Source organism: Protopterus annectens, chromosome 6.part0 (assembly GCF_019279795.1).
Source record: "Protopterus annectens isolate FY-2018-M chromosome 6.part0, PAN1.0, whole genome shotgun sequence".
Taxonomy (NCBI): Eukaryota; Metazoa; Chordata; order Ceratodontiformes; family Protopteridae; genus Protopterus; species Protopterus annectens.
The window spans coordinates 1,222,763,683-1,222,835,771 of NC_056737.1; positions in this window are offsets into that span (position 1 = coordinate 1,222,763,683).

Below are 72,089 nucleotides of genomic sequence, written 5' to 3' on the forward strand. Positions count from 1 at the left end.
GTTACAGCATGGGGACAGGGGCAGTAATGAGCATTGTGCTCAGTGTACAGTTCATGCTAATATAACTACAGCATGTAGAAGTGTGCTACAGCATGCGGGCAGGGGAAGTAGTGAGTGTTGTACTCAGTGTACAGCACATATGTACATAACTACAACATGTAGAAGTGTGTTACAGCATGGGGACAGGGGAAGTAATGAGCACTGTGCTCAGTGTACAGTACATGGTTATTTAACTACAATATGTAGAAGTGTGCTAGAACATGAAGAAATTCTTGCAAGCTGCTGTATTCACACATATGCTCCAGTATGTGTTTTAGGCAATGTTCTCTGGACAATGTGAAGGGGTAACAGTCCACATACATAACTTAATCAAGCAATTGCTGACAACCCACTGCTTTTTCATTGCCATTGATATTGGATCTTCCATCCTGCAACTGATACTTGCTATACTGACCCCTGTCTAAAGGGGCTTTGAGGGCTATGTACATTATTTCACCCATGTACTTGGTTACTGAAGCTGTGTGCATGGACCTGCATGTTTCTCTGTACCTGAAGTGAATTTATGACAGGCATATGTCTCTGCAGCTGAATTTCATTTCATCCGGATATCACCATCCATATTTACTGCACAGGAATGTTTAGTAGCTTAGCATCATGAACCTGAAATGTAAATCTGCAATAAAAAGTGTGTACATAGTCCTTCCTTCAGCTTGCACTTACAATGATTGAGCCTGGCCCCAGTTAAGCATCATTATGCAAATATTTAATTGGGCTGGGTCACCACGGCTCAAGCATGGCTGACCTCTGTTTTTCATCATTGTCTAACTAATTGACTTGACCTATGACTTTCACCTCTGTTTTTCATTGTGCTGTCATTAGCAGACTTGATCTAGGATTTTAACGTTAACACTCTACTTCAATACACCTCTGTACACTTTACATTCAAAAGCTGTAATTTCTATTTCATAAGTGCTTGGAAACACATAAGGAAAAGATGACTTATGTACAAATTAATGTTATAATATTCTTCCCTTTACACAAATATATATAAATATATATATATATATATATATATATATATATATATATATATATATATATATATATATATCTGTCAAAGTCAAAGTAAACTTTATTGTCACTTAGACACCACAAGTGAAGTCTAAATGAAATTATGTGCATCATGAAGACAGATAAATATATACATACAATTGTATATGCTTAGAAAAGAGACATATACATACATACAGTTACGCTTGCAGCAGTCCTAACTTTTACCGTTCTCTTAGACAGTTATATTACTGCTTATTACTACAGTTATTCGATACACTACTATAGCAGCTGAATTACACAATGTAATTCTCATGTTCTTTATATTATGAGAATATCTATCAGTTTGTATTGCACGTGATTTCCTTGTAAACTGTGAAGTTGGTTGCCATGTCTTATTGTTATTGCACTATGCCTGGTATATCCAGTGTCGGACTTCACGCTGATGGATCTCCTACATATCGTCAAAACAAACAGCACTAGGATTACCCCTTCTAAAGACTTAAACCTTGCCTGTGATATAAATAGGACCTGCTGGAGAGATTGGTATGTATCCCAGAGACTACCCTGTCTATGGAACAGGCACCCCATCCATGTGAGGCAGAGTTCCTCACTAACCCATTTCAAGTGCAACTTGGACAATTGGATGAGGAACAGGAAATTCATCCTTAGTTTGGCTCCTGTATCTCTAATGCAATCAGGCAACCTGTAAATGGTTCATCTCCTACGCCCCTGCATGTAAATGTTTATCCCCCAACCCCTGGTTACACTTATCAAGGGTATCAGAACTTGTCAGAGATTTGGGATGCACGGCTAGGCTTAAAAAGGCCTTTGTAGTCATTAGCCTAGTAAACGCCTTTGAACTTATGAACTTAAGAACCTATTGTTTGGTTATCACAAGACTTGTCAGTACCTCTGCATGCTTGCAGCTCACTGAAATTAATGAGTTCAAGAATCTAATTGCTTGAAGGAAAAAATTGTTCTTGAACTTAGTCAGTTTACACCGAATGCTGCAGTATCTTCTGCCAGATGACAAACATGTGAACAGTTCAAAAGCAGGGTGTGTAAGATCACTTGTTATTTCTGTTGCTGTGCTGTAACAATGTTGTCTATAGATCCTTTATATCTAGAAGTTTGGATCCCGTTATTTTCTTCACAACTCTATCTTTTATAGGGCTTTGTGATCTGCATCTGAACAGCTTCCATACCACACCGTGAAGTTGCACATAAGGATACTTTCTATGGTACCCCCTGTGGAAGGTGGAGAGGATAAAGGGAAGAAGGCTTGCTTTCCTCAGTCTCTTCAGGAAGTGCAGGCATTGGTGTGCATTTTTTACTATGTGAGTGTTATTGGTTGATCAAGAAAGATCCTCCGCTATATAAGCCCCCAGGAATTTTGTGTTTTTTACCCTTTTCACTACCTTCCCATTTATTATGAGAGAAGAGTGAGCTTGGTGTACTCTCTTCAAGTCTGTTATAATCTCCTTGGTTTTGCTGATGTTGAGGTCAAGATTATATCTGGCACACCAGTCAGAGAACTAATTTCTTCCCTGTAAGCTTTTTCTTTTCCTTTGCTGATGAGGCCCACAATTGCAGTGTTATCCACAAACTTAATAATGTAGTTGGTGTTAAATCTGGCTTTACAGTCGTGGGTCAAGATATTAAACAGCAGCGGGCTTAGCACACAGACCTGAGGTACCCCTATGTTGATAGTGATGCTCTTTGGGGAATTCTTACCCCACATACTCTTTGGGGTCCTCCAGTCAGAAAGTCCAGGATCCAGTTATACATGTGGTTATTAACACCTAGGTGGACAAGTTTTTCTGTTAGCTGTTGTGGGATCACTGTATTGAATGGTCAACTGAAATCAATGAACAGCATTCTGACATAACTGACCTTATTTTCTAGGTGTGCCATTGTGAGATGCAGTGCAACAGAGACGGCTTCTGTTGTGGAGTGGTTTCCATGGTATGTGAACTGCAGTGGATCATGTGCTGTTGGAAGGTTTGTTGTCAGGTGGTTTTTGACCAGCCTTTCACAGCTTTTCATGATGATGCACATGATGGCCACAGGCTTATAGAAGTTGTGGCTTTCTTTGGTAGTGGTATAATGTTTGTGTTTTAAAGCACTTGGGTTAGAATTACCACCTGTCCCACTTTACGAGGGACAGTCCCTCTTTGGGCAGTTGTGTCCTGACAAAAAAATTTAAAAATGGCAAATGTCCTGAGATTTTAGGACAAAATTATTTCCTATATTTTATGTAATAGTTGCATAAAACAGTTATTCTGTATCTAAAATACCTAAATATTATAAGAAACAGAATAAGCAACTAAAATGCTACAAGAATAAGCTTTTATTTAGGCAAAAAAGTTAAGTTCTATCCTTTGCACTGACCGTGGGTATGTGTCGGCCTGTAAAATCTGATGTTTGTACTGAAAATGTCCCACTTTGGCCATTTTGAAAAGGTGGCAACCCTAACTTGGGTACCTTCACTTTGTTGAGGGAGATATTAAATATATCTGTCAGTACAGTGCTTAGAAATTCAGCACGGTCCTTTAACACCTTACCCAAGATGTTGCCTGACCTGGCAGCCTTTCTTGGATTCACCTGACACATAATCTTTTACACTTCAGCTTGGTTTAGAATGCGCACTTCATTGTCTGGGTCTGTAGGAAGTGACATTGCCTTGGAACAGTTCCTCTCCTCAAATTTGCTGTAGAAGGTGTTCAGCCTATCCAGGAATTCTGTGATGTCTTAACAATGACCTGATGTCAGTTTGTATTTGGTTATGGCTTTTATTCCCTGCCACATACTCCTGGAGTCTCTCATGTCAGTGAAATGGTTTTGCACTTTTTTTCCATATGGCCTATTTGACTCCCTTATCCCTCTCTTCAGATCTGCCCTTGCCACCCCAAGAGCATCTTTGTCATTCCTCTTGAATGCCACATTGCATTCTTTACAAACTCATATACTTTGCCTGTTAGCCATGGTTTTTGGCTTGCTCTTATGATGATGTTTTTATTCACCAACATGTGTATATAGTTCCACTTCATAATCCCGAAATTCTAAAATCTCAAATTTCAGCATTCGAAACTATGAGGCTGAAACCTTACAATACTGAAACTTCACAAACCCGAAATCACAAATCCCAAACACACAGCATACACCACACCACACATAAACCACAACACCCACACACAAAACAAATAAACACAGAAAAACAAAATACCAGACATGCACATATCTACACTACACAAAAGCAGGGGGCTAGCTGCTCCCCCCTCACCCCCCCTACTTATATATACTAACTCCGAGATTGTACAAACAGTAAAAGACAGTACACTCACATTCCACAGTCCCTCACACACACATACATACACACACACACACACACCATACACACCATACATAAACAAACACCAGCACATCCAACAATTACACACTCATACCTTAACCTTCCTACCCTAACCCACAAATACAACTTACAATCTCACATACACTCAAACTACCACCCAAAACCCTTTTAAAACACTCACTTACCTTATACTCCATGTCAATCCATACACTACAGTGAACAAATCCAAAGCAAACACCGCACTTCAGGTTACGTAAAGCCATAACCGCAAATTCGAGATATTCGAATTCGCGATTATGCAATTTCTACATTTTAAAAATTTGCCTTTATGGTCTCAAAATGCTGAAATTCGAGATTTCAGCATTTCGAGATTATAAAGGGGAACCGTATATATATATATATATATATATATATATATATATATATATATATATATATATATATATATATACACACACACACACACACACACACACACACACACACACACACATATATATATATATATATATATATATATATATATATATATATATATATGTGTGTGTGTGTGTGTGTGTGTGTGTGTGGATCTACTACAGTTTATCAAAGTTTCAAAACTTTGAAGACCATATGGCCAAGACCATATGCCCAAAGTTTTGAAACTTTGAATACTTTGCGTTGAGATTGCCGTACAGCATGGAACTCGGGATTTGCCATTTTCCTCAGTGTAGTGCGATCGCAGAGTTGCCTTTATGATGTATTGCATTTATTCATCGATTTGAAAAAATATTCAAGATGTCATTTGCAAGTACTTTACATCTAATGAGAAAAGGAGTATTGCATGCATAAGGTAGTTTGGAAACAGGTAAACTAAGAAATGTTAACTCTAATATACATACCCTGTATACAGTTGGGATAAATCAGATTGCTGTAACAGTACATAGGAGATTCTGAGTCCTTTTTATCTACAAAAATATACTGTTTGAAAATTTCTAAAACAAACTTTGTTAGATGTTCATTTACTGAAATGCACATTTTGAAAATTAAGATTACTACTCTCAGTGAAAATTCACTGTCTGTCTTATAATGGACATTAGCATTATTAACTACGCTTGAATGTTTTTCTTACAGTTTTTAAAACAGCTAAGCACATTACATGCAACTCAGCTCCTGCTTAATAAATCATGTTCTGAAAACTGGCTCTTCCAGATGCAGTTTTCACTAGATGTTCTAAGTAGAGAATGTTAACCTTTACTCAACTGCAATAAACAAAAACAAAAAAAATTACAGCATAGATTCTGTGTCCTGCTAAAGTCAGAGTATTTCATAGAATGGCATGTTCATCTTTGAAGGCTTCGGGCAAAATGCTTAACAACGTCTCAGTGAAACATGTTAAATTCAAGAGAAACAATGGAGCAGCAAGCCACCAAATTTAAATTATCTCTTAACAATGAAGAGCTAGTAGGTAACTACATATAAATGTTTTTGGAAAAACCAACGAAGTTAGTTCAAGAACACCAGCCAATTATGAGACACCACAAATTGTTTTAGCGCTTTCATTCACATTTAATATCCAGTGAACTTCTTCAGAAACAACTTCACCATCCATTCAACTGTTTAAATATCTAATCAATTAACATAAAATTTACATAATTAATTACTTAATCAAATGTTAAAGACATACACAATAGATAATGAAAAAACTTTTAAAATTCTGTGTCATATGTATATATGTATAAAAGAGACATTTTAGCTTATGCCAACAACACTGCTTATACTTTGGTTTCTAAGTTTGCAATGGATAATAACTGTGTTACTAACAACAATAGTAATAATTGCAACAGTGAATCAAATGGAGAGAACGACACGCAGGGCTCAATTACGAGGCCCAGTAATAGCGGTGGAGCTATTAATGGTATAGTTTCCGCTACAGACAATTGTGATAATTGTGTTGCTGTAGTTAACACTTCCAGCAATGGAAACAACAATGTATGTACTGAGAACAATGGTACTGTAAATATTGACAATTGTGCTGAAGGTGTATCCAATGGAGGGCCTTTTTTAGTGGACAAACAAGGAAACAAAAGTGGGCTGACATGGCCCAAAGTAGTTCAGAACAAACCCAAAGGCAGGTTGAGAAACAGGAAAAGGTGGTAAAAGATATTAATGTTGATAATTTTGAAATACAAATACACAATTTGTCTAAAACAACTTTTTCAAGTGAGACTATTAGTCTTTTGAAAAAGGGTTTTTCTTTTATTCCTTCTAACCATTTCAATAAAGCAAAGACCATTATTGATTTTAGATTAACCCTTAGAAAGTTGAATTTAAAATATATCATGCAAGACATTGGGTGTAGTTCAGTACACAAGGGTCCAAAGAAAGCAAGTACTTTCAATCCTCCACTTGTTGATACATTACAAGTTTTTCAAAATATAAGTGAAGAAGCTATAAGGAAAATAAACATTCTTAATAATAACAACAATTTGAGTAAGTTAGAAGTACTAGCACTAAAAGAACTAAAGGACAATAATGAGATAAGAGTTATGAAGGCAGATAAAGGGGGTAAAATTGTGATTATGGAAAACATACAGTACATTAAATCCATGGAAGACCTTTTGGAAGATAAATACACCTATCAGAAAGTGGATTGCAAACAGATTCAAAAAAGTTTTTTGAGATTAGATACCACTTTATTGACATGTTAAGTCAAGATGAAATTGATTATAGAACTTACAACTTTCTACTGGTCGAATTTCCCAAGATGGGATCTATGTTTGGTATTCCAAAATTGCAGAAAGATCTTATTAATCCCCCTTTTAGGCCTATTATTTTAGCAGCCAAATACAAGACAGAAAATTTTTATTTATTTATTTTACATTTGTTTACCGGGCTAGTCCAACTGGATACATGTCCATTTTCAGTGGAGGCCCGGGGGCAAAATATTTCCATTTGGTTGGATTATATTTTAAATCCAGTTGTACAAAGTTCGAAATATTATTTGAAAGATTCCTGGCACTTGCTGGAACAATTAAAGGAATTTCAACCTTTCGTGCCAGAATTTGCTATGGCATCGTTGGACGTTCAGTCCTTATATACTAGTATTAATCACGAAATTGGTATTGATTATCTAAGGCAATATTTGACTGCACATACAAGTTTTATTAACACCAAAATTAATACTATTTGTACACTTATGGAGTTTGTTTTAGATAATAATTTTTTCAAATTCAACCACAACTTGTACAGACAAATCTCTGGTGTGGCCATGGGAGCACGAGTAGCTCCCGCTTATGCAAATTTGATCATGGCCCACTGGGAAAATATCTTTATAGAGAACTGTAACTATAGAGATAAGATTATTTTCTACACTCGTTACATAGATTTGTTTTTTCTATGGAAAGGCCCTCTAGATGATTTTCAGGATTTTGTTAATTATTTGAATGGCATTACTAATTTCCTGAAATTTTCTATTGGGGAATTTGGAACTAGTATCAATTTTTTAGATTTGTATTTGAGTTATGATTGTGTAGTCAAGAAATTTTCCAGTAGTATATATAGAAAATCCACATTTGCGAATCAGTATTTACATAAGAACAGTATACACCCCTTTCATATGAAGAAGGGAGTTGTTAAAGGTCAATACATCCGTTTAAGTAGGTTAACATCTGAGACTGATGTTTTCCTTAGAGAAATGGGTACATTAAGAAGTTTTTTTCTTAATAGAGGTTATCAGGCATCATGGCTTAGAACAATAGAAAAAGAGGTGATAGCACTTCGTGACACCAAAGCAGGACCTATTTTGATGTCAGGATTACCTTTGACCCAAGTTGGTACTAATATCAACAAGGAATTTACTAGTGCTTTTGTGCTACCTATATGTAATGAGATGTGGTTGATCAAAGAAATTATAGTGGACAACTGGAAAATAATATTAGGCAATCAGGACTTAGTCAATACTATAGGTACTAAGCCAAACTTCACTTTTAAAAGGGTAGTTAATTTAAAAACTTTACTAGAGAAAAAAGAAAACAATTGTAACATCAATAAAGTAGGTGCCATCAATACTAGAGGGACTTTTTCCTGTCACAGTTGTAAACAGTGTAGATATATTATTAATTCTTCGTCGGTGTATTTTCAACATTTACGTACCACTCATTGGTCTAAAAATTATTGCACTTGTCATTGTACAATGGTTGTATATTTAGCTCAGTGTCAAACATGCCCAAGTTATTATGTAGGAATGACTATCAGAGCTTTTAAAGTTAGAATCAGTGAACATCTTTTAGCCATTAAAAAGAAAGATTCAAATAATGCACTAGCTAGGCATTCCATTTGTTGTAATGAATTTAAAAAGTTTATATTTTCAGTGTTAGATAGTGTGGATAGTGATATATTTGGTGGAAATCTCAAACTTTTATTAGAATGCAAAGAATCCTTCTGGCAGATATATTTAGGAGCTGATAGAGCTCCTGGTCTTAATGAAACTATAAATATGAAATGTTTTTTAGAAATGAATACATGAATTCATGAAAACATATAAATATATATATATATATATATATATATATATATATATATATATATATTATATATTTATTGTTATATATCTTAATATTATTTTATGTTAACATATATACATATGACACAGAATTTTAAAAGTTTTTTCATTATCTATTGTGTATGTCTTTAACATTTGATTAAGTAATTAATTATGTAAATTTTATGTTAATTGATTAGATATTTAAAAAGTTGAATGGATGGTGAAGTTGTTTCTGAAGAAGTTCACTGGATATTAAATGTGAATGAAAGCGCTAAAACAACTTGTGGTGTCTCATAATTGGCTGGTGTTCTTGAACTAACTTCGTTGGTTTTTCCAGTTATTTGGTTTGGAGTGTGTTTCTACTTTTGATATAAATGTTTTTATAAGACAGAACCTTAGAAAGAAGATTCTGCGTATCCCTACAAAAAGCAACACAATAAAACTTAAATTAAAATATTGACTTTTCTACTGCTTTCAGCAAATTATTTTGGAGTTGTATGTATTTTCCAAAGGTACGACGTAATATGAAGAGGAAAATAAAAGTAAAAACAAGAGACTAACGACTCTTTAAAACGTTATTTAATATTGTTGATACACTGTCATCTTTACTATCAATTTAGAATCTTCTAAACAATTTGGCAAGCAGCATTGAAGTAAATGAATTTCACCTCCCATCATTTGACAATGAATCATACAAATCATTAGTTGTAAGTGCAACCTATGTAATATAATTTAAGTTAATTTACTTAAGATGGAAATTTTATTTAAATTGATTTAACACTAAACATTTCCATCATCGGGAATACCAACTCATGTGCAAATGTTAACAGAACAATACATATAAATTAAACATTTAAAAGTAGTATAACTTATGAGGTCAGTATTCTTGACTCTAAGAATATCTTTAGAATCATATCAAATTAATTGAAAAAAGTGGAAATATGGATAATTAAGGGCAAAGCTGAATTTCAAACTAAAACAGTATGCAAAATTAAAAGTGAACTGAAAATTTTCATTTAAATATCAGTTAAAGAATGATGCAGACATTTCATATTAGTATGCTACTAGAATATTATGATATTAAAGCCTAAAACACCAGTAAAAAATATAAGGCCAATATAGCATGGTTAGTTCCAACAACAACATACTTCGATGTTAGCAACATTTAAATATTGAAATGTAATGTTAATAATAATAATAATAATAATACCAATTTGTAGACCAGGTAAGTCCACTGCACATACAATCCCTTTTCAGGGGCAGACTGGGTGCAATGTTTGGTTAAGAGACATGCTCTAAATTGGACAACAGGCAAAGGAGGGCCGAAGGAATCAAACCCTGCCCCACGAGAAGTGCATCTTGCAACCTATGCACCAACTGCCAGATAATCCCAATATGGTAAACAGAGACCCCAAAATCTTTAACAGAAATTAGACGAAAAGCAGAGGTAATTCCACCAATTCATTGTACCAAGAACTATCAGAGAAGGAAAAGAAAAAAGGTAAAACTGCAGATGAAACATTCCATTTGCTAAATTACATCTCATCACTATAGGTGTATTCAGATAAGACAATGATGTACAGTTGTCAATAATGATTATGCAAATGCATCAGTTTGTTCAAAGATGGCAACAAAAGTAAGCATGAATTAGAATAGGTTTTCAATTTCAAAATTTCCCATAACATTGTTGCCAAGATCTCAGAAGGTCAATGTGGATTCATTTGATTATCTTCAGATGGCACTATCAGAAACATCAACTTTGATCCAATATTTAGTTAAACAAAAGTTAAGTACTGTTGCAGAATTTGTTTCAATCATCAGTCCATCAAACAAAGGAAATTAATTTGACTCTGCACCTGTTAAAATTAACATTTTGAAATCAACTCTGATGATCAGTGGAGCTTTTAAAATAAACCATCACAATTACTGAAATAACTAAATAATGTTGTAGATTCTACAAGTGAAGCACTTATTACCAGCCATGAGATAGTTAATGCAAGTTCAGGTGAAGTCTAAAAAATGAAAATCAGGCCATTAGATTTTAGAAAGGCAGAACAATGAATTCCCAGTTTGGACAACAGCTGAAGGAATGGGTATGAAGAATTCACTTGAGCATATAGCCCAGACAGTCGCTGATCTTAAAAGAGAGTCAATCCACATCCAAAGTTCAAGAGATGAATAAAAGGCCACCAATGTGTGCAACAAAGATTAAATTAGTTCTCAGAATAATAGGAACAGGGTCAGACATGAAGACAACATTTGAGTCTAGTGGTCAGATAATCAAAGTGTCATTCTTTCTGTTAGAAAAATATGTATTAATATATGTATGCTTAGTGACAAATTAATAATCAAGTGTTTTTAATACGCTTTTCATTCTATTTCTTATGCACTGTGATTTATATAAATTGAGTTTCATATGAGACTGAAAATATGTAGTAAAACTGCAGCATGCTTACTGAAACTGGCAAGTTTCCCTCTGACCTAGTAACTGCTAGCACAGCAATATTCTTGTTTATGCCTTGTGGAAATGTACTTGAGAAGCAGGTGTTAATCTGCTAGGTCAGAAGCATATGAATAGACAATATACCGTTTAATAAATGTAATGATTCCAGACAGACAGCCTTGTTCAGAGGATGGGAAGCTCTGCAGCTGCAGTAGTTTAGAGATAAGGTAGACAAAGGCTTATTATTGAAATGAACTGCTAGCATTGTGTTCGATTTAGCTATAGTATCTTGAATGTAACATAACAAGTATCTAACTGAAAGTAACCAAGGCCATGTTGTTTTCCTCAGGATGTTTCACATAAAAATTGTTTAAATCAGCAGAAAATCATGGGAAAGATGGTCAGCAGATGATGACCAAAAGGTGGTAATTCATTACGTCAGCATGGTAGGACAGGATTAATTTGATAACCTATAAAAATGAATGCATTTCCTGTTTCTGGTTAGATAAACTCTGTATTAGCATGTTTTTGTCTCCTTGCTGCAAGATTAAAGTGCCTTAACCTGAACCTACCGTGTTTTGATCATTTTTAAAGTATATTTTTCCTTTGACAGATTGGTCCTTCGGACTGGAAAACGTATCTCTCGCTCTGGACCTAGGTCAGAATTGGGCCCGGTGGCATGCATCCGTACGGAGAAGAGGCCAAATCGGCTCTTCTGTTTTGAAAGACCTCCGATTGAATTGTTCGAAAGAGGCCAGCCACTGTTTCTGATCTGGGATTGGAGGACGAGTCAACGATCCGGTGGATCAACTCACGGAGGGTCAGGTAAGGAGGAATTACCTTATTTTTGTTTCAGGATCAGGGACTAGTTACAGAACTGTTCTTTTTTTGTCAGGTAAATTGCTTATGCAAATTAGAGACAGAAGAAGGGGTTACTGTTTTTTGTCATAGATCAGGGAAACAGAATAGGTAGACAGTTATTCTAGATAAACTGTGAAAAAGGTATAGATTTGTGGTACCACATGATAGAAAGGATTACGTAACAATTTGTAGCTTAGCTAAGACAACAATGGGAAATCAGTGCACAAAAAGTTCCCAGGACACGCCCCTAACTGAAGACGCAAAGTATATGCAATTACAGCGTGCCGATAATGTTAAATATTATACCAAATGGGTCGACAAGTACAAATTCGAGGGTAATTTAGATAAACTTGCACTTATGAAACTTGTAAAACAGTTAAAAATAGACGCCAAAGGTCAATTAAAAAAGCAGAGACAATTAGGAGTCCCTCAGGTGCACAGGTGGCTTGAGGAAGCAAACCGTAGGGAGCAAAGAATTAAAAATTCAAAAATGATGTTTTTAGACAAAGAAGATAATAATTTAGTAATAGCGACGGCCCCTCCTTCGTCCCCTCCACTTCCGTTACCAGAATATGAAGCGAGTGGACGAGCTGATCCACCTCCGCTATACCTAGCTGTCCCTGCAAAAGCACAACCGTTTGTCAGGGATCCCATCGAGACCAGGTCTGGAACACGTGACTTGAGGAGGGAAATTGAATTAAATGAATTAAATAGAGCATCACAAGCTATGAGCAAAGAAGAGATATATCCGCTCATAGAAGTACTGAATCCTCAGGCAGGACAGGCAGGACAAGATCCGACTCTTTTAGTTTATTGACCGTAGACACCGGAAGATATCCGGAAAGCCACAGAAGGTATTCCCCACCCAAAACTGAATTCTAGACAATTTTTAGAAGACTTACAGGGTATGAGATTAAGTTACCATTTGAATGGAGAGGAAGTAGAAAAAGTAGTTAGACAAATTGTAGGTCCAGATTGGCACATGATTTGTGGCAGCTGGAATCCTCGTGATGCACAACTTAGACCACTCCCACATACTGATGCAGAATTGGATGGCAGAGTAAAGGGTCTAACAGACCCAATGTCTGAAAAGTGGAAGCCTAGGGCTGATTGGACTTGTATTAATCAATGCATACAGCAAGAAAAAGAAACAGTAGATGGGTACTATGCCAGATTATTAGAATGCTTTAACAATCATAGTGGCATGACAGTTCCTGAAAATCAAGTAAATGATTCCCCGTATGAACACCAATTGAAAAACGCATTTTTGAAAGGTTGCATTGCACCTATTAGTAGCTTCATTATGAAGCATATGATAGATCATCGAACAAGTAGGTTACAAGCCTTACTGGAATATGCTAGACATGCAGAAAGACATTTTAATAGTAAAAAGAAAAAGAAAACCCAAGTATTTTCAGCAGAAGATGGGTCAGAAGTATTTGTAGTACAAACTGGGAAAAAAGGGTAAGAAAAATACCCAGGGAAATAAACAATCTGACAAACGATAAGAAGATTTTGAAGAAAGAAAGAAAAAGGGTGAGTGTTTTAAGTGCCGGAAAAAAGGACATATAGCAAGGGATTGCAGGCTAAACAAGAAGGCGACTACAGAAAATAAGGAGGATGAGGAATGACTATATGATAGTCAGGAATCATTAGATGAGAGTGAGCAGGAAAAGGTAAGTGTAAATGTGATAGCAGGAGAAGAGGATGTGACACAAGGGGTAGAGGATGTATATGAATACACAGACGTAGAAGAAAATGAAAATTTAGACCTAGCTCTTTTGAGCTTAGACCTTTACTTAGCAGACACGAAACCGGAAGTGACGCTTCTGGTGGAGGGGAGGGAAGTTAAATTTTTGTGTGACTCAGGGGCTTCACGCACCCTGATACACCCTTCCAAACTACCGGAAGATACAGAATCACCAGATTATATAATAGTGAAAGCAGCCAATGGACGGCTATATCGGGAGCCACTCTCCCGTGACATTACAATAATAGACCCTGTTTCAGGGATGACTCAGAAAAGTAAAATTGTAGTTTCTGCAAAATGCCCAGTGAATCTTTTGGGTAGAGATTTAATGCAGATATTTGGCATAACAGTAGTTCCAACCATGCAGGGTATGGAAGCACAGCGACAAATGGACACTTTTATAGTGCGACCAGAGGGTGAAATGTATTACTGGTACAGCCAGGACTTGGTTACGACTGGTCCAGGGGCAGTAACCGAAGAATTAATGAACGTAGCTATCAGCAAGTTCCCCTCCCTCAACATTGACAAACAGCATTTGTTGCATTGTACTCTATATTACTGTAATAGACCAGGTCCTGATAAAGATTATGAACCAGAATTGTTTCAAAACCATGCAAACAGGCTAGTATTGCGAAACTTGTACTGGGATGCAGAAGGGAGCAGTGTAGCAAGCTGTTCATTGCCCCAGGAATTTTTAGCACTCTACAAATCTAATCGACTGCCCCATGTTAGTTTGACTAAGAATAAAACCTTAAAATGGGCAGACTTAGGTGAAAAAGTCACGAGGTGGGAAAAGCAGACAGAATTAGAGCTCTCCAAACAAGGAGTACAGAAACAGAAGTTGAATTGGATAACACAGACACACCCGGCTGTGCACTCACAGGCTAGTGAGAATAGTTGAGTATTACTCTTATTGGAAGAAGAGGAAAAAGCCTTGCGAAACATACCAGACATTCTCTGGTCAGCAGGGAAATCAGATGTAGGATTAATACGAACAGCAGGACCAGTTACCATAACGCCAAAGTCAGCTTTTAGGCCCCAAAAAAGACAGTATCCCTTGAGAAAGGATGCAGAGGTAGGAATCATACCTATCATAGCAGCCTTACTTAAGGAAGGAGTCTTAATAGAATCTCCTGATTCACCATGTAATACACCCTTATTTCCTGTCAAGAAAGCAAATGGGGAATGGCGTATGGTCCAAGACTTACAAGCAGTGAACAATGCAGTTATACCCAGAGCACCAACGGTGCCAGATCCACACACCTTACTGAATGATTTAAAGCCAGAACAGAAATATTTTTCAGTGGTAGACATATGTAATGCATTTTTCTCGATACCAATACACCCTGACAGCCAATATTGGTTTGCATTTACATTTCAGGGAAAGCGGTACACATATACCAGATTACCACAGGGGTATTGTGAAAGTCCAACAATATTTGCACAGGAAATGGCAAGCAACCTGGCGGGATTCATCCCACCGAAAGGTAGTCAGATTCTACTTTATGTAGACAACATTCTGCTGGCAGCCCACACCCAGCAAGAATGCAAAGAAGACACAGTAGCTTTATTACAATTTTTAGCTACTCAAGGTCACAAAGTAAACAAAGACAAGTTACAGCTTTGGAGAAAACAAGTTAAATACTTAGGATATGTAATATCCAAAGAAGGTAGAATATTAGATGAAGACAGAAAAACAGCGATTTTACAAGCACCCAGACCAACTACCAAGAAGGAAATGATGTCCTTCCTGGGAACTACTAATTTTTGTCGGAGTTGGATACCAAACTATGCTTTGGAATCTGCCCCACTGGCTGATTTAATATTTAAAAAGCTGATGGCTGCACAGGATTTATTATAATGTAAGCTGAAACAATTGATAGCATCATCCTTAGTTTTAGGATTACCAAACTATAACAAGCAGTTTATTCAGACTGTAGATTGTAAGCAAGGTTATATGACATCAGTGTTGACACAGCAATATGGGGACAAACAACGCCCCATAGCTTACTATTCATCACAGTTAGACCCAGTGGTGCGATCCTTGCCCCACTGTGTACAAGCAGTAGTTGCAGCTGCAATGGCAGTACAGGCTTCAGCCTCAGTAGTATTGTTCCACCCTCTCACATTGAGAGTGCCTCATGCAATTGCAATTATTTTACTGCAAGAAAAAGTAGCATATCTTTCTCCTGCTAGACATCTGTCCTGTATGACCATTCTGTTGGGCCAACCTCATATGACAATTGAATGATGCACAACTTTGAATCCGTCAACTTTGCTTCCAACCCCTGTAGATGGCAAACCGCACTGCTGCCTGCGGGAGATTGAGCAAAAGACATTACCTAGACAAGACCTTACAGATGTTCCCTTGGATGATGCCGAGGTGACATGCTATGTGGATGGCTCGTGCAGGAGGGGTCCTACAGGGCAGAACCTAGTGGGGTATGCAGTCGTTTCTGATACTGAAACTTTAGAAGCAAAATCTTTACCACACAACTTATCTGCACAAGCAGCAGAATTGATTGCCTTATCAAGGGCATGTACCTTAGCAAAAGGTAAGAAAGTGAACATTTATACTGACAGTCAGTATGCTTTTTCTACTGTACATGTTTTTGCGCAACAGTGGAAAAACAGAGGAATGATAACATCTACTGGTAAACCGATTAATCATGCGCAACTTATTTTAGACTTGTTAGATTCATTTCAGTTACCTAAGAAAGTAGCTATTTGCAAATGTGTAGCTCATACAAAACAACAGGATAGAATTTCAAAAGGTAATGCACGGGCTGATACAGCTGCAAAGCAGGCAGCTTCAGCCACAGAAACTTTTCTTTTGAGTGAGAAATTACAACCCTCAGAGACTTTAGATTTAGAAATGTTAAAAACAATGCAGACACTTAATACAAATCTTGAGAAACAAAAGTGAATAAAACAAGGAGCAATCCTCGAAAAGGGACTGTACATCTCCAAGGAAAAGAAACCGATTTTGCCATCTAATTTATTTAGATATGCAGCATTGTTGAGCCATGGTCAGAGCCATGTCTCAACAGAGGGGATGGTACAGTTCATGAATCCAGTGTTTACAACCTATGGGTTTACAAGGATGGTACAGTTAGTGAATCGAGTGTTTACAGCCTATGGGTTTACAAACTATACAAAAAAATTTTGTGCAGCATGCCATGTTTGTAACAAGCATCATGCCCAAGGGGCATTGAAGCCTAAGTGAGGGAATTTTCCTACACCACCATATCCGTTCCATACTATCTGTATGGACTTCATAGAATTGAATAAATGTGAGAATAAGAAATACTGCCTAGTTATTATAGACATGTTTTCCAAATGGGTAAAAGCATTTCCAACTAAAAACCCAGATGCAGCTACGGTTGCAAAGGTCCTTGTTAAAGAAATTATACCCAGATTTGGGATACCGGAAAAGATTTATAGTGATCACGGGACACATTTCGTGAACCAAACAATCCAACAACTTAGTCGTTACTTCAGAATATCATTAAAGAACCACTGTGCATACCACCCTCAATCTGCAGGGCTAGTAGAGCGACATAATGGGGTACTGAAAAACAGACTTAGGAAATTGATAGAAGAAACACAGAAAAATTGGGTGCACTGTTTGCCTTTATCACTGTTGAGTATGAGAACTGTTCCAAATGTAAAGGGATTAACTCCTTTTGAAACTTTGTTTGGGAGGGCATATTATACACCTCATTGGAAACCTCTCATGTCTACAGAGCAGGAGGCTGACAGTTCACTTGCTGGATATATGAGGAGATTTTTGAATAACAAACTTTTGCAGTTAAATTCTGTTTCAGATAAAGAGCAACCGAAATCAGAAGCACCAATAGCCCCCGGTACCTGGGTGTGGGTGAAGATTACGAAACGGAAGAATTGGAGCTCTCCGAAGTGGAAAGGTCCATACCAGGTACTGCTGTCAACACCCACTGCAGTCAAAATCGCGGAACGAGCTTCCTGGATTCATTTGACACACTGTAAACTGGTCAAAAACTTTGAACTGGACAAAAACTTTGTTACTGTTGCACAACAAGAACAAAATGGCCAGATACAGAGATAGTAGAGACACTGTGCAATTTCAAAAACTTGTATGATTGTTTTTGTTGCAATATTGATCACACTGTTCTTTTTGCTGTGGCCATACATTTTCCTGCCACAAAGGTTGAACTGATTAGACGTAATGAACCAAACATAGATTGGCATCTGAACTTTAGCACTTATCAGGCAATTACACGTGTATACGCAGAGACTTTCAATGTTTCGAGCTGCTGGGTCTGTACGGCCATACCAACAGCATACAGGGGTTTGTTAATGACTGCTATCTCCCTATGGGTCAATGAGACCTGGGAAAATCTGGTTTTTGACACAGTCGCTATTAAAGCATAAGATAAGGTAGCACTGTATTTGCCTGTGACACAAAAAGGAATTGTATGTTTTTATAAAAATGATTCCATCCAAGTTGGATGGAGCAAATGTAATGTTACTGTACAGTACAAATGTTATAGAAAACCAAATGATTTGAGTGGATCTTGTAGTACAGATTATGACTCATTTTTGAAATCTATGCATAAAACTCTTGATCAGGTACAGCATAATCCTGTACTTTTCAAACAGATATCAGTGATAGATAGGAAAATGTTTCATGCAGGGCAGTCATTTCATAACAAAGTAATGACAAAGGTAGAGGACTGTTATTTTGTATGTGGGAAAAAGGCATATAAATGGTTACCTGAGAATTGGTCTGGCAGTTGTTTTTTGGGATACCTGGTTCCAGCCATCCGACACTGCAGCTTTGCCTCAAGGGAGTATTCAAAATACTCGAGATGTAACCAAAAAGACTGTTAAGAAATCGGAGAATCCAGTGGGACAAATTGAAGCGGGGTGGAAAGACCATCGTAATGTGGGAACCAAACTTGTGCCCATAGACTTGAGCGATGCTGTTATATCCTGGGCAGGTATATCACCCATGTATGGCGGAGTCAAATCAATATGGGAACTGCAAAAACTGTCTAAACTTCTCAAAATAATGAGTAATGCAACTTTTTCTGCCCTTGAACTGATAACTGATGAACTGAATGCCATGAGAACTGTAGTGCTTCAAAACCGAATGGCTCTTGACTTCACCCTAGCGGCGAGAGGCGGAACTTGTGCTTTAATCAAAGAAGAGTGCTGTGCGTTCATTCCTGACCATCAGCATGAGATCAACGACCATCTCGAGGTGATTCAGCAAGTGTCGGCCATGACCAAACCAGGCCCAAACCCTCTGGCAGAGTTTTTTCAGAATGCCTTTGGGGGGTGGGGCTCCATCTTTATGGACATACTGATTGCTATTGGGGTAGGTTTACTCCTAATAGGAGCTTGTATTTGTTGCGGAATCCCCTGCATGAAGAAATTAATTAAGGAATTCATAGATATATCCGTATCTGAAACTATGTATCAAAGTACTGAATTTGAAGAGCTGCTAGAATGTGAGACACTTTCATAAAAGTTTAAACTGAATGACTTTCTTAACTGCAAAACCTAAATGGAAGATGTTAGGAAAAGAAGCAAGCTGTTTATCCTTTTTTGAAAATAGAATAAAAAGTATTAACAGGAGGGAGATGTTAGAAAAATATGTATTAATATGTGTATGCTTAGTGACAAATTAATAATCAAGTGTTTTTAATACGCTTTTCATTCTATTTCTTATGCACTGTGATTTATATAAATTGAGTTTCATGTGAGACTGAAAATATGCCTTATTGAAACTGCAGCATGCTTACTGAAACTTGCAAGTTGCCCTCTAACCTAGTAACTGCTAGCACAGCAATATTCTTGTTTATGCCTTGTGGAAATGTACTTGAGAAGCAGGTGTTAATTTGCTAGGTCAGAAGCATATGAATAGACAATATACCATTTAATAAATGTAATGATTCCAGACAGACAGCCTTGTTCAGAGGATGGGAACCTCTGCAGCTGCAGTAGTTTAGAGATAAGGTAGACAAAGGCTTATTAGAGAAATGAACTGCTAGCATTGTGTTCGATTTAGCTATAGTATCTTGAATGTGACATAACAAGTATCTAACTGAAAGTAACCAAGGCCATGTTGTTTTCCTCAGGATGTTTCACATAAAAATTGTTTAAATCAGCAGAAAATCATGGGAAAGATGGTCAGCAGATGATGACCAAAAGGTGGTAATTCGTTAAGTCAGCATGGTAGGACAGGATTAATTTGATAACCTATAAAAATGAATGCATTTTCTGTTTCTGGTTAGACAAACTCTGTATTAGCACGTTTTTGTCTCCTTGCTGCAAGATTAAAGTGCCTTAACCTGAACCTACCGTGTTTTGATCATTTTTAAAGTATATTTTTCCTTTGACACTTTCCAAACTGAATTTCTAAATGCAGGCGTTTGTTCACTGATTTGCTGTGAGAATGGACGATTACTTAACTTATTCCCAATTAGGGCCTTTAACAAAATAAAACATTGACAAGACATGCTGGAATAATGCAAGCAATGTTATCAACTAGATGCCATAGACAGTATCACCGCTAGCTCATTATGCTGGTACCTTGCAGCATTGCTGTACCTATCAAAAGATTTTATGCATAACATAGTTATAATTTGTTTAGATATTATATGTATGGAATTATAGTGTTTTTAACACCCTGTACATTTTGTACACATATGCATGGCATGCAGTTATCCTTCTGTCATTTCTGCTAAAGCTTTGAAATAATTCTGTCATAGAATGTGTTTTAGCTTCATAGTTACATTGCATGGTCACAAATTAAACAATTGCTTCCTTATCCACTTTTCATTTTTTGTAAGACACAGATCTCTTGTTTACATTTAAGTGTGATAAGTCTATGGTAGGTTATAAACTGCATATATCTAGGAAAGAGTGCAGATATAAACATTGGATTAAGGTAAAACAAATCAACAATATGTTGGGGTAGTTATAAATTAAAGGGTGCCTCATCTAAATTGAAAGATGAGCAGCTTATAAGAGGCTTTTATTTATAGTTTCATGTCAGTCAGTCCATCCATCTGTCCATCAATGTATAATTCCATCCATCCACCCATCCATCCATCTGCCCATCCATCTTGACGATACAGTTTGAAATGACAAGAGTTGCAGTGGTAGAAAACTGAATAGAGCAGGCCAGACTCTTTCCCATCATCAGATTTCAGCTCATTTTGTGACATTTATATATTTTTTCTGAGGCAAGTTGAAAGACATTATCTCTGCAAGATATCTTGATTTTGATTTGCTGGGTAGCTTGATCATTGCTGCCCCCTCAATTGCCTATCCCATATCAGTCCCAATCAACCATTCTGTCTCTGAACAATATGTACCCCATGTATGGAAAATATCTCACATCATTGCCCTACACAAAGACGGCCTCTCTAAGGATCTAATTAACTACCGTGCCATTGCCATACTCCCCTCTAGCCAAAATCTTAGAAAAATGTATTCACTCCCAACTCCTTACTCACCTCCATAATCACAAACTCCTCTCCCCCACACAACATGGCTTTAGGCCAAAGCATAGTACCAGCACTGCCCTGCTATCTTTCACAAACACCATTCAAGATCTTATAAACAGAGACCAAATGGTCTCGTCCATATTCCTTGACATGTCAAAAACCTTTGACAATGTCTCCCACCAAATCCTACTAAATAAACTATCATCACATGCCCTCAACAAAACAGCCTTGTCCTGGTTCCATAGTTGTCTCTCTAACCATCAGCAAGCCACCAAATGGGAGAACACCCTGTCCCCCCTTCTACCCATCACTGTTGGTGTACCCCAAGGTTCCATACTTGGTCCCCTTCTCTTTACAGTTTTTACTAACAACCTCAGCTCTTCAACCCAGCTAGCCTCCATAGTCCAATACACCGACTACTCTACATTAATCTCCTATCTGCACAGACCCCACCCCCCAGAACTTACAAACAAAAATGCAAAAATCTTTCCAGGACATAGAAAACTACCTCACTAGCCATCAACTCATACTTAACCCCAACAAAAAACAAGTTAATTGTCTTCAATTACAATAAATCCAAAACATATCTGACTCCACTTTCTATCCTTTCCACAAATGGAACCAAAATAGATCCCACCAGCCAAGCCAAACTTCTAGGTGTCACAATCGATGATAACCTAATGTTTGACACCCACATCTCCCTCACCATCAAAAAAGTCCATTCCAAACTTGGCACCCTTTACAGAATTTAACCTTACCTTACAGACAATGCCAGACTAGCCACTTTCTGCACACATCTACTCTCCACCCTCCTCTACGGCTCCCTAGTATTTACAAACATTCATAAATCTAACCTAAATAATCTGGAATCATGCTACAACAAAATCTCTATGTTTGCCACAGGCCAGCCTTACAGAACCCACCACTGCTCTTTACTCTCCCAATTTAAATGGTTAAAACTACCTAACCTTCTAACATTTAATCAGCTGTCCATAGCTCACAATATACTTCACAAACCTAACAACTGCTTGGCATTCACCGATCTAGTCCAGCCCAACAGCAATCCTAGAGCTCTAAGATCCTCAAATAAACTACTATTAAAGATTACCCAAGCCCACAACACACAGGACACTGCCCTTTTTTCCCATAAAATTGACAAACTGTGGAACACTCTTCCTCAACCTATGGCTAAAAACCCTAGCATTCATGAGTTTAAAAAAACTCTTTAAGGAACATCTAGCAAAACCCTCACTCTTCTCTTGCCATACTCCCGGTTAAGCTGCTGCTACTCCTTACATTACCCTAAACTAGTTCATTCTCACAGCTACAACTATTAACTACTGAAGGCTATTGATTCTATACTCAGTTTCAGTTACCAATGCACACACATATACTGCTTTGTCTTTAACTGTTATGTAGACTGCATTTCTCTATCTTGTAATTACTGCATCACACTGTTCTCATTATTAACTTCTGGCTAGTTTTTATCACTAACTGTGCCATTTTTTATTAAATTTATTTATTTTATTTTATTTTATTTTACATGTGTTGACCGGGATAGTCCGACTAGATGCATGTCCATTTTCAGCGGAGGCCTGGGGAGAAAAGCTCCAAGGGTAAGCATATACAGCATTACATAATACCAGCATTACATATTACAAACAGACTATTTACAGTGATTACATAAGTAAGCAAGTTAAACAAGTTCCACAGGTTAGAGTTAATCCCGAGAATAAGTCAGGATTAAATTAAATTACACAGTAAACTGGTTAACAGATTTGTACACATTCTAGAGAGAGTTAGCCAGGCTTGATACATTGACATAGCCAGTTAAGTGCCAAATGTTGTTTGAGTCTAGTTTTAAATTGACCTAAGGTAGAAAGTAAGGTAATATCAACTGGAAAAGAGTTCCAGGGTCTACTTACAGAGTTTGCAAAGAGAGAGTCACCGGCTGTGTTATTAATTTTGCTAGTCTGAATTAGTAGTTTGTTGGAGGATCAAAGCGGTCTAGGATTGTTATAGGGGGAGATCATATTTTTAAGTGCAGGAGTATTGTCCGGATTATAGAGGATTTTATAGGCCATAATCAGTTGGGTTAGGCTGGGTAGTTCAAGCCACGCAAGCTGATTTAGATTGATGCAATGATGTGTCCTAAAAGGCAGCCCAGTGGCAAACCTGACAATGTGGTTGTAGCAAATTGAGAGTTTGTTAAGGACAGTCTTGTTTAAATTTGGGAGTAGAGGGGATGCATCCAGAAGGGTTGAAAGAAGGTGAGAGCGAGCTATGGCAATTTTAGCTGCAGGGGTTAAGAAGGCTTTTATTCTGTAAAGTGACCCTAGTTTTTTATTGATGGTTTTGATAGTTTGGTTAACATGTAGGTCGAATTTTAGATTATTATCTATGATGACACCTAATAGTTTTGTAGAGGGGTCAGGGGAGATTATTGTGCCATCATTTGAATTTATGGTAAAGGTGAAAGCAGTAGACCTACATGTTGGTGAAAATAACAGCATTTTAGTTTTTTTGGGTTTAGGATCAAACAACATTCAGAAAGCCAGTTTTCTATTGTATTAAAGGTGGTCTGGGTAGCTGACCATAACTTTATTGGAGTTGTGGCCGAGCAAATCAGAGTAGTCATCAGCATAATGGATACAGCTGACTTTTGGGATGACAGTATAAAGGTTGTTAATAAAGATGGAGAACAGCAAGGGCCCTAGTATAGAGCCTTGTGGTACTCCAAGGGTGTTAGGTAGAAGATTAGAGGGTTTTTCCTGCCAGAGGACAGCCTGCTGTCGATCATTCAGGTAGGATTGAAACCATTGAAGGGCTCTAGTATCTAGACAGAATGTTTGCAAGGTGTGGATTAAAAGTTGGTGATCAACCATATCGAATGCCTTAGAAAGATCCAAGAAGACAGCTGAGGATATATAATTATTGTTGCAATTATGGTTTATGGTGTTGGTAAAGGCTAGGAGGGCTGAAGTAGTGCTGTGATGAGGACAGAAGCCATGCTGAGTGTCTGCCATAAGGTGATTCTGGATTAGGTGGTGCATGAGTTGTCTATGAATACATTTTTCCGTAATCTTTGCAAGTGGAGTGAGTATAGCTATTGGTCTATAATTGGAGAATTCAGTAGAGCTGCCTACTTTGTGAAGTGGGATTACACAGGATATTTTTTTGATGGTGGGAATTTTAGCTTCTACTATGGTTCGATTGATTAGTATTGAGACGGGGTAAGCAATAGCATCAGCTGATTTTTGTAGGTACTCGGCAGGGAGTTGATCAGCAGAAAGTGTAGTGGGTTTTAATTTTTTGATCAAGGTACGGATAAGTGAAGTGGCGACTGGTTGGAAGCTGAATGCGAGTAGGTTTCTAGGGGTGATACTTACAGGACCCTGGGATCTAGGAGGTAATTGGCTAGCTAGGGCTTGAATTGTTTCAGTAAAGAATCGATTAAAACTGTCAGAAACATCTTCAGGGGTTTTATCAATAGTAGCAGCAGGGATTGGGGTTGAAGTTTGTCCAGGATGTAGTACATTATTTAAACCTGCCCAAAACTTCTGAGGGTTATTTTGATTTACTGTCTGTAAATTACAGAAGTATTATTTTTTGTCTTGTAAAATGGATTTTTTAGTTTTGATACTGGATTGCCTGTATTTAATGTGATTTTGGGGGTCTTTAGAAGAATGCCATAAAGCCCATGCTTTGTTTCAAAAAGTATTTTTGAGTTTAGACTCTTTAGAAAGCCATGGCACAGTTTTTGCCCTTGCTCTCTTTGAACTAACAGGTGCATGCAAGTCAAGGATCTCAAGGAATTTGTTGTTAAAGTATGCTACTGCTTCCTCTAAGGGGAGACATTTTAGAATAGACCAATTACATGAGTTTAGTTCTTGTTGGAATTTGGCAGGGTAAAATTTTTATTGTTTCTAACCTTTCTGAGTAAGGGTTGTTGGGAATTAATGGCTTTGTGCTTAATTACATATGTGAGAAGGTGATTGCTTAGGCCATCAGGGAGGGTACCAGAGGTGTACAGTTGAGGGTGACTATTTATGAGTACCCAGTCAAGTATGCCTTCTTTTTGGTTGGGTTTACCTATCCTGGTAGGGGTGGATATGATGCAGGTTAATATGGGTGGCTGGGGATTCTGAGGAACAGGTGCCCCAGTCTATGTTAAAGTCTCCAAGTAGTAGGGTTTCTTAAGGGTAGTGACATGATAGCCAGTGCAGTATATCTTCAAGTGTAGATATATTATTACCTGGGGGAATGTACATACAGATGATATTTATGCATTTATTTTTCTTAAGTTGCAATTTGGTGGCAAGAATCTCTGAGTTATTAATCTGAGATGGTTGTATTACATCTATGGTGACATTCAACTCAGATTTATAGAGTACAGCTACCCCACCCCCTTCCTGGTAGCACGATCCAGCCTGTGTATGTTGTATCCAGGTGGTAACACTTCATTGTCTGTAGTGTTAGGTTTTAACCAGGTTTCAGATAAACAGAGAATCTCAGCGGAGTGGACATCCAGAAATGCATTCAATTCATGTACCTTGTTATTAATGTTTCTAATATTGAGATGACAGGCTAGGAGAGAGTTAGTTGGCCTATTAATTGTAGGTTTGTAGCTTAGATTGCAAGTAGAGGGGGTATGTGTATCTGAAGTGGGTGGGCCAGGGTTGGGGTGAATATCACCACCAAGTATTAGGTTATGTCTATACTTGGCGATGAACTTCAGGAATTTGTTTATTAGTTTGTGGTAGTGTTTGGATCTAGAGATAATGTGCCTGGGGTTGAGATGTTGATAGACTGAACAAGATGTTGGACAGGACCTGGTACTGTAAGTATGGTTGAAGGTGGGAGGATTTACAGCTGGGGTGATAGTAGGGCCTTTCGGGACCTGAAATCCCGTGAGAAACTGGTTTTCATACAAGGTAAGGAGGTATGGTGCGAACAAGAGGGGTAGTAAAGAGTATATCATTATTTGTGATTCAGCTAGTGAGTTAAGGAACTGTTTTACCTGGTGATGCAACACCAGAAGATAGAGTGGTGATGATACTTTCCATGGCCTTGCAGACCAGGCTCATCAGGCTAATGGGGCGGTAGTTCCCAGGGTCCATGGTGGCTCCCCCCTTGTGGAGTGGGATAACCGTCACTGTGCACCATTCAGCAGGCACAAAGCCTGAGGTGAGGCTATGATTGAACATGGTACTTAGGTGGGATGCCAGTTCATTCTGTAGTTCATATAGACCGCAGTCTAGGATGTTGTCTGGTCCCATGGATGCTGTGTTCTTGGCTTTGGAGAGTGTGTTTTTTACCTGTGCAGCCGTGATTACAGGAACTTTGCATTCTTCTGGTATAGAGATGGGCCCTTTAGAGGGTGAGGGGGGGGGGGGTAAAGTTAACACTGAAAATATCTACAAGGATGTTGTCAATATCAGTTGGGTCTGTATATTTAGTGCCATTGTGCTGTAATTCAGAGCAGATCTGAGTGTTTCCATTGAGATTCTTGACATAGCTATAGAATGCTTTGTGGTGGTCTTTAGAATCAGTAGCAATTTTGTTTTCGTAGCTAGCTTTGGAGGATTTTATCAGGGATCGCAGCTTCTTACTGAGGCTGACCAGGGAGCTCCTCCACTCATGGGATTTTACTCTCTTTTGCAACAGTTTCTTCCTTCTGTTGTACCATTTGTTTATGGCAGGGGACCAGCAGATTGGCTTCCTTTTTTTGGAGGATAGCATCTTGGTTCTGTTTGGGATAGCACGATCCATGCACTCATGTAAGTGTTTATAAAATGCAATTGTGTAGGATTCAGTAGTTGTAACTGTATTGTCCATCTGCATGGGTGTCATGAAGTTCACCACTTCTGTCTTGACAAACATGAAGTTGGCTTTGGAGAAATTTTTTTACTGTGGTTTCCTTAATGGGGGGTGGGGGCAGGATGTGGATATCTAGGGTGATTAGCTTTCATGGGAGAAACTAAGGCATCACCCATACCAGGTCCAAAAAATTACTTCTTTCTACCATGAGAAGCCTCAACTCTATTATGATATACACTGCAATGAAGGAGTTCCTCACCCTATCACAGGTTCTGAGCTCTACAACTCAGTAAAGCAACCTTATTTCTGGCCTTTGTAGCAACAGTCATGCCCACTTGGTCACTACCTAAATTTTATGACTGCAGTTGAAGATAGGGGCATAAACTGACTAGCACATTGGGTGGTTTGTCCAGTGGGAGGATGGTTTAGCATAATCGTTAAGGTATTTGTTTCATGGACAAAGAGTACAGGCCTTAATTCTCGCTTTTAAAGAAATTTGGCTAGGCTTAAAATGGCCTACATGGGCAGTTAGCCTAATACTCATCTAGGAATCTATGAACACTTAGCTCATCTCTTGCTTTGTGCACCGCTTTGTGCAACAATTTGCTGCCGCTAACACACTCATCTGCTCATTATTTTCCCTGATCTTCTTTGTCTTCATTCATGAAAAACTCCTCAAGATACGTAACCTTCTCCACTTGTCATAGCTGTTCGTCAATAAACTGCAAAGATTATTCCACTCTTTTCCTGAAAGTCAACCATGACCTTTGATTTGGATGTGTATTTTTTTTATCCTACCTTATTCACAATCATCAGTGAACAACCTCTGTACATGCTAGAAATCAAAATTATTTGAGTTCAAGTGAACAACACTGTTTTTCAACAACATAGATCCAAGCGTTCTTATCCCTAAACTAGATATTATTATCCACACATCAGCTTTGTCCTGAGATCTTATTAATGAAAAAGATGAACAAGAAATGAGACAAAGTGTTGGTGTAATATTATAGCTACTCGGAATGCGTGTGATGTAACACAAGGAATATTGGCTCAATTCTTGCTTAGCAAATGCTAGAAACAAACAGTATGCAGCAGTGGGCTCTGGGACCCCATATTGTTGCAGCATCTTCTACAAGTTATGCTGGAGCAGATGATAATGTGTTTTCTTCAGGGCTACTAAACACATATGGACTGAAAGTCTCCTGATCCCTCCACCATTATCTGGTAAGATGTTCCCAACTAAGGCATAATTTACCATCCTGTTGAAACAGTGTTTCAGCTGCTGGTGTTGACTTTCAGAATGGAGGCTTAAGAGTGTTATTCTAAAACTGGAGCTCACTATTTTACCCCACTATTGTAAGATATTGACCACTACTGCAGGATTCCATGTCAGTGGGACTATCTATACTTCCATCCAACAAAGAAAACACGTGATAACCATGACACCCACCCAATATCCAGTGCCATCAGCATATATGGGTAGACATCACCCATTTTAAATACTTTATCATTGTGGAGGTGTTTAACTGCCTCATGTACAGAAATTGAACTAATCACAAAAGTTGAGCCTCTCACTGTCTCCCTAAGATGAGCATATTAACCAGGTTCAGGATTTCCTTTGCGGCTTCTACATTTTGACTGTGTGTCTGGTTGAAGACAGCATTTCTACACTCTTGTTAAAAACAACCAGAACAGTGTCAGCACCATTTTAACCTGTGTGTCCAGATGGCTTGGCACAATCTCTCCAGAGCCATCCAAAAGTAAATTTTGCTTAGTTTTGCCCAACTCCGCCAACACAAGCAATTCATCTAATCAACTTGTACAGCAAATGCCTTCCTGGTCACTCACAGTACATACTAGATAAAACTGGAAACATCCTGCAAGCATTACACAGGTCTGTTTTACCATCATGTCATTTTCAGAGTGTACCTTAGCAGTTATTTAAAGAGAATATGCATACACATGGGAGCAATGGACAACATGGGTATTTGTTAAAACAGAAGGTAATCTCAAGCATGTACTACACACTATATAATTTAGCAGTCAGTAAACTAATAGAATCCTGTGTGTGTGTGTGTGTGTGTGTGTGTGTGTGTGTGTGTGTGTGTGTGTGTGTGTGTGTGTGTGTGTGTGTGTGTGTGTGTGTGTGTGTGTGTGTGTGTGTGTGTGTATGTGTGTGTGTGTGTGTGTGTGTGTGTGTGCGTGTGTGTGTGTGTGTGTGTGTGTGTGTGTGTGTGTGTGTGTGTGTGTGTGTGTGTGTGTGTGTGTGTGTGTTTTAATTGTAGAAGGGCTTCCCTATCTCATTTTATCTATTACTGGTCATGTAATATAAAAAGGTTTATTGTTGACTGGTGCTTGTTAGATCAAACCTCCTTACTCACTCAAGGCTTGTTTTTCTCACAATTTTACAGAAACTCTGACTTGAGCAGGTCTCTATGGTAACAGAATGCCAAAGCTGCATATTTCAAAATCCTTTTCTGAAGACTCATCATCTGATGAGTGTCCTTACAGCTGAGTAAATGTCACGCAGATTCACAATTTAAATCCTCATTTTACTATTCAAGTAATTCTTATATACATTTTCATTTTTTGGCTGATATTTATGTTGCAAATAATTGTACCACATAAGGAATAATTGATTCATTGCCAACCAAAATAAGTCTGAAATGCAAACATCATAGCAGGAGTATGTTCACAGTTCAGTACTGTAAGTATAATTTTGAGTCAGGGTCCCAATTTAGGGCATAAGCTATTTTAGTGGATCCTATCTACAATGTTATGATGATCATTTCACAGGGTTGCAATGCAGTCTGCTGTACTGCTGGATTAAGCATTCAGCTTTGTAGGTACATTCATAGGAGCTGCATCCTCCTTTCATGCTTCATCTAAACTCTGGTGTTAACCAGTCTTATAGGAAACTAAAAACGATCTCAAAGCAGTACATTCATACAGCTGTGAGTGGCTGTGATTGTGATAGAATGCCCAATGGTTAGTCCCATGATCATTGTAAATTCAAGTCTTTATGATTATTTGTGAATTGTTTTAATCAAATTATGGTCACATTCCACAAATGTCTGAGTTCTGATAGATACGCCTTTGACTTTAAACTTGATTAATGGTTCACCTACTAGAAGTGACACTTGAATCATCATTTTGCCATTAAATGGACATTAAACAAACATTCTTCACTAAATCACTACTTAACACATATGGCAGACTTAAAGAGTATTTGATGGAATCAGTTTTATTCCCTGTTTAAAATATTCTCATAAACTGTGGCTAGAGTGTAGGCATATAAACTATTACATAATTTGGTAAAAGAATAAGTCATTGAGTTAGGATAATGTCTGCACATGAGGTGCAGTTCAAGTGTGGATTTTTGAAGTAATTCATCCTGTGTGCACTCCCATCTTGATTTGATTGCTCACAGACTTTGAACCTTCAATGAAATATTTTCTTACATAACTTGTAACTTGGCATAATATTTTCAGAGAACGGGCTGCATAAGCTTTCAGATGGTCACTTTTATAAACAATTTAACAGGAGCACTACAAACAAAACTGGAGCCTCTTATAGCAAAAAGTATTATGCAGGTCATGGGGACATGTAGGGTCATTACTATTTTTACCGCAGCAACTATTCCCATCAGGGCATTGCTGTTTTGCTTTCCTCACTGAAGTAGTGTTTCAACTACACCCACTTCAACTGAGATTGTGAGAGCAACAGCACTGCAAAAATCTATGAATACGTTAGCAGAGAATTTTCAGCTGCACTTTATTTAGGTTCATAGGTGTTTACTAGGCTAATGGCCATAAAGGCCTTTTTAAGCCTAGCCATGCATCCCAAATTTTTAAGTTCTGGTGCCCTTAATAATAATTGCAGTTCTTCATTGACTTGGCAGAAAGCTGTTTGGAGGCTGACTGAATAGTACTTCTAATTGCCCTGATAGGGAATAGTTTGAGCTTTTAAGGAGGCATCCATGGAATATTATCAGGTCCCACTGAAGCAGTGTTTTTCACCTTACCTTAATGACCTGTTCCCTAGTGACTTTAATTACCCCGCTATAAACTGGGAATCACATACAACCTCAGCCTGGGGAAGCTATGGTTGGATGTATTTTTTGAGAGGTATCTGGAGGAGAATGCTGGACCAAACAGGAGTAGAATTTAACATCAATTAGATTTATGACATTGTCTGGATCCACATACGCGTCTTTTTTGTTATAATGTTGGGATGGCTTTTTTTGAGTTTTGCCCTGGGTTTATTTTTAGTAGGTAGCACTGTCCCTATGCAGCTATATACATGATACAAATGTTTTTGTCTGAATGACTCTGTAAAGACAGTGATGTTACCTGGGTTAGGAGGGACTTGACATTTTGCCAGTGTGTCACCTAAAAGTAGGAAGTTTAACTTGGAATAATTCTGAAAAATTCCAGTGTTATGTGGTTTTTTTTGGGGGTTTTATTTATTTATTTATTTTAAGGAGACAGTTTTATGATCTAACCTGACTAACAAGAGCATTACACTTGTGGGGTTGCAGCACTCCCCATATTGATGTGGAGTAAGTCAAGAATGTTGCCTCCCTTAGTGGACATATGGACTACCTGGTCCAGAGCATTCATGTTCACACATCCAGGAATCTGCAAGGCTGAGGTCTGTATATGATTCCCAGTTTGTAGTGGGGTAATTGAAGTCACCCTTGTGTATGGTGTTGAGTTGAATGGAAAATGACTCAAGTTCATTTAAGTAAGCAATATGGATTTCTTGGGTCATAGGGTGGGACCTATGATCCAACAAGATTTGGTAAAGGACTTTACTTATGGTGAGTTGTACATGGAAGAGTGTGTTATACTGCTTGACCAGCTTTGAGGTGAGGCTTCTTTTATGTAGTTTGAGCACCTTCACCTTTTGTCTTTTTCTGTGCAGTAGCTGTTTTAAATATGTACAAGGCAGTGTAGCCTTCCACTGCCGAGGTACACCCTATGGCTTTAATCCATATCTCAGTAACTACACAGGCATCTACAATCTATAGGGTTAGGAAAGTTTGGAAGGAGTGGAGTGTTTTGTTTGGCCTCCTGGCATTGAGCAATATCACCTTTAAGTAATTCTGGGTCAGTTTAGCTACATCAGATGGTTTATCAGGCTGGCAATGCTTAAAAATGTACTATGTTGGGGTGGATAAGGTTTTAGAAAATATTGGAAAGCCTAGAGGGGACAGGTGCAGACCATCCTTGGCAAAGCATCATAGTCGGTCACCCATATCCTCCCAGGCTGACAAATATTGTACCCCCTTTAAATTATTCCAACAATTAAATCAGTTACTAAAACCAATTATTTTTTGCTCATATTATAGCATCATCCTTGGAGAAAGTATAATGTTGCTTAATGTTATGCTCATATCAGCCTGGGCCATATAGTCTAAGAGCTCCAGCGTGTCTCTCTTCCTACAGTCCAGGGAGGTATTTTATTTATTTATTGTACATTTGTTGACCGGGCTAGTCCAACTGGATATATGTCCATTTTCAGTGGAGGCCCAGAGAGAAAAGCTCCAACAACCAAAAAACACATTATTATTTATAATATGAGACATTTACAAATACAGTTAAATGTACACTTAATCCTCCCATTCATTACATTTTGTTACATTTCTGTAAACAGAATCATGGTACATTTCAGCTATGGTTAGCCATGCAAATATTTTGCTAAAAATTTAGTATAAGAGAATACTTTCATTGTAGTTGACAGAAAAAAGTATGTAGGTTATACACTCTCTTAGCAGTTAACAGAAAAGTAACTAGTTTGTACAGTAACAGCAATAAATGCTTTGAGAAATTAGGGGTAGTTAGTCAGGGTTAGAACAAGGGCATAGCCACTGTGTTTTAAGGCATGGCTTCAATTTGCTTTTAAATAATGTTGTAGAGGTAATGGTGGTTAGGTCTTTTGGGAGGGAATTCCAAGTTTTCCCCACAGTATTAGCGAACAAGGAGTCACCAGCCAAGTTGTTAGATTTACCTATTTGTACAAGTAGTTTATTTGATGAGTGAAGGATCTTGAGGTTGTTATGGGGGGTGATTAGGTTAGTAAGTATTGGTGTGTTAGTAGGTTGGTACAGGATCTTGTGGGCAACTGCTAACTGGTTAAATAGTAATAGATTTGGCAGTTTTAGCCATCCTAGCTGCTTAAGATTATCACAATGCTGGGCTCTGAAGGCAGATCCAGTTGCAAATCTGTCAGTATTATTGTAGGAGATTGCTAGCTTGCTGATGTTGTTTTTGCATAGTTTCGTATATATAGACGAGGCATAGAGGAGGATAGAGATTAAGTGGGTACGGGCAATGGTGGTCCTGGCTAGTGGAGTCAAAAATTATTTAATCCTGTATAGGGATCCTAGTTTTTTTGTTGACTGTTTTTATAGTACTATTAATATGGGAATCAAAGATAAGGTTGTTGTCAATTAGAACCCCAAGAAGTTTAGTAGTACAATCAGGAGATATAATATTGCCATTGCTTGATGTGACAGTAAAATTAAGTGTCTCAGGTCATTTACTCCTACATGGACTATGACTGAACCATATTGGTATTGTGGTCCAGTGACCTGAGTGCATGTGTGACCTGGTAGATCCTGGTGCCTCAGAGATAGTTGACTGCAACCCTCTTGTTGTTCAGCCTGGTGATTGGGACATCAGTATGCCTCAAACGGAGTCACCTATGACCAAAATGTTTGATTGGGTGGTGACATTCTTCATGAAGTTAGGCATAGACGCACTATGAGTTGAGTCTGAGTCTACTGCCGTGAGTGTTGCTTTGGCTGTGTGTTTTTGAGGTTGTTGATGGTATTTATTGCAGTTACTGCATCTGGGAGGCCTTTGAGGTTTTGGTTTGGGTAGATTACTTTAAAGAGTCTCACCATATGTGGGTCTGTGTGCTTGTCCTGTACTGAGTATGGCAGATATTGTGCAATGTTGTGTGTTTCTGACAACCTGTTTGGTATTTGTAATGGCTGTATGTGAGACACTTGCCTCCAGAGACAGTGTACAAGTACATCTCTCACATACTGTATGAAATTGTTTGAGAATTAGGTGGTTGTAAGAAAAGATGAGACAATTTCTTTGTTGTCCCAGGATGGCCATTTCTATCAGGCTGCCTGCAGAGATAGCAAGAAAGTGCAGATCCATGGTTCCGGGTATAATAACAGAGAATTACAAGAAAGTGCTGCAAAGGAATGCTGTGCTCTTTTTTTTGTAACCACTGAGGGGGAGAACAGATTTGCTAGCTGGTAGGAAATACAGTCTTAGTTTACAGTCATGGAGTGATACCCTGTTCATGCAAACAGTGCCCTTCTGCTCCTTTTCTCGACAGGAGCAAACAGTAGCATAAATCCTAAGCTGGCCCTCATAAGCAAATTGTTGATGTTCCATTGACTGGTAATCACTAGGGAGGTGAGGATGTCTCTCTGCTCCTCCTCTCACCAGGAACAAAATGAAAGCAGTAATCCCATGTTGGATGTGAATTTCTGAAAAGCAGTTCCCAGGCTCCACTGTAATTGGTAATCTAGTCCCATATATTACAGATTTTAAAAGTAAGATGGGATTAATACTCTGAATATTGCAGTGTTTACTAACTGAATTGGGTGATATGACACAGAGGATAACACAGGCTTTAAGAGTCTAAGGAGAGGACCTTCCCTGTTTCGTCTTTCAGTGTCCAGTAGAATGAATAGATGAGATAAGATGGGAATGGGGCTTCTAAAGATAGATTTACAGTAGGGGTGGGCAACTCAAAAGTGGCCAAGTTCAAACAGAGCAACAGCTTCTGGGTGAGTGGGTAGAAACATTTTCAGACCTACAGTTTTCTTAAAACAGGAAATTAGATGCATAAACAGAACAGGCAATGCAGAAAGCAGCAGTAAATTGCTATAAAATAAAGTGCAGACACAAAGGGAGAGAAAAATTACTTCCCTGGCTTCTTTGCTGATTTTAAAACTCCAGCAGTGAGCCAAACACAGTGTTTACAAATGCGGCCCAAGTGCTATTAGAAGACCAGCCCAAGCAAAACTATAGTGTAATAAGTTTCAACCGAGGAAGCAAAATAATCAGTGAAAAACGTGTGAAATCTGAAGCCCAAGTTTTAAGTTTCTTCATATCAGGATTATATATCAGGCTCTCACTGGATACACATACCCTCTTGTGGTCAAGGAATGACTAATTAATAATCACTATGTTAAACACGTAGAGGAGAAAGATTCTCACCATTAGTCTGTATGAAGCATGAAAGAAAAAAGTGGATAGCAAAATATGGAAATTTGCCCTGTTAACTTGCACTGTTTGCTTCTACCTCTGTGCGTCATGCACAATAATATATAATAAGCGAAGTCCTGAGGTGTTAGAACTAGGATATAGCACCCTTCAAATGCAAAAAAGCAACATTCTCAGCCATTTTGCCTTTTACTATTATTATTATGAAGAAGAAGGTTTACTAGTAAACTAAATACTTGAGAACTGGGCAGCTATAAATTACACTTTGTATCATAAATGACACACTGTGTTTTGTATTTACCTGCACATTAGAAAGTAATAGAGTTTATTTGCATATTTGCAGAATGTACCCATGCTTTGAGTCTTGTCCCTTAACTATAATGAACCCACTACCCAATGGTGCAGACTTGTTAAGCAGCCAAGGAATGTATTGAGGATGAGGGAGAACCCAGAGGGACTGGTAGTCAGTATAGCGGATTAAAGCTCTGACTTACAAATACACCACTTTTTTTGTACCCATTGGTAAATGGTTTTATCCTGTTAATGTCATTTTGCCTACAGTGTGACTGATTGTGTCACTTAACCTGACAGTATTACTGTGTAAATCTAAGCAAGTCACTTTTAGCCTGATAGTGTTATTAATTTGTAACAACATAACAAGAAATACATGTTCTAAATCTTCCAAGTTTTTTACAACTACAAAGAAAACCACTTGAAAACAATTATTTCAGATATTTCTAGCATGATTAAACATAGTGTAAAGCAGGGGTGCTTTACACCTGTTTGAGCTACTTCAATTTGAGTAACTCACTGCCAGGGGCTCAAATGGCTGCAGCCCCATCTGACCAGCTGCTTGAGATTAAACTTGAATGTGAGTTCAGTGACATAGCTGCCACACCACAAGGCGGATGCAAGCAAGTCCTCACCATGGACCAGATAAGTGAGTAAAGGGTGCCAGTGGAGTGCTTTTAGGTTTAAGGAGTGGGACAGGAAGTGGTGCAAGGACTTCAGTGTCAGGCAGGGGATGGGGATTTTAGTTTTAAGGAGCAATAGTAGATGTGAGGGAGAAGTGGATTTTACCTTTATTTTTAGGGAAGGAGAAAGGGAACTTTAGGTTTAGGGAGTGATTTGGACTTTAAAGTTAGGGAGGGGGAAGAGGATTTTTAGGTTTAGGGAGTGACTGGCACTTTAGAGTTAGGGAGGGAAAAGGGGATTTTAAGTTAAGGGAGTGACAGGGATTTTAGGGTTAGTGAGGGGGGAAGGTGATTTTAGTTTAAGGAGAGACAGGGACTTTAGGGTTAGGGAGGGGATGGGTAATTTAGGTTAGGAAGTCATCTGGAATGGGAGATGGAAAGAGAGTTTTGGTTTCGGGAGCAATCATGACTTTACGGTTAGGAATGGTAATGGAGATTTTAGGTTTAGAGAGGTTAGGGGGACTTTAGGGTTAGGTACTAGAGTTCGGATAAGGGCTGTATTAGGGATAGTTAACATTTTGGGAAATGAGTCAGAGGGAGTTAAGGCACTTGCCAAAATGAGCGACTGCCAGTGAGGATGTGTGTCTCAAGCAGATGTGTCTTGAGCACATGTTGTATACCTGTAAAGCAGTTCAGCAAAGCAAAGCAAAACATGAATGAATCACTGTATGAATATATATTATCAAAATACAGTGAGCAATGCAATCATTTAAAGAGTCCTGTTAGGAAAACTTTAAGAAAACAGTTCACCTTATTTTGGCTAAATTAATGTAATTGTCTATTTGAAACTAGTTGTAAAGGGACTGGTTACTGCATTCTGATTTTCTTAGACGTTTCCACCAGCTGTCCACAAATATTCTAATATAATGTACGATTTTGTTTTACAAAGTCTGGCAAGTGATAAGATTTGTTTCTTTTCCCCTGCCTTCACAAACTCTTTTATTTCTTTTACACTATCCTGTTTGTCTGGGAAATGTGGTAATATGATAATGAGTGAAAGAAAAGTCTGTGTGTTTGTGCACGTGCGTGCCAGCACGCGCACATGTTAATGTGTGTTTGGGCATGTGTATGTTAGTGCATGTGTGTGCATGTGTATGTTAGTGCTTGTGTGTGTGTGTGAAGGGTTGGGAATCAGATGAGTCCAACTTTCTGCCCAAGGGAATAATGACCTCTCTTGGAAATATCAACATCTTTGACTGGACGTTGTTTGGATATAAAAAATGCTTACATTGGACAGTTATTAATCATTATAAAGTTTATGAAATCTTCTGTGACAAGGACTAAAATGTGCAGTCTTACATTGTTTAGCTACTCTGTAATGGGGAAAAAAAGCTGGTCACAACTGTGGTATAAAGAAGCCTTTGATATTACAAAATGTAACAATTTGTTCCCTAAAATGATAAATACTGAAGTTACAAGGAAACACTAGATAAGCTGATATTAAAATTAGTTATTTATCCCCACTCCAGTTTGTAATTTATGATTTTCTTTTTTTGTGGCAGACATTATGTGCAGCGCTAAAAGCATCTGTTCTGTATACACGTTTACTATTTTGCATAGTCGTAGGCACCTGCTTTGTTGCTCAACATCTTAAGGGTAGAGAATGTTTATGCATTTCTACTGTCGTCTTCCATTCAGACATGGAGAATGAAGTGGTTTCGCTGTACTCAGCAGTTCTTTCGGTTCTCAGTCGTCTTCCATTGGACAACTCTTAATGTTCTGTATAGCTATTGCACAGCTTTTAAGGTTCTCTAAAGTTTCTCTATTTCTCTGCCTCTCTTTCAGTGAAGTAATGCACACCAAGTGCAGTAAGAAGCTGCTGCCACTGAGATCAGTGATTGTTTTACATGCTTAACTACTGATTGCTTATTTCTCTGTTGCTTTAGCATTACAGCTAAGTATATTTCTTACTCACAAAGATTTAACTGCCTCACTTAGTATTAATGTACTTGAGCTAGAATTCAACACAGTTTATTCATTCTGAAATTGCAGCCTCAGAAAGTATGATGTTATATAGAGCTATATCTACACCTAAAACTTATATAAATATATATATATATATATATATATATATATATATATATATATATATATCTACACCTAAAACTTATATGAATATATATATATATATATATATATATATATAGATCTATATCTACACCTAAAACTTATATCAATATATATATATATATATATATATATATATATATATATATATATATATATATATATATATATATATATAGATCTATATCTACACCTAAAACTTATATATATATATATATATATATATATATATATATATATATATAGATCTATATCTACACCTAAAACTTATATAAATATATATATATATATATATATATATATATATATATATATAGATCTATATCTACACCTAAAACTTATATAAATATATATATATATATATATATATATATATATATATATATATATATATATATATATATATATATATATATATATATATATATATATATATATATATATATATATATATATATATATATATATATATATAGATCTATATCTACACCTAAAAGTTATATATATATATTTATATATATAGATATATATACACATATATATATATATGCACAGATCTATATCTAGACCTAGAACCTATATAAATATATATATATATACACACACACACACACACACACACACACACACACACACACACACACACACACACGCACACACACACACACACATGTGTGTGTATAGATAAAGATATAAATATACTATATATATAAACCAAAGAGTAGAAAATTGACACAGACACCATTCATTAAAAACTGCAAGAGAAATAAAGCCAAGCTAGAGTTTTCTCTGTGTGATACACTAAACCTCCTGCAGTGGAGGCACATAGGGTATATGCAAATGACCTTTTAAAGCCTGAATGAAACCATAAAGACTTAAAGTAAAAAAATGAAAGTCATGGACATTCAGAAGCCATGTAACTGAAACACGATGTCCTTTAGGGGTCATTTGTATATATCCCATGAACTTCCATTACTGGAGGTTTAAAGTATCACACAGTGAAAACACTAGCTTGGCTGAATTTTTCTTGCAGTTTATACGTGTGTGTGTGTGTGTGTGTGTGTGTGTGTGTGTGTGTGTGTGTGTGTGTGTGTGTGTGTGTGTGTGTGTGTGTGTGTGAGACTTTAGAAAATATTACCAAATTTCATAAAATCAAAATGTATATGATTGAGATAGTATGTTTGAGTTTCCAAATACTTGAATGTAAAAAAAAAATGTATACATGTTTTTGCAGGGGGTAGGCCTCCCTGCACCCCCATATCTCCCTGCAAATTGCATGTACCAGCTCTGAGATCACACTACAATGGGAAAAAAGGAAAATTCCTGATCCACAGTTTATCCTGATCTACATAGTAATACTTAATGGGAAATTTACCCTTCCTAACCCTGACCCTAAAGATTGGGGTACTAAACACCCTTTCCTTAACAGTACCACTAAACAAGACACACACATACACACACACACACACACACGCACACGCACACACGCAGACGCACACTCAAACCAAATGAAGAAACTTTTGAGAGAAATCCAAGTTTCCATGTTGTTTTGCACCAGCCTTACCTTTTATGCTACTGACTTTGATTCTTCCTGCACTGAACAACTAATATATTTGAACAGTTGGGACAAAAAAAACAGCCTTTAACAAGCTGTACATAAGCAAGAAAAATTGGTCAAACTTGCTAGCTTCCTATACATTTCGGATGTTTTCCATAAACAGAGGAAAGCTAATGCAGGCCACCTATGGCGTCATTCATACTATATAGTACAGTGCAGGAGAAAAGATTCCTGCACAGTAGTAAGCAGGACTTTGACCCACAGAAAATACTTAGTTTGAATGCCATTCTGAACATTGTTTGTTTTTGTTTGTTTTTTAAATTAAAATTAAATTTGCATTATTTTTTTAATTACTTATCCCACTCTCTACTGTCCTCTTTTTTAATAGGGTCTATATTATCAAATTGAAACTCTAAATAGATGAACACCACAACATTGACACATAAAGATAGAAGCAGCAAAACTACAAATGGCCACTTCAGCAAATTTTTTCCCAGGGGAAAAAATCATTTGGCCGTCATCGGGAATTTGCCTTCTCCACTGTAAAGCAATCTCGAAGTTGGTATATTTAGTTAGAAGGGGGTATGGGGGGCAAAGCCCCCCACTTTTGTAGGATTTGACAGTTTGTTTGGTTTTGGTTGGCTGAGAAATTTTTTTCCCCTGGGAAAAAAATTTGCTGAAGTGGCCATTCATACTTTTGCTACTTCAATCTTTATGTGTTGATGTTGTGGTGTTCGTCTAATTAGAGTTTCGATTTGGTAATATAGACACTTTTTATATTATATATTTCTTTGAATGGTGGCACTTTGAGAGGTTCAGTTTGCTGCCTAATTGTACCGGGTTCTCTAGTTTGATTCCAGGTGGCATATGTTCTCTGCAATGCCTGTATATCCAAATTGTGCTCAAGTGAGGGAGTTTTATCAAGTTTCCTCAAACATCACAAGAAATGAGCAGCTGAACTGGTAATCCTGAGTGAGTGTGTGTTTGTGTGTGTGTGTGTGTGTGTGTGTGTGTGTGTGTGTGTGTGTGTGTGTGTGTGTGTGTGTGTGTGTGTGTGTACATTAGACTGTCACTTTGACCATATTTAGCTGCTTTGCCATGTGATCGCTGAGTTCTAAGACAGGGTCTGACTCTCTCATGATCCTGAAATGGATTAAAATGTATGTGAGCTGCAGCAGGTAAATTTAAAATAATTGACTGAATCTGCAATGTGTGTTCTACAGTGATGTGAAAATACTGGATAACTTGTGACCTTTTCTGGTACACTGAAGAAAAAACATATATGAAGTTTGTAACTGCCTTCTATTAAGGAAGTACATCAATTGGACAATTGAAATGTGCAGCAGATGTGAATAGAAGTTGTAACTGTTCTACACTGTGATTACGTCTATAGCTTTTCCTATGAAGTGAAGCTAAAGAGCCATAAACTTCAGTTTGAAGGTCCTACCGAACACCCTGATATTGTGCAATTTCAATTACCCTACCATTAACTGGGAAAACTACTTGAGTACAAACTCCCAGGCTCAGCGCTTCTTGGAATTTATCAACTCAAATGCCCTAGATCAGCTGGTAAACTCTCCTTCCAGAAACCACAACATATTGGCCCTGGTCATCACCAACATGGGCAACAGGTGTTCCATACTGGAGGTCAACCCATCACTGGATAGATCAGGCCATAAACTAATCACCCTGGATATCCACACCCCACCACCACCCCCAGGCAAGGAAACCACAGTGAAAAACTTTTTTAAAGCAAACTTCACCTTACTTATGACAGAGGTGGTAAGTTTCAGAGCCCCCATGCTAAAGGATAACACTGCCCAAGATGCAGAATCCTTTACAATTGCACTCTATGAACACCTACAAAGATGCATGGATCATGCCATCCCTAGCAAAACCAAGACTCACTCCCCTAAGAGAAGGAAACCAGTCTGGTGAACCCTTGCCATAAACAGGTTATACAACAAAAGGAGGAAACTAGTTCAGAAAAAAAGCAAATCCCAAGAAGGAAAGATATCCCTGATCAGTATCAGTAAGAAACTAAGGTCCCTCATAAAATTATCCAAGGTGAACTTCGAAAGAAAAATAGCCAAGGATTCAAAAGATAACTACAAAGCCTTCTTTAGCTATGTCAAGAATCTAAGTGGCAACTCACAGATATGCTCTGAGCTAGTGCAAGATAGCACAAAATATACTGAACCTACTGATATTACCAACATCCTGGCAGATAGATTCAGTGCAAACTTCACCTCCCTCTCACCTTCAAAAGGGCCCACAACAATACCGGAAAAGTGTAGTGTCCCAGAAATCACAGAAGCACAGGTGAAAACAGCCCTTTCAAAAGCCAAAAACACAGCATCAATGGGGCCAGATGGTGTCCCAGGCTGTGTCTTGCACGAACTACAGAACAAACTAACCCCCCACCTAAACACGCTGTTCAACCTCAGCCTCTCCACAGGCTGCTTGCTCATAGAAAGGAACACAGCAATGGTTATTCCACTCCACAAAGAAAGGGCCACAACTGACCCTGGTAACTATCACCCCATAAGCCTGACTAGTCTGGTCTGCAAGGCTATGGAGTGCATCATCATGGAACTCATTAACAGAGACATTGGGAACCTCCAAACACTTGAACTGACCCAGTTCAGCTTTGTTAAGGGCAGATCATGCCTACTAAACCTGGTTGACTTCTTCGAGACAGTCACCGAGGCCATAGATTAGGGAAAGGTGGTTCACACAGCCTACCTTGATCTCACCAAGGCGTTCGACACCATTCCTCACTCGGGTATTATAGAAAAACTCACCAGCCTGAACATAAACTCCTATGTCACAAGATGGGTTGCCAACTGGCTTACAGACAGAACTCACACGGTAAGAATAACGGACTCCAGGTCCGACTCAAGTGGTGTCCCGCAAGGCTCGGTTCTGGGACCCCTACTGTTTGGCATGTATTTCTCCGAAGTACAGACAAACACAGGAGGACTATGGCTAACCAAGTTCACCGATGACTGCAAAATGGGAGCCATAATTGACTTTCCGGCTGACACGGACATCCTTCAAAAAGGCCTTACTGAGACAGCCACCTGGTGTCATAGTCATGGCCTCAAGCTAAATGCGAAAAAATGCATAGTCATCCCGTTTGGGAAAAACAAAACACCCACAAATTACCACATAGGCGGCAGCCTCCTTAATACAGAAGAGGAAATAAGAGATCTGGGGACCCAGGTAGATAGTAATCTCTCCTTTGACAATCATATTGCCAAAGTAGTTAGGAAATCCTTCTATATGGCCCATCTAATTACTAAGGGGTTCAAATCTAGAAATAAAGAGGTTATTGTGCCCCTCTATTCATCACTCATCAGACCCATCATAGAGTACAATGCCCCATTTGGGATGTACCTCACAAGACATTTCCAACAGCTGGAAAGACCACAAAAGCACCTCACCAAGAGGATTACTGGCCTCGAACATATGTCCTATGCAGCCCGATTGAAAAACTCTGGATGTACACAGTGACATATCACTTACTCAGAGATGATCTCTACCTGACTTACAAAGCTATGTCTAACTCAGAATTGATGGACATGCTCCACCTAAAGAAATCCAAGTCACTGCGAGCCACGTGCTCTAGTGAGCTACACCTCGCCACAGCAATAAATAGAACATGCTGCAGGGATAGATTCCTGTCACAGAGACTCCCCAAACTTTGGAACAAAATTTCTAATTACATTAGGCAGAGCCCCTCACTAACACTCTTCAAGAGAAGCCTTGACGAGTGGATGGGTAACAGAAAATACACCCCTGGGATAACTTCATTGGCTCTGCTTGACAGAGGCTCAGTTAATCAATCAATGGGACGGCAAAAGCCGACACACTCTGGCTAGGTTTATAAATTCCCTCGGGCAGATAGCCTAGTACCTACCTATGACCCTATGAACCTAGTAAATTCTGCAAACAAAAAATTTTAGCAGGTAAATATGAAACTCTGCTTAACTAAATCTGTGATTTCTGTATGAAAAAAGATATAAGGCAAACAGTCAAATTTACAAAGAGTATCAGAGGAGAAGTACATTGGTGGCTATATTACACAAACCTGTGAGATGAGAACTACATTGGAGGTTGGGTTACACAGACCTGTGAGATTGTTTCTTCACTTATATTTCTTCCTGTGATGTTTTCTGCAGTGTAAGGTTTAGTAATTTTTTAAGACATGTAGTCAAAGGTTTAGCTGCAGATAGATGTTTTCCTTTTTTGCAATCTAATTGTTTAAAGTGATCTTTTTTTCTGTTTTCATCGGGCAAGTTTATATTTATTTGTATATTTCATTGATAACTGTACTGCTTCATTTATACATTCTTAAGTATTTGTATCTATTTCCTTTAAAAATGTGCCAGCGAATCATTAATGTATAAGAGGATATTTATTCCTAAATAATGATACTTTACTTGCATCCAACTTAGACTGGGTAGTATGTTGTGCCACACATTACCAGCAGTGTTTTTAGTTATCTGACTAATTTCAATAGTTGAAATTTAACTGGTATTTCTTCAGTGTAATGTGGAATGGTGGCAGTTTACTACCTTGGGCCAGTCCCTGGAAATTAAAGGTGTGTGTGTATGTGAGAGAGAGAGAGAGAAAGAGAGATAGAGAAAGAGTGCAAGAATTATTCTAAGTACAATTACTGTGTCCAAATAAGCACTAAAAGGCACTAGGGAGCCAGACCAAAAATCTCTGCTTGGTGGGGTCATTAAGATGAAGCCTATTTTGGGGTATGGATGGTGCAGACCCATATACTGGACAACAATGCATATTTCTTATATGCTGTTGAGGCCAAGGTGCACTTAATGAATTCTTTAATTAGATATCACAATTCTACCTGGTTAACAAATGGTCGGGAGGGTGGCCTAATGGTTAAGGTATTTGCCTTACAAACACAAGGTACAGGGTTTGAGTCTCAAAAGGGACAATTGGCTAGGCTTAAAATGGCTCGCAAGGGCAGTTAGCTTAGTACTAATCTATGAACCTATGAACCTGTGATAGTACCCATCTGTTAATCAGGTAGCCCCAATGGGCACAAAGGTCACTTTTCAGGGGTGTCCTAGGAGCAATGTTGAATTAACTGGCTTGCTCAAGGTCACACAACAGGCAAATGAGGGCTGAGAGAATCAAACCATTAGTAGCCTCAACGAGATGTACATATCGCTATAAGCTTTGACATTGATCTATGTTTAAAAGGTATTCAGAACTGCTTGCCTCTATAAGGGTAGAAATTATTATTCAGGTTGTATTCGCCTCAGATCTCCAAAGAAATTCCACATGATCTTACTATTGCTGGAGTAACCTTGCAGGCAAAATATAATAAATAAATATGTACATCCACATATAAATAAATAATAGCCATGCAATGTACATAAACTTGTACATGCTTGGGTGCTCTTAGACAAAGATGCTCAAAACACATCCATAGATACTAAGCTGAACCCCGTATCTGTTATAATCTTTCTCATGCCAAGTTTATACATCTAAACTTCTATTCGTATCATTTTTATGTTAAGGAATATTGTAAACATGAGTAAACTCAAATTTTCAATGATATCCATTTTTTAGTCTAATTGGTAAAACAGATTACTCTTTATTGCCCACACGTTATAATCAGATGTAATTTTATACTCAAATATAAACGTATATGACCAGACAAATTATTAATTATTAATGGAAAATGAATCTGAAACATAATACAAATTATAGGTACTCCTTCATGTAAAATAAACATGCAGCTAATATAAAACATATTTGGAATATCAGACAGAGCTCAACTATAAGAGAGCTTTAAAGTTTTATAAAGCATAAAAATGTTTAAAGAAAAAATCGTATTATTGACCCAAGGGACACCTGTTAGGTAACCTTACTTGTGTATTTTACTATGCACCAGATCTTAAGCAATTCATGGTAATCATTAAACAATTCCTACTAGTTATGTTCAATAAAGGCATACTGTCACAATGCAATTCCTAACCATCATTCAGACTGCTGTGAAAACTGCTGCCTTAGCCATTTTATTTGCACTTCAATTAAATTTGTCATCCACTCGGCAGTCTAACTTGAGGTTTCTGACTGTAAAGGCTATCATAATAGAGTTGACTGTGAGAGCGCAAAACACTTTGACTGCTAAATTCATTTTGAGCTACTGCTGAGGCTTTAATAGTCAAACTGTTATTGCAAGGTTAAACAAATGCCTTGAATTTTGATAAGAAAACTCCAAGGGAGGCTACAAGTCAGTCATTGAAAAGGATCCTTGCAGTGCGTGAGACAGGAGTAATTGCGAGAAAAGCAGGAAAACATTAACCAATCTAAACAGAAGGAAGATGGTGTAAGATGGGAAATGTCGTACAGGAGTCTGTGCTGAAAAAAAATGGCTGTGTATGGTGGATTAGAACGAGATAAATCAGAGGTTCACACTGACCTAGATGTGCATTATTGTAGGATAAAAAAAGTAACATATCTTACAAACTGAAATGTTTGCATGTGTTTTTATATATTTGTCTGTGTGTTAGCTGATATGAGTAGAAATATTTTTAAAGCACAAGAAACCTTAGTGAGACACCATACAAATACGATACATTAAAAATGTAAGACATGGATACACTTTTTACTATATATGTTAACTATTTTGGATTATGTCATTTTTGTGACTATTACTGAAATACATTTTAGGAAAATATGTGTATTGTCTTTTCACTTATCAAACAGCTTTAACTTTTGTGTTCCTTTTAATCAATGTATTTGCTGTCACAGCAGCAATAACAAATAGTAACTGTAAATTAAGGGACAGTCCAAGCATGGAAGAAGCACAATTTTATCGTACTGGCCATAGCCAAAAGCAGTTATGAATTGCAAAAATATGCAGGAAGCACTCCAGTCAGCGGTGTACAAGTTCCATTGTCTTCTCTTTTTCTCTTTGAATGTGTTTATAATACACTGGTCTTCTAATTCTGACAACTGCTATAGTCAGAAAAAACAGTATTGCCTAATCAGTTCTTACAGCTAACCTCCTCCAAAGCCAGCTACTAGAATGGGTCATATTTAAAGCCTATTGGCTAGCAGGAAAAAAAAAACAGTCTCCTTTAACACATATCTATTTATTTATACTTTATTGATTGGGTTAGTCCCATTAGGCTATAGTATCTTCTTTCCAGAGATCTGAGGTACCACTTTAATAGTTACACTCAGATCTTTTACATCCATATAAAACTGTGACAAACACAAGCAGGTGGGACCTCAGGTTAACATCTCATGAAAAACATGATACAGTGCAGGAACTGCAGGTTAACATCTCATGAGAAATGTGATACAGTCAGTAGTGCCGTAATGTTTTAATACTCTATTGTAGCATCGGCAATCCGATCTTACAATGGATTTTCAAAGGCTGAGGATTTAAGATGAGATTACAACAGACTTTGCTCCAATCAGACCTAGTGTGTGATATACTATATCACTGAACCATTTGTCCACAATCACCTGAAGTGGGAATAGAACCCACAGCCTTCTGGCTGTCTATCACCAAAGCTAGTAGGGTCTATATTATATGAACAAAGTTTTCTAACTTTGAATACCATATGATCGACACCATATGGTCGAAGTTATAAAACTTCGAATAGTTAAGAAAAAAAGAGAAAACAAAAAGTAACCTAATGGGTTAAAACAGGGAGCCAAGCCCCCCTGCATGTGCCGACATGGGGGCTGCACCCCCACACACCCCGCTCTTTAAATATACCAATTCTGAGATTGCACTACAGTGTAGTAAAGGGAAGTCTTCCCTTTACTGCATTATAGTGCAGTCTCGGAGTTGTTATATTTAAAGAGCAGGGGGTGTGGGGTGCAGGGGGGCTTTCTCCCCTGCCTACAAGCCTTAGTTTAGGGTTTATTCTTTTATTTTTTTTAATATTTGAAGTTTTATAACTTCAACCATACAGTGTCGATCATATGGTATTCGAAGTTATAAAACTTTGTTCATATAATATAGACCCAGCTAGTATGCTACGCACTGCACCACTGACACTTGTGCCACTTCTGTTATGCTGTTTTCTATAGTCAGTAATTAGTACCCTTTTCAGCCAGAGGAAATAATACCACTTTGACTTGCAACTGACTCATCTTCTGAAATTTCAGGAATGGAGAGGTGAAAGGAAGGGAATACAGTAAACACAAACAGGGGCTAGGAGGCACAGTCCTGCAGACTTTTTAAATAGCTTTAAATTTAACCAATAATATTAAAAATTACTTCTACCAAATGACCCACATAACTCATTGAAGGAAAGCTGTCATCCCTGCATAATGGAATATATTTTCAGAGTAAGGATTAGCTGCAGAATGATATTAATGTTAGTTGTACTTATCAATTATAACATTTAAAGGGAAAGATCAGTGAGATTTTTTTCAAGTCAATTTCTTCCATTGTTACGAGGTTTCCTGTAAAGAGGTACCTATTTTAGATACAAACTATAACCAATAAACCATGCAATCCTGACTAAAATCAGGAAATAATATGGATAATCATCATATCATCCTGTGTGCCAGCCAGGAAATTATCTTATCAAAAAAAAAAACAATATCCAACAAAGGAAACAGCAGCACCTTACCCATCCAGTTTTTATAGTCATTACTTACGTGGATAGTGCTATATCACTCAATACCCTTTCTGCCCCTTATGCCAGTAATTGCAAAACCAGTTAGCATCTGACTCTAATGTTGCATTGTACAGTCCCCTCCATCCTGAACTGATGCTAGTCCAATGCAAAAGGATGTCTTTGAAAGGTGGTAGTGAACTCCTTCTACAGGTGATACACTTTTGCCTTACTGTAACAGGTATGTTACCATTTTCCTCTGTAATCTCAATATGTATTTATTTATTTTATTTTATTTTATTTTGCATTTGTTGACCGGGATAGTCTGACTCGATCAATGTCCATTTTCAGCGGAGGCCCGGGGAGATAAGCTCCAACGAATACAATTACATTAAATGACTGATAAGACATAATTACACATATGGTAGTTCTAACAAATACAAAGGTAAACATGAAAATACAGGATTACAGGATAAAAGTTACCCCTGACTGTAGTCAGGAGAAATTTAACAGTAGCTAGTTAAATGGATAAATCATACTGAGCATTTAGCCAGGCTTGTTGCAGTGGCATAGCCAGTTTAATGCCAAATGTTGTTTGATTTTAGCTTTAAAATGGCCTAGGGATGAGAGCAAAGTAATATCAGCTGGATTATTCAATGCAATAATGTAACCAATGTAATATCCATTCTACCAGCACTCACTGTTAAAGTATAAAACAAAAGCAGCGCATTTCCCAGTGTAGTAGCACAGGCGACTAACAGCCATCAGGTGCTGCACACCTGGACAGTCCTATGACATGTGTATCACTGCCTGAACCCAGTTTAATGACAATGCACATCAAGTTCCTTCTTTTCTGACAGATGGTTGGCAGAATTTAAATTTCTGAAATATGCACATAGTAAAGAGGAGAAGGCAATATCACTCACTGTCAATAACTAATGAGGGAGGGAGGATGGTGTAATGGTTAAGGTGTTTACCTTACAGACATAAGGTACAGGGTTTGATTCTCATGTGGTGTAATAGCCCACAAGGGCAGTTAGCCTAGTACTAATCCATGAACCTATTTAAAGAAATGGGACTGATAACAAAATGGAGATGTTATAAAGTGACCCTTTAAAGACTGCAGAAGTGGTTCTTACAAGATATGTTGAGGGAGCTGAAAAGAGATATAGAACTTCTGTATGTTACTCCTGAAGCATAATTTCACAAAAAAAAATAATATATATATATGTATATACAGAAAAGGAATTTATACACAGCTGCTTTACATGAAAGAAATGGTAAAATGAGCATCTGACTTAATTAAGAAAGCAGCTAGGTTTGGGCATGTATACAAGAGACTTACTGACATAGGAAATAACAGCATGTAGTAATGTGTGAGCTGGTCTCAGCAACATGAAATGCATCTGTTTCATAAATGCTGTGTTGGAAAGGATTTATTAATTTACATGTACTAATGACACATTGGTAAATATAAGCAAGTCCTGTTTGCACCATGTACATCCTGAAATGACAAGTAGAAAAATATCACAATCTTGATGATTTCATGATTCAAATTAAGGAGCTCTTAGTGTGCAGAGAATAATGATATATGGCATTTAATGTCTTTCTGTATATTTATTTCATTTATTTATTTGACATTTGTTGACCGGGTTGGTCTGACTGGGTAGATGCCCATTTTCAGCAGAGACCCAAGGAGAAAAGCTCCAGAAAGTATATAACATGAGTAAATCATAAAAGTAAATCACAATACAGGGTGGCCATGGAGGTGCAGTGGTTTGCGTTGTCACCTCACAGCAAGAGGTTCTCTGGTTTGATCCTTGGCTGGGGTGGCTTCTGTGCGGAGTCTGCATGTCCTCCCTGTGGTTGCGTGGGTTTCCTCCGGGTGCTCCGGTTTACTCCCACATCCCAAAGACATGTTGTAGGTGGATTGGACACTCTAAATTGGCTCTAGGCATGAATTCATGTGTGTGCCTTCTGTGGAAGGTTGGGAGCCAGGCTGGCAACTCAACACCATAAAACTCCACTGCCAATCATGAGGGGACAGGTGATCCACTGTGGCGACCCCTAACCGGGAAAAGCCAAAAGAAGAAGAAGGCAATACAGTTAAGTAAATCACAATACAGTTAACTGGTAAACAAATACTGTAACAATACATACATGGTGAAATTGCCAAAAATAACACACTATATAATGCAATCTATACATAATTCAAGTATATTTTCTTACTGATACAAGGCATATATAAAGCCATCATGTAGGTAAAAAGCAAATATGCTATCTGTATGCTTTACTAAGTTATATTTAAGAATACTGAGATGGTCAGTTTGTTATAAAGAGATGCTACTAAGTCATTTTTAGAATATGGAACTTTTCCTGTAAAATCTGCCAATGGTAAATATGAAACTTAACAAAATACTTTAATTAGAAAAAAAAAGGATATTTCTTTAGTTTGTCTTAACCACACTCAGCTTTAGTGAATGGGGTTACTATATTTTTAATTGCTGAACATTTGCTTTCTTTGGCAAGGGCGAACACACTTTTGGATAGCTTCCTATTGTATGGACAGATGTGCAAAGTGTGGTGTTAAAAAATTAATATTAGTGCAATTTCAGTTTGTAACAACACTGTACTTTGACAGATCATTTTTTTTTTGTATTTAGGTTAGGATAGTGGCAGCATGTGCCCTGCATATTACCACACCAATGTTTTTACAGTCATGTAGAAGATTAGGGAGTAACATATGTGTCCTTCCATGCAATGGGATATCACAACTGGTCTGACTCAGGGAACATAGCAACTTATTGTGAACTCAAGATATTTCCTGAGGTTGCTGTACTTTTGATGTATCTCCAACAAAAAAGGCAAGCAAGCATATATTTGCTTTGTCTTGTCTGAATGGCTGACCCATAAATTCTTCCTACTCTTTGTCCAGTCCTTAATCATCAGTAAACAATGCATTTGTCCTTCCACCATGGCAGCAGGACATTAAGAAAACATGAGTTTTAAAGACAGATGCAAAGTTTCATAATATGGAAACATAAACTGTCCAAACTAATTTTTCCCTTACCTATAATTTTTTGGGGTCAAGGGTCACATCTGTGGGCTACAAATTGTTAAGGATATTGTGACACCCCTGCACTGGCTCAGTAATCAAGGAGCCTCAGTCCTCACCACTGGCAACAACTAGGGGACGTACACATTGGAAGGATGACAAGTACATGCACAGTAAATTACAATTTCCCTTAAAAGCACACAGAGATCACAGTCAGTCTGGGGCTGGTTTCTCCCTCTTTCTCCAGATCCCCAGTAAGACTCCCCACTGGTACAGCTATAGGATTGAGATCTCAGCTGAGTGGCGAAGCAAAGACCTCCAGCATCCTCTCTGTCCAACCAGTGCTTCATGTTCCTGCCCAAATAGCTACACACACACACTTTGAAATTTCATTGCTATACAAACACACACACACGCACACACTCACGCACACACCTGGGAAAGGCTGTCATGGGTTTATTAGCTATGCCCCCTTCTGCTCAGACTATAAGGTAGTACCAGCTACCAACAGCTATCTTCACCTATCAGCTACTATAAGGCCCTTAGAAGGGGTTTCCAATCTTATTGTGTAATGTTACTATTAATCAAAATGGTAGTCTGACCAAGCAAGGCTGTTTAGGAAGTGGTCTGTACACTGTCACCAAATACATATGCAAGTACCCTAAGAGCTTAATTTTTTCTCACAAATATCAGCCACAAAGATAGGTTTAAATATATTTAATAATAAATAATAAAAGAACAAGACAATGCTCAGTCAATTAACACAGTTACTTCAGAAGTCAAAAATCAAAGGAAATATTTTAAAACAATATTGCAGAACAGTCTCAAATAAATACAGAAAACACCTAAGCTAACCTTTATTATATTCTTATCTATTGCTAAGAGAGATGCTATGCCCTGAATCTTACTTACAGACAGACAAGTGCAGATGATGATGAGTGGATTTTTCCATGTCCACAATATATAGGCCCTAGGGCTAATAGCCTAGTACCTACCTATGAACCTATATGATTGGATGGGAAATAGGAAATTCACCCCAGGGATCACTTCTGTGGCTCTGCTTGACAGGGACACAGGAAAATAATTTTCTTGGATGGTGAAAGCCAGGGTACCTTTTTGGCTAGGCTTATATAGGCCCTAGGGCTAATAGCCTAGTACTCCTATGAACCTACCTATGAACCTATAAACAAAATGCCCAGTCTCTCTCTGAGAGAGTTCTTAAATTAATATCAAACAGTACTGCTGTTTTGGGTTGGATGACATTACTCTTTGTCACCTGACTTCATTTCCAAGGCTAAACATAAACTTAACATCTTTGTGTTATTATACATATCTCTCAGATGTGCAGCTGCTAGGAAGCCATAATGCAATAAAACACTTAACATTTTAAACCTAGCAATTACTTTTCTTTCAAGACAAAAGAAAAACTTCTAGAAATAGACATTGTGTCTGCTTGCTGCATTGAAACTAACTTTTATAGCACATTGTAAAGCACTTAATTGCAACTTATTTTCTTGAAGTTTTGCAAGTTTTTTTTTATGTTCTTGCAGCTTATGTTGTGGTTACATTCTTGAAGCTCAGTACATAACATACAGTTCTGTATAAATCATATCAATATTCACAAGTGACATATGATTATTTACAAAATTTCAGATAGCTGGGCTAGCAGTATTTCCTTCTGTTACATTTCTATAAAAATCATATTAATATTCACAAATGACAGAATTATTTACAAAGTTCCAGCTAGCCAGGCTGCCAGCATTTCAGTTTGTCACAGATATGATGGAGTATAATGGAATAACTACCATGCTGCTGTATCACACGTTAAGGAGCACATGTACAGTACTAATAAAAAGAGTTGTGAATGTTTTTTTGAAAGGTATTAGTTCTCAGCTACGGTTATTTCATTTTGCAATATCCTGGTGTAAGCTAAAATGATGACATTAAAAAAGTATTTGGAAACCTTTATGGTGACAGTGAAGTGCATATTAAGATGTAGGACACCTCATTAAGGAAAAATCATTTATAAACCAGGATGCACCGTACACTTTTGGCAAAGATAAAGAACTAAATCTGTTAAAAGAAAATGGACATATAGAAGGTAGGCTGGCTATATCTAATATAAATAACAACTGCAGTGTGCCTAATTTAGTGAAGGGAATCTTTTCACAAAAATGCAGACTACTGCAAAAAATATTTTAGTTTTATGAGTTGCAGTGTAGCTTTTCATAGGCAGATAATAGGCTATTACACTGCAGATTATTACAAGCCTAATTAATTACCAGAGATCAAAATCAAACCCTGTACTTTGTATCTCTGAGATAAAGGTCTTCACTATTATACCAACACATCCTAATGGCAGTTGTAAGGGTAAGGGAAAAGAACAGGACTGCGTAAAATGCAAATTCGTTTTGGCATTTATCTACTTGTGCACACATGCATAAATAACTTCTTCCATGATGTTGAGCCTTTTGTTAGGAAAGAACTTAAGATGATTACATGTGTTTTTGTGAGTAAGTGAATATGTGTGTGTGTGTGTGTGTGTGTGTGTGTGTGTGTGTGTGTGTGTGTGTGTGTGTGTGTGTACATAAGTGTGTATTTGAGTGTAAATAAGTGTATATTTATATGTGGGGTGTGTGTGTGCTTGCACATATGTGTGCATTTGTGTGTATGTGCATATATGTGTGCGTGGTGTGCAAACCCACAGATTTGTGTCTGTGTGCATACATGTGTGTCTGGGGGTGTGTGCACTCATGCACATTTATGCATGTGCATGTGTATGCATCTGGCCTTTCTATGTGTGTGTGTGTGTGTGTGTGTGTGTGTGTGTGTGTGTGTGTGTGTGTGTGTGTGTGTGTGTGTGCAGAAGTGGGGATAAAACATGATGTACTTGTGTGTTCCTTCCATTTGTTAATTAGTTGCTCGAGTGGATGACTGAATACTTAAAACTCATGAGAGAAATTTTAAGACAGAGTTAGGTACAGATCAGTGGGTATTTGAAATCCACTGCTGTGGTAGTTACAGAGCGCCTTGTTTCATACTCAGCCATTCCCTGTTCCTTATGCAGTCTTCTTCAGAAAATTGTTCCTGTGTTGTTGGGACACCAGGCCTTAACTAATTAGCTTCAGAGATATTATGTTTTTGTTCCATTTCACTGTTTCTTCTCTGATACAATTTGTTACTTACTTCTCACTCATTGACTCCAGTCATGCAGGGGTTCAATACTTGAGCTGCTCAGATCATGCCTACTCCCATGGTGCTTCACTTCTATCACTTTGTTTTCTCCTCACTCTAAAATATCCCAGCTTTCCTTGTTTTGAGTCAGATCATCTATTATTGTCTTAGCCTCTAATTAATTTAGTCGTAGATTATAATACCTGCCTCTGCCAAGTATTTGTTTTATCTGACATTTAGCACACACACTCAGTTTTGTGATTTAGAAACTTCTAAAGAAGGTCAGTGTATCACCCCTATCTTCCAGACAGTCTGACACAACTGGCTCATACAGCTCATACACCTTGGGCTGATTGACACATGACTGTGCAGGGAGGTGAGGGGTCAATAAAAAGACAAATCAACTTGTCAGTCCTTTCTGGGATGTAATCAGCATAGACAGCAGACTGGTGGATAATAAGATTCCGTGAACTCATTCACCAATGTTGTAATATTCATGACGTTGTCTTCAGGGTTAGTGTTGCCCTCCCAAATATCAAGTATTATCACTTCTGCTTCTTAGTTCACCTGATCTGGTGTAGACTGTTTTCCCAATATGGAGACTCCAAAGGCAGAGTTGTTTTTGTAAACCATCAAACTGACTGCCTATGATCATATGCTGAGGTGCTCCACCTTTAACTTCTGCTCTAGTATCTGTGGGTTCTGGTTATCCACTGGATCACATGACATTGTTCCACCTCTAACTTCTGCTTTAGTATCTATGGGTTCTGGTTATCCACTGGATCGCATGTCATTGTTCCACCTCCAACTTCTGCCCTAGTAGCTATGGGTTCTGGTTATCCACTGGATCACGTCATTGTTCCACCTCTAATGTCTGCTCTAGTATCTATGGGTTCTGGTTATCCACTGGGATCACATGTCATTGTTCCACCTTTAACTTCTGCTCTGGTATCTGTGGGTTCTGGTTATCCACTGGATCACATGTCATTGTTCCACCTTTAACTTCTGCTCTAGTATCTGCAGGTTCTGGTTATCCACTGGATCGCATGTCATTGTTCCACCTTTAACTTCTGCTCTAGTATCTGTGGGTTCTGGTTATCCACTGGATCACATGTCATTCTTTCACCTCTAACATCTGCTCTAGTATCTGTGGGTTCTGGTTATCCACTGGATCGCATGTCATTGTTCCACCTCTAACTTCTGCTCTAGTATCTGTGGGTTCTGGTTATCCACTGGATCACATGTCATTGTTCCACCTCTAGCCTCTGCTCTAGTATCTGTGGGTTCTGGTTATTGCTCTAGTATCTGTGGGTTCTGGTTATCCACTGGATCACATGTCATTGTTCCACCTTTAACTTCTGCTCTAGTATCTATGGGTTCTGGTTATCCACTGGATCACATGTCATTGTTCCACCTTTAACTTCTGCTCCAGTATCTGTGGGTTCTGGTTATCCACTGAATCGCATGTCATTGTTACACCTTTAATTTTCTGCTCTATTATCTGTGGGTTCGGGTTATCCACTGGATCGCATGTCATTGTTCCAGCTTTAACTTTTGCTCTAGTATCTGTGGGTTCTGGTTATCCACTGGATCGCATGTCATTGTTCCACCTTTAACTTCTGCTCTAGTATCTCTGGGTTCTGGTTATCCACTGGATAACATGTCATTGTTCCACCTTTAACTTCTGCTCTAGTATCTATGGGTTCTGGTTATCCACTGGATCACATGTCATTGTTCCACCTTTAACTTCTGCTCTAGTATCTGTGGGTTCTGGTTATCCACTGAATCGCATGTCATTGTTCCACCTTTAACTTTTGCTCTAGTATCTGTGGGTTCTGGTTATCCACTGGATCACATGTCATTGTTCTACCTCTAACTTCTGCTCTAGTATCTGTGGGTACTGTTAATCACTGGATCACGTGTCATTGTTCCACCTTTAACTTCTGCTCTAGTATCTGTGGGTTCTGTTAATCACTGGATCACATGTCATTGTTCCACCTCTTACTTCTGCTTTAGTATCTGTGGGTTCTGTTAATAACTGGATCACATGTCATTGTTCCACCTCTAACTTCTGCTCTAGTATCTGTGGTTTCTGTTAATCCATGGATCACATGTCATTGGTCCACCTCTAACTTCATCTGGTATCTGTGGGTTCTGGTTATCCACTGGATCACATGTGATTGTTCCACCTCTAACTTCTGCTCTAGTATCTGTGGGTTCTGGTTATCCACTGGATCACATGTCATTGTTCCACCTTTAACTTCTGCTCTAGTATCTATGGGTTCTGTTTATCCACTGGATCGCATGTCATTGTTCCACCTTTAACGTCTGCTCTAGTATCTCTGGGTTCTGGTTATCCACTGGATCACATGTCATTGTTCCACCTTTAATTTCTGCTCTAGTATCTATGGGTTCTGGTTATCCACTGGATCACATGTCATTGTTCCACCTTTAACTTCTGTTCTAGTATCTGTGGGTTCTGGTTATCCACTGGATCACATGTCATTGTTCTACCTCTAACTTCTGCTCTAGTATCTGTGGGTACTGTTAATCACTGGATCACATGTCATTGTTCCACCTTTAACTTCTGCTCTAGTATCTGTGGGTTCTGTTAATCACTGGATCACATGTCATTGTTCCACCTCTAGCTTCTGCTCTAGTATCTGTGGTTTCTGTTAATCACTGGATCACATGTCATTGTTCCACCTCTAACTTCTGATCTAGTATCTGTGGGTTCTGGTTATCCACTGGATCACATGTCATTGTTCCACCTCTAATGTCTGCTCTAGTATCTTTGGGTTCTGTTAATCACTGGATCACATGTCATCTGTACTCTCTGAGATGTTAGCTTTGCCATCATTTATTTCATGTGTATTTTCATAGTTGATTTCTGACCCCATTTCTCCATCTTCTTTTGGAATGTACCCTCCTCAACCTCCCATAATTCATGGGTATCCGAAACAGAGTCATCATAGCCTAAACTTTTTTATTCTTTGGGGATTGCATGGCATCTCTTTCCCCAGCTGTGGAGTGTTCATATCGTGTAACTTCATCATAGATTTCACAACAATACCTGATCACATCTGGACTTCCAAATATAAAGCAACTTATTAGTGATTTCTATCTACTCACTGTTTACTAACACTGTGCTCTTATGTTTTGTCAATGTTCTGGGGATCAGTAGAAGAAGGTCACTGTAGCTTATATTGTTTAGTTTCATCTGGAATATTCACACAGAGTTTTACCCTCAGTCTTGATTTTTATCTATCACTGACAAATAAAAATGGTATATTAGGTCATGCAGTCTGCATGCTAATTTATCTTTTCACTCTCACTTCCAGGAAAACATCAGCGTGGTCTTCCGTTCTCAGTTAAATAACCACTTCTGATCTTACACCTCCTATAACATTTCCTTAATGGGCTTATCAATAGAGATTTCAGATCTTTGTTCAAAAATTGCAATTTGTCAACATTCTGATCTTGCACTCTGCATACCACCTTCCATTCCTCTTTCCACAGTAGCTCAGTGATGTTATTTCTTTTATATGTTACACCAGCATTATGCATCCCCCATCTGTGTGCATTTATCCCTATTTCTTTAATGCTCTTTAATGTGTTGCACTTCAGAAGAACACGCTCCTCTTCTTACATTTCTCAGCTGTCTGAGTACATTTATCTCGTCTTCTTTAATGTGCTTTAATTCTTCTCTCTACTGAAGAACATGCTTCCTTTCTTATACTTCACAGAGAGAAGTCGCTTGCTTTCTCGTTCAGCACCAGTTTCTTCTTGTTTGCAGTGCAGACCAATGTATTCTGCTTTCTATCTCAATTTCACCTTCTTTTTGTTCGCAATGTGGGTTAAAGTATTTTGCCTTTGTTTCTAAGTGCTGTACACCAGCGAGTCTTTCCCAGCTGATTTACATATTTTGCTTTGGGTATAAGCGATTTTTTCCTTATAGCTTAAACATTGTTTCTGCCTTCAGGTCTGAGTTCTGCTAAAATCAAGACTTTGCTCTTTTCTTTATAAAACCTAGCATCAGATTTTGGCCTGTTACTTTGTTTCAGCATTGTAGCATGCCCTTGATTCATATTTGATTAGATTACTATGTTATTAGTTCTGCAGTCAGTTTATTATTTGGTTTTGTGTAAAATCACTTTTATGGTAATTTTTTGCAGTGACTTTAGATATAAGTATGTGGGTTCATCAGTTCTAAATGTCATATACTTTGCAATGGGCCATATAAATTTATCAGATTTATTTTGATCCTTCTAGTGTTTAACATACCTTTCAACTGTCCAGATCTCTGTACAATGTCCAGATTTTTGCCTCATATGTTTATTTTTTAAGTAATTTGTGGTTTTCTAGCACATCAGTGAGGACTGAAGTCACAAAACGAATGATACAATTTGAGTTTCAGACTACATATGCTTCAGAAAATGCATGTTAATGAAAAACTAGATATTCTAGCAACTTTTTAAGTGTACAAGAGAAATATTTAAAATATGCTCCTGATTTTGGGCCTTTGTCCCCACCATTATTTTTGTCTTTGCCCAGAGTTCTTGAGCAAAGAAGTTGAGAGGTATTAGTTTTAGTTTCTTGAAGCTAACACTGTCAAAGTCTGACTTAATGTTGCCAACATTTTGTTCCCTTATTATTTCAATGATTTCAACTGATTCAGCACAAGCTTCTTATCACATTTTCATTAACAAACTTACTTATGCTTCACATAAAATATAAATGTCACAAATAACTTTACAGATTTTTCTGCAAAGCTGTCTGTTTTTCTTGGCTAATAATATTTATCCTCTACATTTATTTACCGTTGTGTTTCAGTCCCGTACAGGTGACTTACACATTCAAAACAATCCAACTCCCTGCTGTTAAACTAATTTAAGACTTCTTATGTTGGATATTCTCACAGAATATATTCAGAAATATCAATGTACCAAAACACTGCATGCTAAAACATGGACCATAAAAGATCAAAACAAAAACACCTGAAAATGCTAAAATAATCTATACAGGTGGGTAAAGCCCCCTGCACCCACAGACCTCTTGGTATTTTTATATTCAAAATCCAAGAACACATTACAGTGACAAAAGGGGAAAAAAGTAATCCTCTCTGTACTGCAATCAACATAGTACCTGAATCTGGAGTACTACAGAAGTCCAGAGCAGATGGAGTCAACCTTGCATGTTCTGACCTTTTCTGATCAAAGTTTTAGTTTGCAGCGTTTTAGTATGTCATGATTTTTAATTTATCCCATTGTCACAAGTAGTTAGCCATAGGGTTTATCTGGTCCCTGAACTGGCACTGACACCTTATTTTTCAGGTCCATGTAGTTTACTACAATTTTATTTAATGTAGCCAATTTCAGAAATATCATACTAATTGGGTAACACTACTGTTCCAATGTGGCACCAATGAAAATGCATAAGTGTACCCAAGTATATGAATGCATCCATTACTAAAGCCCATTGCCCATTGTGGGTAAACCTCTGTGATAGAGTGCTATGGAAATGCCAAAGATAACATGCCTTGAGCAGCATAATATTGTAGTTGCAATCTCATCTAAGTTTGGAAAGAAGGTCCCATTCTACTGTATCTTTTTTATATCAAACAACATCATCATACCAGCATCAATAACTTTTCCTCCACGTTTATTAGGGAAAGCTGTTACCTCCCACCAGTTATCAGAAATGGACCCCACTTTCTCAAAAACCATTCTCAGCATTTTGTATTAACTCAGACAGAAGTTTGTCTAACCTATTAGTTAGAATTTTGGCTATGGTTTTAAGCTCTATATTAGTAAGAGAGATAGGACTAACCTGGTATGTCAACAGAAACAGACTCCTTTATTTTTGGTATGAGAGTGATGCTGGTTTCCCCAGGAATTTATGTCACATAACCCTCAAACTACTGATATAGGCTGGGTCTATATTACATCGTTGAACTTCAAAAAGTTCAAACAATGTAATATCGAACTTAAACATCAGAAACCTGAAAATAGCGAAGCCACGGCACCTCAATTTTTTTTCCCTGGGAAAAAAATCAGTGGGCCATTTTTGAGGCTTTGCTATTTCCTTCACTGTGGTGCGATCTCGGAGTTGGTATATTTAAGTAGGGGGGTGTGGGGGGTACAGTTTAAGTTTTAGGTTGGAGTATTTTTTTATTTTTTGTAGATTAATGTGCGTGTATGTCTCTTTAAGAAGCTATACAAGGGCTTGTACTAGTGTGTACTAGTGTACTAGTGTACAAATTCTGAGCACATGCAAGTCTGGTTGCCATTTTGTAGTTAGCTGTTGAGATGTAAGCATGTATGTGTGCAAGCTCTGAAGATTACTTTGTTTATTTTTACTGATGCTGCTATCCATCCTGATGTGTTTCTACATAATAAAGCATCTTAAGTGAACCACCCCACAGAGAGATGAGCAACATGGTGTCAGAAGCAGCATATCTAATGGCCAGAAAAAAAATCCAGTTTCTCTACTTTGACTTCAAGAGGCATTCGGCTACAATTGTAGGTATGTATACACAGAAGCTGAGCATCCAAGTGCTCCGGATTATGTGGAATGTTTTGCATTTAATGACGAGTGAGACCACTATTCTGCTGTTCCGCACTGAACACTAGTGGCTCCACTATACGCATTCTGATTGGTTTGTGTACCGCAATTACTGCCAATCGGTATCACAGCACACAAACCAATGCATAGCTCTGCTGCCCTTCCACATTATACAGTGTTGGCTATGCTTCACAGTTTTAGACTGGCTCGTACACCACATTTACAGCCAGTTGCAAATGCGGTATATGAGCCAATCAAGTAACGCTTTACGGGAGGACAGGAGCCAATGACAGCTCCCCAATGCAGGACAATCAGGTTCCAGGAAGCCTTTTTACACCAAAATAATGGCTTGAAAAAGGCTTTCAGGAAGCAGTAATCTTCCAACAACAATGGCGGAAAAATGGGAATTAGGAAGAAGTGTGGCTGTGGAATGAAGATATCAGGAGCTGGGAGTTGGGAGTCGAGCTCCAGAAGAGGAATCAGCAGCTGAAGGGACTTCAGGGACATGACTATTGCTTTGGTGGTTCCAGGAGGATCAAGATCATCAGTAGAAGGCTGAGGTTTTGTTTTGTTGCCTGCCTACCTGCCTGCCTGCTGGATAACTGGGGCTGATTTTCGTGTATCATGTGGATTCTGTGGATTGTATTGAGCTGCTGGAGACAAGTTGGTAGAAGTAAGCGTTTTTTATAAATGTAGCTGTGACCAGGGCATTCAGAAAGGATTCAATCACAGATCTTTCATTTGAGCTGTATTGTCCTGCAAATATTTAAAGGAAATGTTTTTTAAGGAAGATTGCCTGCATACAACATGCATTATATAATTTGAGGGGTTAAACTAAAAGTTTTTTGTCACTGTTTCCACTAAAACTTTTTTGTTACTGTTTCCATTAAGGGTCCAGAGCAAGAGTGAGCAAAAAGAAAAGTGAATATATTAAAATATTAACTGATTGTGTTATGTATATAATCATTACAGCCTAGGTATCTCTGTAGTTAAAGCTTACTGATGCCACTGGACATCAAAAACCATGCTGAATACAGGGTATGTGAAGATTTTGTTTTAAAGCTGATGTGATATTTGTCCTCTATTTAGTGCTGCTAAAAATATTTAATATTATTTGTGTACTGTTTATATGTATTCTAATACTGGTCATATTTCTGTAAATATCTCTAAAATCAAGTGACATTGATATAACTACTAGCCTTGTATGAAAGCTCACATCTGTATGAAGAAAATGATGCTGGCAGTATGTGTTGCTTGAATGATTACTGAGATCATAAGCTGTTTATTTTGACTTATAAAATCTAGTTTAAGACCAGGAATAAAATGAATGCAACCTTTGCAAAGATTATTTTGTGTTGAATAGTTTTCCATTTACAGTTTTCAAGTAACACGTATGGTTCTAGAGATGAACATTTGTTTTGGACTGAGATTACAACTTTATTTTTTCAAGGCATAGGCTAAATATTATAAGACCTATATTTAGTGTCTCTGTTTTTGTGCTGTTTGTCCCCCTAGTATGTCCTTGAAGGTAATTGCCAAGACAGATCCTATTCTAGCAATATTTCTAAGTTTATAAGAGCAATATTTAAAGTGTCTGTATTTTTGTGCTGTTTATCCCTAGTATGTCTCTGACAGTAACTGCCAGCACAGATCATGTTCTAGAACGTTCTCAGTTTATAAGACAATATTTAATGTCTTTTTGTTGTGCTGCTTATATTATGTTGGGCTTTGTCCAGATTTCTTGCAATAAAAGCTTGAGAGGTATGTGGATGGATGTCAAAAGTGAGCATCTTTATAGTAATGGGATGCTTTAAAGTATCCAGTTTTGTTTTCTAGTAGAACTTTAGTGTAACTTTAGTGCCTTTTCGTAATGGCAAGATGCTGAACTGCTCGAGGAAAATACTGAAGTGACTGTATTGCGCTGCTGGTTGATATTTTAGAAAATGGGAAATTTTAATAATTAAGTTCTAATTTTTTAATTCTAACTTCTAATTCAGAAAACTTTTTATTTTGAATTCTCTTGTCAATGCCTCAGGTTTATAGCACTATTTTTGTCAAGTTGGGCTTTGTCCTTCACTCTACTCCGCTTTCTTTACTCAGTGGCATTTTTCCAGCAGTGTTTCCACAACTGGAAACTAAGCACATTCATGCCAGTATCACTACAGCCTTTGTGTACTTTGGATCAGATTTTTTGCCATTAGTGTGCTATTTGGATTTTAAATTAGGGACCAGATTTTGTCTGATAATGGTATCGTCATGAAAGGTCCTAAAGTTATTGTTCCAAAGTCTTTACAACAAGAGTACATTACTGTTTCACATCAAGGTCACCCAGGAGCAGACTCTACCAAAAGAAGGATGAGAGGGCTAGTATTTTGGCCTTCTATGTCACAAGCTATTGAGAGAGTACTTTCATCTTGTTCTATTTGTAATAGTACAAAGCCACATCAACAGAAAGAACCACTTCAGCTGAACCAGAATCCTGAACTACTTTGGTCGACAGTAGCCATAGACATTTTCGAGTGGAATGGTCAACATTATTTGGTGTTAGGTGACTCTTATTCCAATTGGTTCAGGATTGCCCTACTTTCTAACCTAGCATCCAGTGCTGTCATTACTAAGATGAAGCATCATTTTGCAGTGCATGGTAGTCCTCACAAAGTTATTTCTGACAATGGCATGCGGTTTAAAAGCCAATAGTTCAAATATTTGCAGAAGAGCATGACTTTACTCATGTCACGAGAAGCCCAGAGAATCTTCAGTTCAATGGTTTGGCAGAATTTGCAGTTCAAAGTGCAAAGCAATTATTAGATAAGTTGAAACGAGACAATAGTGATGTTTTCCTAAATCTCTTGAATCTTAGAAACATTCCTCTTGATAAACAGCTTGGTTTACCTGCTTAGAGACTTCTGCTGAGACAAACCAGAACCACATTCCCATCAGTAGTCAGTTGTTGGTTCCATGTGTCAATTGCAACAGGTCAGTGAAAGCCAATCTGTTGATGAAGTGTTTAACCAGGAAGTCCTATTACGATAAGACCAGCAGAATGCTCCATCCATTACGAGAAGGAAAAGTGGTAAGAATGCAAATGTCCAAATGTTATGATCGGACTGGAGTCGTGAAAAACATCTGTCCAGAGCCATGTTCGTACATTGTGAAATCACAAGGAGCAGTTTTCAGTTGGAATCGGAAGCATTTGATATCAGCATCCAAGCCTGTTCCACAGCACATAGCCTGTGAGAAAGACTCTGTCTCAGAATGAGTTGTCCTGTGTTTCGATTCCAGTAGAAGTTCCTGCGATGAGTCTTGAAGTTCCTGATATGAGTTGTTCACTGAAGACTGTCCCTGTTGCTAAACCCAGTCCATATTTTTATATAACAAGATCTGGTTGCATCTCCAGACCATGTTCTAGATACACAGCAATTTGGACATGAACATTGTGCTTGTTTCTGAATATCTATATTGATGCATATTTAATGCAATGCTATTTTGATAAAGGGCCATATTTTTAAGAGGGAGGATGTAGATCAATGCATGTATGTCTACTTAAGAAGCTATCCAAGAGCTTGTACAAGTGTATACATTCTAAGCATGTGCAAGCCTAACTGCCATTTTGTAGTTAGCTGTTGATGTTGATATGTAAGCGTGTATGCGTGTAAGGTCTGTCTGATGATTAGTTTGTTTATATTTACTGATGATGCTATCCATTCTGATGTGTTTCTACATAATAAAGCATCTTAAGTGAACCACCCCATCTGCTTGTCTTTTAAATGTAGAGTGATGGACGACAGATATATACTAAGCTAACAACCACCAAGCCTAGCCATGCAACCCAGATCAAGTGAGTCCTTGTGTATCATGGGCATTTATTAGGAGATGGTATGTTAGTATAGTTAGGATGTTTCTAGAGGTTATTTTAGGGTATGTTAGTTTGGGCCTTACTGTCTGCCTCTGTCTGTCAGAGACATGGAGACAGATCTGGGATAAATTTCCAATTTTCCTTCCTTTACGTAGGGTTAGGGATGGACTTTGTTTCACATCAATGAGGATCCTGTTCTAAAGCATGGGGATCCTCTGAGATACATATCTGTCTCATGTTATATTATGGGATCCAAAGCAAGTTGCTCTTGTGGGCCATTTTAAGCTTGGCCAATCTCACTTGCAAAGGTGAGACTCAAACTGTACACTATGTCTGTGAGGCAAACAACTTCACCATTATATCATCTCTCAACAGTGCCACAAAGTCACCCCCCACTTTTAGAGCTCTCTTGTGAAAACATCTGTCTCCCTGCCACTTTTTGTCCTTAACCTTCTAATTGCACTTTCTACCTCTTCAAAATATTTAGGCCAGTTGAAGCCTTATGTAAGAAGCAAATGCGGATGAGTTTTTCTGGGGTTTTATATACATCCCGTTGCATTACAACTTAATTGGGAAGCATAATGTCTTTGAAAGCAGTATTTAAACATCACAAAGGCACTCTTCTGCCCTAGTTATTCCTTCATGATCTACTACCTTGTTGATACACACTTTGGCTGAATATTCTTGTCATATAATTGTGGTCACCACTTCTTAGCCAGCAAAACTTGCCCCTACTCACTAATTCTGCTTCAGCTCTATTACTATCTAAGTAATCTATCTCCCCTCAATATAGTGCAGAGACAACTGAGGTTTTCTTCATTGCCATTTTTAAGTAATTCCTTTTGAACCTGTTTTAATTATCTCTCTTAATTATCTAGCATGCTTGTTTTGTTCTTCATACTGACATCTTCCAGCTCTATTAGGTCACCACGCAATGTCACTTTATACCCCTTTTACTATTTCCATCCTAACACTGACCTGCCAGTAAAGCTCCTATAAATAACATCCTGTATTCTAGTATAAACAATCACTTTAACCTCTTTTGTTCTCCATTCATAATGGGTCCATCTCTAGGAGCCCTTTGTAGGTCACACACCAGGCGCTCAATTATCATTTCTGCTTGGGTACAGACTGAGATACAAAAATGCATAATTTTACTTGAAGGCACCTTGATGTTATCCTGCATCTAGCACTATGTTAGTACTATACCCTTGCTTAGTCAAGGCCCTGAAAAATTTATGTGTCTTCCCCTCGGGGTTTAAGTATCTCCATACAGCTATGAAATCATTCATCTCTAATCACTATCTTATGTTTCTTATGATAGTCAGCCCTATTAAAAACTCTGTTCACCTCTGTCTCAAGAGCCAGAATAAAGTCACTAACTAATAAAGGATTATCCACCTTTTTAATGTGATTACCCATTTCACAAAAATAAAATTATTTAAAACATTGATATTGTTCTTATTGGGCACATAAATGTTCTGTATAACCTATACATATTAATTCACGTAACCTTCCAGTATGATCCACCTAAAACATCAATTTACTATGCCATTTTAGTAATAATAATACGGAGATATCTGTGAAACATTATCAACACACCTTTTAAACCCAGAGGTTTATGTTCTACAAAAAATGGCAGGAGAATTCCTTGATTTAAATTTGACAACCTATTTTATTTTTAATTTAGTTTCCTGAAAGCACACAATATGGACCTTTTCCTCTTCATTTTCTGCAGAATTCTGCTCCTTCTTATTGGATGTATACATCCTGCGACATTCCATAATACAACTTGGAAATATATTGAACAATCGTTTAAGTGATTGTTATTTTCAGATATATATGGACATTTAGATTGCTGATAAAGCCCGCCCACAATGCTAGCCAAAGTCATACCCTGAGCCAGAGAAAATTTAAATCTCTCCACTTGTGTGGAGAAATCGCAAATACCCAGTTGTATAAGACTGGTGGATGTCTGAGCCTCAAAGAGAACCTCAGCATCTGTAGAAGAGATTCCCTCTCACAAAAGGGTGGATTGTATTTTCCAGTTAGAAATAACATTAACAGTACATTAGACATTTAACACATCACTAGAAAAAGGAGCCATTTATCTCCCACCAAAATGACTGTACAGATATTGAACTTACAACACTGTTGCCAAGTTAACAAAATTGTGCAATTAATTCCAATACAGCTTATTTACTACAGTGATAATTAGGAATTAATGCAGTGCTTTAGATGCAGTCATCTTCATATTAAAGAGCTACATATTTCAGCCTTCTTCCCTACTTTTATGCAGCATCACAAGACCTGAGGAAGACTAGGGATCTTTGTCAGCTGAGTAAGGATCTTGGAAGAAGGAAGTGGATGACAAGCCCTTCTTAGGTTTTGTTTTGGAAACTTTGACTTTCCGGCTCCCTTGTTTATCTTCTACTTCAATTGCTGTCATATGAAACATATAGTCAGGGGGAGAGAAACAGACTGCTTCTGCAAAGTGCCTGGTCTTTTTTTTTTTTTTTTTTTTTTTTACTAGAATCATTTGTGGAGACTTGGGATGGTGCCTCTCTTTCCTTACAAACACCCATTCCAATTCCACATCACCCATTCTGTTACCAATCTGATGTCAGAAATCTAAAATGTGCTTTAGTTTTAGAAAAGAATTGCATAGCTTTCTAGAGATTGCAGCATGGTTTTAGACCAATCTGCTTCCAGAATCAATTTTGAGGGGTTTATCAATATAAATTGACACTGAGGCACCTTGAAAGTGTTTTTTAATGAGGCCCTTTGCATTATAAGAGCATATACGTTTTGTGGGTGGTTCACTTCAAAATTAGAGGTGCTTTCCTTTTTACATTATACTCCTTGGTATTTACAGCTGTTAACAACAACCCAGTCCCTGGACAATGCAGATTGGAATACTATTTACAAATGCATGCTGGTCCTGCCATTTTTTTTCAGTCCCAATTCTGTGAACCCTTTCAATGGCAGTATTTAAGTATTTAGGGATGTGCATAACTTCAGATAAAAGCTTCACAAAAATGGATGACGATTCTTATTTGCAATTACTTCTGAAACCCTTTTCAGTCTCATATTTACCCTCCTTGAATAGTCCTCTAAATTATCCACTTTCTTATTCTGCTCTCCTACTGACATAACATTCATGAATTAAGAGAGAATTGCAAAAGAGTAGGTACTAATCAGGCCCATTTTTAAATGCTACCAGTGTCTTTTCTAAGACCATAATTTTATTCTTTTGCTGAACCACCAGTGAGTGGTAGGCCTTCACCTCAGAAACAACTAGAGCCATGCATTTCTCACATTAAACTATGCATCTTTGAAGAGATCCAACAGTACTGATGTCTCTGTCATCATATTAGTGAATAACATTAATACCTGTTATCAGAATACTTTGCCAAATTCCTACAAATTTCAGCTTTAATAATACATTTTGTGACAAGGGAACTTGTATCCAAGGTGTCCATCTTGACCTGAGCCAGTCACAACTCTATCAATAAATTATTGGTTACTGCAACAATACATGAAAGGATTCATATGTCCACCATTTTGAAGTTTCATATTCTCAAATAACAGTGAGCATGCAACTCTTGATTGTAAAAGAAAAGTATGCATGTAGTAGTCTGTATGACAAAATAACAGTACAGTAATAGAGAGTAGCCATCAGTTGTGGGTTCAAAAACCATACCTCCCAAATATACAGTACTGTGAGGTTTTTATCATTAATGCAATGTAACATCAGACCTCTATACCAGTTGCACAAATGACCGTATGTAAACTGTAATCAGTATAACTGGAACATGCAGATGTGCAATATATGCACACATCAAGGATTGCGGACTGCAATCTGTTGTATAGTGTGCATCTGTTATGAACTGGGTAGTCTTAAAAGTAATAAAGAAATCTGTTAGGAATTCATAGTGTTAAAAGTAAAGGTAACAGAATAGAGCCAAATAATTGTTATCAATGCTTTGTATGTCATATATGAAGTTACTAATACTGTCCCTTTTTTATCTCACCCAACCCTTATTTTCTCTCTCTCTCTTTTTTTTTTTGTTTTTCATTTGTTGTTTTTGTTTTTACCCTAAAGCACAGTGGGGCAGGCCTGCTCCATGGGATTCTCCAGCCCCTACTCCACTGGCTACAACACTGCTGTCCAGCACATCTGGTGCATGATCTGGCAGCATCCCCTCTGCTACCCCTGCAGTACTTGCACATCAGGTAGTTCTGCCCTGTAGGATAGGCCTGTGGCAACATCTGGGAGCAGTAGTGGAGGTGGTGACTTTATCAACTTAGAAGTACTTCCAGGGGATGGTGCCGAGGATTATGCACCACACTGTGGGTGCACTCCTATGTTGGATAGCTCTCCATTATGGTTCAGACCACCCACAGGAGACACAGACATCAGACACTGCAGCCAGCAGTACAGTGAGGTGACAGTGATGACAGCCCACTGGGTGAAGACTCAATTCTCACTGTCAACCAGCTTGATGTGCATGGGACCATGATTTCCTTAGCTTATCCCCATCCATGGTGTTCACCCACCTCTAGTGTCCTTCACCATGCCTGTCTCTTGACTTGTTTGTCTTGTTCCTCACCTACCCAACTTACCACACTCTGACATTACTAGATCCCTTCCCCAGCATTCCTTGCTCTCTACAAAAAAAAAAAAAAAAAAAAAATAAAAAAAAAAAAAAAAGGGCAAATATCCCACAAAAAAATTCCCATACATAGCTCCCCATTTTGCACACATCTTTATGACACACTTGATTTAGTCCAATTGGCTATGCAACATACATGATTGCATTGTGGTCACCCCTCTCTCTGGAGGTGACAGTCCAAATTAAGCTAATATTTTGCATATTTGATTATGTTTTATTGTTGAAGAAATGGATAGCTATGGTTCTGTCCTACATGCCTCCTGCAAATTCCTAACCTTCTTTCACTTTGTTTTTCCCCCCTACTTGGTCTCCATTTCACCACTTTCCTGTCTTCTCCATTTCTTTTCTTTAAAGAATTATTGTGAGTTAGTGCACATTGCACACCAATGCAAAACAACTGTGAATAGCAGCAGTATAAGTAAATGTATTTAAAAGTATCATAAACACTTGTAAAATTACTACTTTCACCTCTATTCAAACCCAGTAACATCTGCCTCCAACAACAATGCATTAACACATCTTACCACAGAGTCAGTAAGGTAGCAGAGTTAAAATGAGGAAAATCAACCTCTGACATGCACAGTAGAAAATGTTAGTACACATGAGATATGTCTGCATAGGTCTGGATCCCAACTCTTACTCCAGTGCAACTTCAGCAAACAGGATGGATGCCTTATCCATCTTTGCCAAACAAACAGCTTTGCAGCAAAGAAATGAAGTAATTTCTCACACAACCAAGTGTAACTGAATGTACACTGATATCAAGGCACCAACTGCTATTTGTAAATGTATTATATTTAATATATTTGGATGCAGTGCACTTAGTGTTCATACAAGCTGTTATGATTATTCTTTGGAAATATACAACTGTGTCCTACCTTTCTGTGTTTCTTCATCATTCAACAGTTATCTGACCAGTACTCAGAGACATGCGGTGTGTAAACCAGTCTATATATCATTTTTATTTTTATTTATTTAATATTTGTTAACCGGGAAAGTCCAACTTGGAATGAAACCAATTTTCAGTGGAGGCCTGGGGAGAAATGCTCCAGATGCATGTCTTTGTAACATGGGAGGAAACCAGAGCACCCCAAGGAAACCCACATGAATGCAGAGAGGACATGCAGACTCCACACAGAAGACACCCCAGCCAAGAATCAAACTGGAGAGCCTCTTGCTGTGAGGCAACAACTCTACCGCTACACCACTGCACCGTCCACCTTAAAATGTGTGAGGATATTAACTGGAAATACCATGATATGCAGTTACCATCAAATGAAGGGCAGGTTGGATGGCACAAACAAGCATAGACTGCTCTGTTGGGGGGAGGAGCAAAGGTGATTTTCTATTATGGCAAGGGTACACTCTTCTTTCAAGGTGGTGGACCCAGGCAGAGCTACTGTTATGGCACAAACAAGGAGATGTTGCTCTTGTTACTCTCCTTGTTTTGCATCCTGCCTCTTTGATCTTGTGAGGGTTGTGAAGTCGGAAACTGCAATGTATTTCATTACTTTCTAACTTCTCAGTTATGATTTACCATTACAAATGTATGGTGCTAAACTGATGGCATATAGTGATCATCGAGTACTATGGAGAGGTATGAATGTGTGAATCTTTGATGCCTGAAGCCTACTATTTGCTAATGGACACATACATGTCAAATAACTCTCTGCTGTCATGTTATTAATTTCTGTACACATCTACTACATTGTACTTGCTTACTGTACCAAGTGATGAAATACAGGGACATTGCATAATATTATTATACAGTGCAGTACATGTTCAGGACTTACCATGTAAATGCAGCAGTTGCCATAGTGTTAGTTCAGGGCTGACTATGATGCAAGCAGTACACAGCCAATACATGGGAAGGTAAAGGCTCTGGCTCTTAGTTGAGGCTGACAGAGATCACAGAATTGCTGTATTGTGTCCCTACCCACCATGTAGCACTCTACTGTGTTCATGTCTTGTATGTTGTGATAA